General features: G+C 47.2%; 1 protein-coding gene across 1 annotated transcript; it reads left to right on the top strand.

Moving 5' to 3' along the window:
• The first annotated feature begins 24,396 nt into the window (after positions 1-24,396).
• LOC142436085 (anomalous homeobox protein-like) lies at positions 24,397-60,000 on the top strand. The gene is made up of 7 exons (XM_075540003.1): positions 24,397-24,651; positions 25,278-25,405; positions 25,740-25,863; positions 26,097-26,316; positions 31,598-31,745; positions 59,580-59,754; positions 59,914-60,000. Exons 1-7 carry the CDS (start codon positions 24,397-24,399, stop codon positions 59,998-60,000), a joined length of 1,137 nt encoding a protein of 378 aa, XP_075396118.1.
• Positions 60,001-71,730: the final 11,730 nt, after the last annotated feature.

The raw sequence follows: 71,730 nt of genomic DNA, 5'->3' as shown, positions 1-71,730 counted from the left end.
AGGGGGAGGGGGCTGGCCCAATTATGTAAACTTTTCTAATCTGCAACAGTGAATCTCTCCCAAATCTCAGACCTTCCTTCTGTAGTCCTGCCTGTGACAGGGAAGGGGCAGCCAGCACCTGGGGACTTGCCGGCGTTTGTCCTTGATGAGACTGGGGATGACACGATTTCAGTGAAGTATGCTAACTGAACAGTCAGCAGTTCGGACGCACTACCTGCTCTTAGGGAGAAAGACGAGAGTTTCTGCTCCTGTTTAGATTTAGAACCTCGGAAACCCGCAGGGCAGTTCTCGCTATTCTATAAGGTCGCTATTAATTAGATGGTGTTTCCTCCTCAATGGCAGCACGTTTGAGTGCCACATAGCCTTGAGCCACAGTCTACCTGCCTTAGGTGGAGGGTCCTGAACCAACCATGTGCCATCCAACTGCATGGGTTTACTGTCCCCGTGCAGCCCCTTCCCTGCAAGCTTCCTCCTGCCCACAGCTGCAGTGTTTTCATCTGCCACCATCATGACTGACGGACAGGTTTCTCCATGTCCTATTTAGCCGAGTTTCTGGGAATCTTGGCCACCATTTGGGCCTTGTGCTGACTGTCTCCCTCGTCTGTATAATTTGTCTCTGTCCTGCTTAAGACTTAATAAGTGTGTCTCCATAAGTTCTTTTTGAATGTGGGGTCCCTTTTATCCCCTACAACAGGTGTATAATTTTTCACCCCCAATTTAAAAATTGGGGGAAAGCTAGTAAAATAAATAGACAGCAGTCAGTACCCTATAGACCAACTCTCAGGTTTCCTACATCTTGAGCATTGCATATTTTCAAACAAAAGTTCTGCCACTGTGGGGGTGGGGGGGTCTTCTGAGGACAGGAAAGTCTTGTCTCCCTATGTCCCCAGTTTGGTCCCTGCTCACTGGACACCTTTCGCCACATTGACTACGGACTGTACTTAGTTCCACGTCCTGCCCCTCCCCCCATGATATTGTCCGGTCTTGGCACAACACACTCCATTTTGAGTCCTGCAATTCTATCTTAGCTCTCAAGACTGACCCCTAACCGACCTCCCCTCCCCTGCTCAACCCCAAATTCCTGGAACCAGCTCATCCCAAAGCCAGAATGTTTTCTGAAGATAAGGTCACTCCACCTGTCCCTGACATATAAACGACCTTCTCCCTTCTGAAGCACCTGTGTGCGTAGATCCCCCCCCAAGCTATGATCCTCCCCAGCTGTGCCTGCCAGCAGTGGGCATAAAAAAGCCACCAGGATTTTTTCCCAGTGCGGTTTCAATAGCTCAATACTCTTGAGTTGCTGAACCCGCCCGCAAGCTTCTCAATAAAGCCTGCTTCTAAAACTCCACTAATTGGGTCTTTGATTCTGTTTTCACGTCCAAATAAACCTTATAGATATCTCTGTGGCATATGCAGTGTTGCATCTCGTTTTTCTTGTTACATGATACTTCCGTGAGTCCTTTTCCATTTTATTAAAAGGCGTTCAGAAACAGAACTGCATGCATGTCTGTGGATGGGTTATATTTTTAAATGTCGCTGGCATTTGCGATCATAAATCCCCTGGTGATGATCACCCTGTCAGGGAAGGCCTTTGTTCACATCTCGGTCTGTCCTTAGGCTACATTTCCCCCAACAGGATCCTGGCTCTCACTGTGAAAGATGGCACCACCCACCTCAGTTGGGAGGGACAAGCCTTAGACCCGAGTCATGAAGTCATGGGGACAGTGCTGGGGCCACAAAAAGCCTCCCCTGCCGCGGAAGGCAGTGCCAACCTGGACACATTGCATCTGTGTCACTGTCCCTCGAGGCTGCCCCTCTGCAGTGGCCGCGTGCGTGTGTAGCCCTCTCCAAAGGTGTCGGCCTGCCTCCTGCTCTAACTCATAGGAAACCAGCACTTTCTGTGCTGGGGGAAGCCAGGCACCCTGCGGGCATCTTGATTAGGCACAGGGCCTCTGCAGTGGAGCCAAAGGCTGGGTATCTGGGGCCCTGGTATGGATGGAAGCGGTTGCTGCCGTGTCTTTCTCCCAAGGACAGGCTGGGGGTACAAACTACAGATCATGGAGCTAGTAACTGGGTTACCAGGCTTGCTTCTCTGAATAGAGAAAAATGGACGGATTTGTCAAAGCCACACATCTGTGACTGTAATGGCCATGCCTGACCTAGGGAGAACTGCTGAGGTCTATAGTTAGCACAGACAAGCACCTGGTGTGCACCACATCACCGATGAGCTGCTGGCTCTTCACACTTCGTTCTAGGACACATTCTTTTGACACATGCAGATTTTCTCAATGACAATGACAGGAACAGTTGCCATTGACCTCCTACCACTGACTTTTATCCAGTTAATGAGATGGATACAAATCCAGATTTATTTTCTCCCAAGCCTTCGAAGCTCGAAATTCTTTGTGTGGTATACACGTCAATTTGACGTGAACATAAAATGAACATTAATCTCAGTAAATTTGTTTCACTCATGAGAACATTACTTCAATAATAACTATGTGCAGTCAAAAAGTTCTTGTAGAGCAAACATCAAATGCAAAGACAAACAATGCAGTGGAAACTGTCATACTGACCCACCCAGGGGACATTAGGATGTGTGGAACATAATACCTCAAATGCCATATAATGCTACACAGTAGAAATTGTATATAGAGATAGAACGTCACATCGTTTCCTTTATAAGTTAATGGTATAATTATGTTGTCTAAGTTTTTTTTAAAAAAGAAAATGTATGGTTTCATTCATGTGTCAACTGGAAACATGTCCTTTGAGATAGATAGTTCTATAAGAAATATCGATAAACCCAGCATTAAAAGAGCCACTACCTTCAGTCAGTCCTAACTCGTAGTGGCTCTACATAGGGTTTCTAAGATGAATCTTTACTGGCGCGAAGAGCCTCCGTTTTCTCCCGAGTGCTGGCTGGTGTGTTTGAATGGCTGACCTCCTGGCTAATGCGCAGGGCCTCACCATGGCTAAGACGCAGCTGTGCCATCAAGGAATTCCAGAGTCATTAGCAACAGAGAGAGGCAGGGACCGTTGGGAAGAGCAACAGTTCAGTGTGTGTGCTGTCTGGGACAGATGCAGAAAGATCCTTAGGGAGAGAAAAGCTCAAAAGTTCACTTCCGTGGAGTCAGCGAGTACGTAAAACTTAAGGAAAATGAATGGCTGTTACTGGGTCTTGTTCCAAGATCAACAATAGAATGGGAATCACTGAAAAGCAACAATAGGAAATAAAACGTGTTTGCCAGCAGGCGGGGGGAAAAAATCCAGAACCCTTATAGTGGTCCCATGGCTAAGGTGCTCGCTGCTAACTCAAGTTCAACGGTCAGAACCCATGAGTCACTCCCTGGGGGAAAGACATGGGTGTCCACTTCCACACAGACTCACAGTCTCAGAAAACCCATAGGTGGGCAGCTCTGCCCTGTGCCACAAGGTCCACAAGGCCACTCTGGGTCGGAACTGACTTGATGGCAATGGGTTTAGGGTTTGGGTTACTGTTGTTTTTGTTTTTTATTTACCGTGGAAAATAGCTTGGTGGTTTTGCTACATGTTAAATGTACAACTACCGCACCGCCTGAGCCATTCCAAATGCAGAGGCACCTCAGACCTGTGTCCGCCATGCTGACTGCGCCATCCCTGACAGTCCAGAGGTGGAGTGATGGTCTTGTCCCCACGAGCAGACTGGCTCCATGTGGCAGATGTACACCACATGCAGACTAGAACATTATTCGGTTATAAAGAACAGAGGAATTCAAATTCATGCAACACCGTGGGTGAACCTCGGACACATGATGCTAGCCGAACGGAGCCAGACACCAAAGACTGGACGTTGTATGGTCCAACTGATGTGGAGTGTCCAGAATAGGGCAATCTACAGGGGCGGACAGAAGATGAGTGGTGACCAGGAGCTGGGGAGTGACTGTTAAGTGGGCACAGAGGCTCTGTTGGAAGTGACTAAAAACAAACACACTTGGAACCAAATAGTGTATGTCTGCACAGCAGAGCCATTGTTCAAAGGACTCCGCTGAACTGTACTGTTAAATGGTTTGAAGGACAGACTTTACATACGTGCATGCACACGGTAAGTACTCATGGCAGTCGTAGGCTCTGACTCTAGTGAGCCTGTCGGACAGAGAGGGCTCCCGAGTCTGCGTGCCTTTATGGGAGCAGGCGGCTCCAGGGTCCTTCTGGTGGAGTGGTGGTGGGGTTTGAGATGCAGATCTTGTGGTTAGCAGCCCGGCGCTGCACCCGCAGCACCATCACGGCTCCTGGTCCTCAGTTTGTCACATGATTTGTGGCACTGCTAAATGCACACACAGGTAACCTAGGACTTGCTCCTTATTGACTATGAAGAAACTCGGCCCAAAGGAAATCAGTTAACGTGCCGACTTCGAAGCCAGGGTCTCTGCCCACAGAGCTCCAACTCTTCCCCTCCGTCCCCGAGCGCGGTGACGGGTGTTCAGCAGGGTCAGCACTACAGCCAGATGTGGGCTTTGTGCAGGCAGCAGTAGAAACACGAACAAGGGAGCTACCCACTCCTTCAGCCTGTGTCTGCCTCCCTGAAATGTCAGCATGGCCTGCAGGCATTCTGGAGAAGTGACCTGTGTGGTGCAGGAACTCAAAGCCTTCCTTAAGAAAGAGGGCAAAGTTGACATTCAACCAGGGCTGGACGATGCCTGTGGAATTCATGTGATATGGGTGGCCCTGTCTACAGCACAAAGCATGACTTCCCGCCGGCGGGGCTGAGAAACCATCACTCCGTCCTGGGGAGCTTTGAGTGCACGCACTCCGATGACGAGCTCCCAGGGGACCCAGAGCCTGTCGCTCCCAGGGCAGACGTGGAAGCCAGCCGCTGCTTACCTCCAGCTGTCATAGCTGAGTGCCACCAACCGCAGAGGTTAAATTCCACCAGGAACCTAAACAGACAAAGGAGAGGCCCAGTGATTCACAGGGGCCACACCGGCAGAGCGGACACACTGTGTTTCATAGCGTTGCCCCCTCACTTCAAAGAACCTTGGCACAAGCAGGCAGCCACACCAAAGTGGCACCCTTGCTCCTGGGCTGTCCCCAGCCTCGCACGTGTGGGAAAGGCTGTTCGATCACCCAGAGTCAGCCAAACCCTACACGCAGGTTGCCCTTGACCGGAGGACTCTTGGTTGAGGACCCCACTCGACCGGCCACAAGTTTTCTAATTGTGTTACTTGTTACCGTGTACTTTAATTCTTCGTTTCAAAAGGAGCCCATTTCCAGAGTCGCCTCTAACCTTGGCTCGGAGACCCTGAGGGAGCATCCCCTGCCCCAAGACTCCGGTCTGAAGCAATAATAAAGCAAAACAACCCACCAGATTCAGAATTTCTACTGTGACCCTGACTTGTTTAAGCTTAATGTGTCTGTGCGCAAGGCAGGGGGCAGGGGGTGGGAGGGGGTGCCCCACCTCTCTATGAAATGATGCTACCAAGATGAAACTTTAAGAAAAACCTGAATTTCTCCATTGTCAGTGAGGAATGGGACCGTGGTGTAAATCCTCTTGCATATGAATAGAGGCATCAAAACTCCATGATTTCTTTTTCCTCGGCTGGAGGCTCCTCTCCCCAGCAGCCCATTCATCAAGACCCACCATTGTCTCTGACCACATTTTCTGCAGACCTTTGTCCTCATTTGAACTGATAAGCATTGTCAGATTCATACATGGCTTGAAGCCACAAAGAACACCATGCTTGTCCTGCCTTGGCCCCACAAAGCAGGGGCTGGGGACTCCGAATGAGCTTTTGGGGCCACGACACAACCTGGTTTACACGGCTGTCAGTGGAAGCCTCCTCCTGGTGACACACTGTTTCTGTCATGTGTCTTACATCTCGTCTGCATGTCTCCTTTTGGACCATCTAGAGTCTGAGCTAAATGACAGATGCAACCAGCACCGCTCATCCCCCTTCCCCCAAATAGGGCCCTGATTTGACACCAAAAACAACGGAATCACACCTGAGGTGAGCCAGCCCCGACCCCCACCCCACCCAGGGTGCAGGCCCCCTTTCCTGAAAATGCCAGGACAACCGCAGGAGCCCTGTGCAGGGCCAGGCAGCTCACTCCTCTGACCACAGCCCACCCAGGCTGCATGACAAACTGCCAGACGTTCATGTTAAGTGTAACAGTAACAACAATAAATCAATCTGGTTTGTGCGTTGCAAGCTGTTTGTCTACTACCAGTGACATAAAGGGATAGGCAGGACTTTTAGGTAGCTCTAGCGTAGGGATGGAGCATTAAAGCATGCCCAGAGAGCCAAGCACGGGAACAAGGAGTCGTGCACTGCACATGCTCAGAGGCTCAGGTTTCCCGCCCGGTAGGCATGGGTGGGCACTAAACCTGGATTGGCCCACCTGGGCCAGGTGAATTCAATTCAGCCAATGGGGTCGATCAGGGTTGTCCACCACGCCTCCCTGTGGAATCCTTGAAAAGGCAGGAGCCTAGAGTCCGGAGAGAGAGAACTTTTGTCTGCGTGAAGCTGAGCAGCCTCTGCCAGGCTGCATGGTCGGGAGGAGTCCCATGGGTGCCGTGTAAACCTGAAACTTCTTTTAACTCTCATAAAACTCACTTGGACCAAGGTACAATTCTATCTACAGCAGGGCAGGGATCCAGACGTCACCATAAACCACCTTCTCAGCCAACAGCTTCCTTGGCCGATGGCTGTTGGTGGCATGGACAATGGCGAGGTAGTAGTCCAGGCTGATGAGGAGGAGGACACTGCTGTAGAGATTGACGGTGTAGATCACGTGGACCGCCTGGCACATGAACTGCCCAAAGTACCAGCCCGCCACGGCATCCACCGCCCAGAAGGGAAGCATGAGCACAAAGAGCAGGTCCACCATGGACAGGTGCAGCAGTCCATCATGCTTCCCCATTTCTTCTGGTAACCCATGACCAAGATGACCAATCTACAGTCAAGAAAATGATGGTGTAGATGGTGGGCAGAAAGACTCGACTGAACTCAACGTTTCCTTCTCGGAAGCAGGGCTCCTTTGTGGAGTCAGAGCCCACTTCCGCCATGTCGTTGTCTAAAGTGAAGAACTGCAAGAGAAGCAAAGGAAAGGCCATTTACTTCCAAGTTCAGCGGGTAAGTTAAAAAAAAAACAGTCTCTGGGATTAAATTTTGTTTAATGTGTTTTTTTCCCCTTTCCTAAAACTGGACTCAGCCCAGCCCTCTTTAAGAAAGTCTGCTCCCACTTAAGGATTGGGTAAGGGCACAGTAGCAGCATGATGAGAGGAACACAAAGCCACAGCCTGGAGTCACTGGGACTCAGGCCACCTCCGAGATAGTTCCCCTGGCTTTGCAATCTTCACCGGGCAGACAGCCTCCTCTTTCTTCCAAAGCAGCATGCTAGAACTTTATAACCCCTTTCCCAGTCACTATTATTTCCTTTGGTCAAACCACTTTGAATCTAAACAAAGGATCTAAAATGGGATGCTGAGATTCTGAGGTTTCAAACCCTAGCTCATCTGCCCACCCACTACAAAGAAAAAAACAGAGGCAAAACAAAACAAGGCCACTCCCAGGTGGGTGGGGGTAAGAGTAGAATATGGGGTTCTTCAGAACTTGGGCTACATTTTATAGAACGATTCTCCAGCCCAGAGAAAGAGAGGCATAATGGAGGATCCCAAAGCCTTTAATTCTCCCACGATCCAGTATCAGTTGTTCCCCCCACACTGGTCTAAGTGTCAACCATGCTGTACTTCCAGCATCACGTGGTGGCCCTGAAGCTTGACGCCTTCAAGCCAAAGATCTCAGGGTGGCTCCGGTACAGAACTTGGGAGTGAGTACCGACTCCATCCTGAAGGCGTGAGGCTCCTTTGCCACACCGAGGTCTCCAAGTCTATCATTTGGCGCGCTTGGGACGTTAAGGAGGCGCTGCATTTCCCGGCAGGGGAAAGTCGTGGGGTGAGAACCTGTAGCCCTCTCCCCAAGTTTCATTTCCTCACTCTCCCAAGTGCCTTCCCACCCCGCTGCTGATCCAGGAAGGCTGCAGGAAATGGGCGCACGGGCTGCCCAGTGGTCCCGTTCCCCGCGCCCACCGCACGCATGCACGCATGCCGGGGTCGGGCGGGCAGCGGTAAGGTGAGCGCTGCAGGCGCCCGCGGGCTCAGTCCCGCAGGGTGCCCGGGACCATCTGGGCGGCTCCGCCCCAGTCACTTTGAATCGGCGCGCCGCCGCTCGAGGAAACGAAAAGCCTCCCCAGCGAGGGGGTTTCAAAGGCTCCAGGAAACCACCGGCGGTTAAACGGCACCGCGGGGCTCAGCGAGGACCAAACGGTCTCACTGCTCGCACCTGTCCGTCTGCGCGCCAGGGCCCTGCCACGTGCCGGCGACCTCCCAATCCCCGCCGGGCTCGCGAACCTCTCGGCGCGGCCGCCCGCTGCCCGCTCACCCCCTTCCTCAGCCACGGAATCGACTCTCTCCAGCCTTGGGGCGCGCTACCCTCGCCACACGGAGCAGGTGGCAAGCCCGGCCGCCCGGGTCGGGTCGCCGCTTCTCCCCTAACGGGCGCGCGCGCGAGCAGCCCGGGCCATCTCCTACCTGCTGCCCGACGCAGGTGAGCTCCGAGGTGGGCCAGCTCGTCTTCCCTACCGTTGGACGTTCGATCACAGGACTGCGAGGGCCATCGTCCCCGGTCGTGCCAACGCCCACGATGCCCCCAATTTGCCCAAAGTTCACCCGGCGGGGCACACCACCCCTTCTGGGCCACAGCTCAGCCTTTGCCTTTAGAGAATGTAACTCGCTTCGAGAAGAGCCCCCCTAGTCCCGCGGCGGCTTGTGGGGCCTCTCTGCACCTGTGCTCGTGCTGCACCTCTGTTTGCAAACAACGTGCCAACCCGGAGTGGCCGCGCGCGGGACTCGAGGGCGAGACTCGAGCAATCGCTGCAGCCGCCTTCCGACCGTTCCTTGTCTACTTGCCAAGAAAAAGAGCCCTACCTCAACACCCGCTCTTCGCTTCCTCAGCCCGCCCCCGTTGCAGCCACGCTCGGGAACAATCCTTTCCGCGGCCCCACTCCCGGGACCGGACAACTAGAATATTCGGGGCGCTTCGTCTCGCTCGGAGAGGGGGGGCGTTCCCAGCAGGTTAAAAGTGGGCTCACCGTGATCGCGTCCATGGTGCCCTCTCCACTCGCTCTTCAAGATGCTGCGGCTACCGCAGAGGCCAAGGCCTGGAGTCACTTTACTACCCGCTGCCTTAGCCAGCAGACTGAAATTTCTGGCCGAAGCTGAACTTAAAAAAAAACAAAACACGTTCCGCAGGCGGGCAGGTGGGCGGGGCAGGGAGAGGAAGGGGAAGCGGGGGTGGGGGTGGGGGACGTAGTGGGTAGACAGGAGGGACTGAGGATGGGGGTGGGGTGGCGTTGGGTAGGTGTGGAGGCTGGGAGGTCTGCAAACAGGTCTGCACTGCCATGTCCAGACTGCTGGGAGCTTTATCTTTCCTGAGACATGGGGTGGGCCTTCCAGATTCATCCTTAAGCTTCTCCTCAGGCTGATGTAGATTAGGTTCCTCAGGACTGAATAGGATTTGATTTCTGTCAAGTAAATGTGCACTTCAGGGTTAGGGTTCTGACAGGCAGTTTATTATTTTATTTTTTTAAACAATTTATTAGGGGCTCATACAACTCTTACATATACATACATCAATTGTATAAAGCACATCTGTACATTCTTTGCCCTAATCATTTTCTTTTTTTTCCTCCTCTTTTTTTACATTTTATTAGCGACTCATACAACTCTTATCACAATCCATACATATACATACATCAAATGTATAAACACATCCATACATTCCCTGCCCCAATCATTCTCAAAGCATTTGCTCTCCACTTAAGCCCTTTGCATCAGGTCCTCTTTTTTTTTGCCCCTCCCTCCCCGCTCCCCCCTCCCTCATGTGACCTTGGTAATTTATACATCGTTATTTTGTCATATCTTGTCCTATCTGGAGTCTCCCTCCCCCCCCTTCTCTGCCGTCCCTCTCCCATGTGGATCCTTGTAATCAGTTCCCCCTTTCCAACCCACTCACCCTCCACTCTCCCAGCATCGTCCCTCACACCCTTGGTCCTGAAGGTATCATCTACCCTGGTTTCCCTATGCCTCCAGCCCTCATATGTACCAGTGTACAACCTCTGCCCTATCCAGCCCTTCAAGGTAGAATTCGGATCATGGTAGTTGGAGGGAGGAAGCATCCAGGATCTGGGGGATAGTTGTGTTCTTCATCGGTACTACCTCGCACCCTAATTAACCCATCTCCTCTCCTAAACCCCTCTATGAGGGGATCTCCATTGGCTGACACTTGGGCCTTGGGTCTCCACTCTGCACTTCCCCCTTCATTCAATATGGTATATATATATACACACACATACACACATATATATACACACACATATATCTTTTTTTTTTGCATGATGCCTTATACCTGGTCCCTTTGGCACCTCGTGATCGCACTGGCCGGTGTGCTTCTTCCATGTGGGCTTTTTTGCTTCTGAGCTAGATGGCCGCTTGTTCAGGCAGTTTATTTTTATGAGGTTTCTTTTTATTTTCTCTGCCTACTGCCTCGTATGCCCCTCCATGTGGCGTGTGCTAAGGTTTTTGTCACACATTGGCAATTTGCCAGGCTGAAAGCAGCCACTCTCTCTTTTTCAACGAAAAGCTCCTCCTTAAACGTCTCCCCTGCACACAAGGGCATAGCCAGCCACCTTAGAAACCCAAGTCCCCTGTGGCTGCCAAACTTTCAGACATCCCAGCAGCCCTTGCACTCTCTGTTCTGTTGCATGTGTCCACTCAGCCTGTCTCCATTCTAGACAAGCCAGGTGCTGCTCTGACTAGACTGTTGAGTGTGGGTGCTGAGGGTCTAGACGAGTTCAGGAAGTAAGCAGGCTTTCCTTGGGTCCTGGGAGGCAAAGGCCTTCTCTGTCTCCTTACGCTAAACATGAAAAATAACCTTCTCATGACAGGTCTTACCCTTGAAAGCACGAACACGAGGCAACCCAGGTTCTCTGTAGTCACAGGGAATGTTTTTTATAAAAGCAGTTTTGCTCAAACCTCGGTTTTTTTGTGGTGGCGGATTTAAGAGAACAGTGTGTGGCTGTGGAATTGTGTTTCCTGCTTGGGGAAAATGCCACAGAAACTGTTATGATGTTGAACACAGCTTACAAGGACAGTGCAATGGGAAAAACTCAAGTGTACGAGTGGTTTTCTCATTTCAAAAAAGGGAAATGCTGATTGATGACAAAGCGCTCTCTGGACAGATGAAAATGTCAACTTGTAGTGAGTGCATTTGGAATTCATCCCACCAGGTCAGACAGTAATCAAGCTTGCTATTTAGAGGTTCTGAAAAGCTTGCATAACAGTGTGCAACAAAAATAGGCCTGATTTGTGGCAGATGGGGGACTGGTTTTGCCACCACAACAATGCACCTGCTTATGCAGCCACCTTGGTGCACAAGTTTTGGACAAAAAACAGCATGCCTCTCTTGCCCCACACACCTTACTCACTTGACCACTCTCTGTTCGACTTCTTTGTGTTTTCTTGAATGCAGAGGGACATGAAAGGACAGTGATTTGATGATGTTAAGAGGTGAAGAAAATAAAACAGGGAGGTGCTGTCAGCCATTCAACAAGCCATTGAACAATGTTTCCAGGAATGGAATCACAGATTTGGCAAATATATTAAGTGTCATGGAGACTACTTTGAAGGTGATAAGGTTGTTTTGTAAAAATTTTTTTAAAATTTTCTTTTTGTAAAAAAATTTTAAATACATAGCTTTGGGGGGGGAATCTGGTTTCTTTTAGGTCTCCCGCCCACCCCCACCCCCACCCCACCCCCTTCTACTGTCCTGGAGGGTTTTGTTGCACTTCACTTACTTTCTGTAGTTTGTATTTTGAAAACAAAAGGTATGTTGTTTTCCAAATAAGAAAAAATATATCACCAGGTGCATACATACATATATTTCTTGCAGCTCTCTACTTTATCATGGGTCTGAGGGAACCATGAGGGTAATCTGGATTTCTGACCTGCCGCCTGCTGTACCCACAGTCCTGTGTCCCTCAAAACAGAACAAACCTGTTCTGCATGAATTCTCTCCGGGAGAAAGAGCTGAGAATGGAGGTGGGTGAGACACCCACCAGAGTCCGAGTGGGTCAATCAGATAAAGTGACACAAAGTCTGTGTTTTTACCTCTTTGTTGTAGAACCCAAGCCGTGTATAAACCGTTCCCCTCTTTTCTCATGAGAGTAAGGGAAGTGGGGTTTTCTCTGCAAGCTCTCCTTTCCTCATGTTGCTTTTGTGGGGTCTGTTGAGGAAGGTATGTGTATGCTTGTCTTTGCCATTGTCGCCGGTCAACCATTCATACACATGCCGTTAGAGGACCTACAATCCTCATGATGTAACGGCACCCTTTCCACCCACTTCCAGCACTTGTCTCACTCTGACTGATGCTGGGCAATATTCTACTGTTTCCATGGAAGCAGAGGTGACCACAGGTTGCCAGACATCCCTGCCTGGTGGTGGATATTCCTTCCCTGAGGGGAGAATCCTAGAGAATCTCCTGGGCAGGGTCATGCTCCAGCGACCCTTCCACCTCCAAGTTCTGACACTGGAGATGGAGATGTCAGAGATGACAAAAGGAGGTGTTTGCTCAGAGAACCGTATGTCCTAAGACATGCCATTGTAACGCAGCATCCTATACTCAGAAAACGAGGACAATGGTGTTTCCCTTAAGTGTGACTTGCCATGAAGGGAAATGTGCGTGGCATCAAAGGACATGATGGCCCGAGACAAGGTATATTGCCGATTCCAAGGTGCAGGTACAATTGGCAAGATACCCCATCAGCTATTTCTGTGGCAGGGTCTATAGGAGAACCATACAGGGTAATCTATAAGGTGTGTTTGTAAAGTGGAATAACATTACCTAAAGTGAATTATTAAGATATTTTATCAAACCTAGATTAAGTGTTACACCACGGTGAGCTTCTACCCACTGCAGTTTCATGACTCACAGGAGCACAGTGTTGGTCAGGAAGCCCTGGGTCTGTTATGAGGGACAGAGAGGTAATGAAGTGACCAACAAGACACTGATCTCAAATCAAGGTTGATGTTTATTCTTCACTGTTAGTGCCCATCCATTTCCTCTTCTCACCTCCTATGGTTCTCCCTCACCGTCCCACACCTGCCCCACAGTGCTTTCTTTTTCCTTATTCATGTCTCCATTTCTGTTCGTGACCTGCCTCCTCTTTCTCAGGGGTGGCTCATCCTGCTACCCAGCCCCTTCCGAGTTCCTTTGAACAGAGACGGCCTTAGAAGTTCCTCCTGCCCTCTTGCCGGTTCCTATGCCCATCCTTCCATCCCTCCACCAACTTTAAACAAACAAAAGTGGTTCTTGTGATCAGGGCGACATTTCACAGAGCAAATTGGATTTTCATTCAGCAATCCATGCAGGTTTCTTTGTGTGACATCGATTGCATTCTCACTTCCTTCCTGAGTTCGTGCTTTCATTTGGCCTGGTCTAGTCCTGCCTGCCTTCTGAGCTTTATCCCAGGGCAAATGCTACCCCTTTGATCTCATAGGATCAGTCGTTTTTTCTAAGGGGCGTATGTTTACCTCTCTGGTGTTATGGTTCACTTTACAGAACTGTCTAGTGTTGGGGTGAGTTCAGTTCCAGGCTGAAAGGTGAATAAGGACCACTAGTCTCTATCTAACTGGTAAGTCTGATCTTTCTATGATTTTGAGTTTGGTTCCACATTTTTCTCCCACTCTATTTGGAACCTTCTATTGGGATCCCTTTCACAGCAGTCAGCAATGGTAGATGCCATCTAGTTCTTTTGATCCTAGGGCAGCAGAGCCTGAGCTTCAAATAAGCTTTTGTTTCCTTGTGCCTTTGATCTTCACTTTGCTTTGGATGAGGAGACACCAAGCATTGAATCTTAGATGGTCAAGTGTGAAAGACCCAAGCCTCTCCTTTCCAAGGTAGGGTCGAGAACATTATCTTGGTGGATTATGTTAGGCCAATGGACCTTAGTGTCCCCTGAGACTCCACCACCTATTTTGAGAACCTACCACTCCTAGAGCTCTGCGAGGCACTGGGTTATATACTAGATGACTGGTGGACAGTCCTTAACCTCAAGGCACTGCCACCCAGCATGGAGATACCATTGGAACCCAGACATCTGTTACCATGGGCCTGAGCAGGGAGGCAGCATCGATGAAGTGTAAGTAAGGGCCGTTAGGGAAGGAGGAAATCCAGTGATGGAGCGCATTGGGCAAGGATGCTGCACAAGACCTCTTGAGAGTGCTAATGAGCCGGGATGTTACTTTAAGCACTACGGTGCCCCGCAAACAACCCACGACATTTTCAATCACCCCACCCCATGTGCACGTGAAAGCTGGACAGCGAATAAGGAAGACCAAAGACGAACTGATGCATTTGAATGATGACATTGGAGAAGAATTTTGAATATGCCATGGACCGCCAGAAGAGCAAACAAATCTGTCTGGGAGGAAGGACCTCCGGAATGTTACTTAGAAGCGAGAATGGCGAGACTTGGTCTCATGGACTTTGGGCATGTTGTCAGGAGAAACCAGTCTCTGGAGAAGGACATCATGCTTCCTAAAGCAGAGGCTTAGTGAAAAAGAGGAAGACTCTGATTGCGACGGAATGATACAGGGGCTGCAACTATGGGCTCAAACAGAAGAGCCCTTGTGAAGCTGATACCGACTTGGTCAGTGCTCCTTTCTGTTATGCAGACGGTTGTATGAGTCAGAGCCAACCCCATGACACTTAACAACAGTAGCCCAGAGCTCCGAGAGGCCTGTGAGGCACTGGATTATATAGGGAGGGAGGAGGCCTTCCTCAGGGACTGCATCGATGAAGAGTGGGTACGATATTGACTTGAAAAAATTTGGGGAAAAATTGACTTGAAACATTGCCTGGAGGACATTCTGATTGAAGTAGGAAGGCATATGACATGGAGGTTCAAGCGCATGTGGTTTTGTCTGCAGGACTAATAGGTCTGAACTATACAGTAGCATGAGGACTCTAAATATTTCAACCATTGGAATAACATGGCCAGAGCTCTGCTTTATCTGGAGTAATTAATCCAGAAGTTGAATGTACATTGAGTTTGAAGGAGGAAGCTGGGGTGTAGAAACCAGCTAGACACTCACTGGCATAGCTCAGGTGCAAGATGATAAAGGGATGGGCTAGAGGTGTAGTAGTGGGAACTGGAAAAAGCCTAATAGGTCATAGAAATCTTTGTGGAACTAGGCTGACTTCTGGTGATTTGGGATGTGGGGTTGAGGGAAAAAGAAAGGGTCTAGGTGACTGAAATTTTAGCTAGGCTGTGAGGAATGAAGGTTTGGGAGACAGGCTACCTGAGGGCAGGTAATGATTTTTAAAGTCTAAAGGCTTTTCACTTTCCAAAGTTTGACCCTCACACGACTTGTGGGATTTTGTGCAGCAATGACATCCTGTACTGGTGTCAATAAGATGACCTCATCTACCTGCATAACTCATAAAGATAGCCTTCAAAACTTGGCAGACCAAAAGAATTTTCCAGTCCACGATTCATCCTTTACACTTTCAAGACCTCTGCGTGGCTAGCATCTGGAGTTGATTCTGTGTGGTAGGAGACTACATCTGATCGAAGCAAATCAGTATGAGACTGTTAACGTCACTTAGAGGACCAGGGGAGAAAAGGCAAAGGGAAAGTAGAGACTGTCCTAAGAAACTTGGAGAAAAACAAAACACCAGTGAAAATCAACGCCTGTCCTGTAATAACCATTCAAATAAGGATCATCTGTAATGTGCTGGCTACAGATAAGTTATTCAGAAAACACTCACTCTTCTCAGAGGGCTCGCTGCCAGCGAGGCAATGCTGACTCACAGTAACCCCCATGTGGGTTTCCAAGGCTGTAAGTAAATACAGGAGTAGAAAGCCTGCCTCATCTTTCTCCTGAGAAGCTGCTGGCGATTTCGAACTGACGACTGTGCGGATCACGGCACAACTTGTAAGCATATATAGAATTAGAATCTCCAGGGTTGGAGCCATTTCAAACCATTACGCGCTGGGAAGGCTTTAGAGAAGAGATAAAATCTGAGTTGACCTTACAAGCAGTTCGCCTGCCATTATGCCACTCAACTCCTGACAGCATACTGAAACCTCTTACTCAAGACATCGGTCCTTACAATAAGGAAGAACGGTAGGAATGCTACTTACAAACAAGCAGCAGCTCACTCACAGGTGTTCCTTAGCTGCATGCAGCGTTTTCAGTAGAAAATGGAAGCCAACTTTCTCTGCACTTGTGCATTTCTCTAGACAGTGTACTGCCCTGTTTTTTCTTCTTCTTGTTTTTAGGAATCCCAGGCCTGTGTGCTTGGAGACCTTCACTGCCCTGGCATCATTGTGACCCTGGCTATTTCTGCTCAGCCGTTGGATGCTCAACTTCACCTCTCAGAGTTTAGCTCAAAGGGATACAGAAACAATTTTGCTAGAGACAGTTTATTTTCCGATCCCTTTTCGCTTGTTTGACTTCAAACCACATTTGTGGTCCTTTGGTTACTCACTGGAGATTCATCTCAAACTCTGTTACTCCCATGGCTGGGTTTTGGGGACCAGTGAGTGCAGGTGGGCAGGCTACTGGCCTTGGACCTTGATAAGATGGCGCATGCTAGACCCCCAAGGAAGTTACTGTAAAGGGCCCATGTCAACTCCAGCTGGCTGAATAAATAATTCAGTGCAAGTTTTCAAATGAACGTTAGTGCTTGTTGTGATTAATAAAACACCACATTTATTTGGAAGGATCTTGAGTTCTTAGGGATTTTGTTTGTGTGATCGGTGTGTGTGTGTGTGTGTGTGTGTGTGTGTGTGTGTGTTTAAGAACAGTTTATAATAAAAAAAAAAAAGAATAGTTTATAAGTCAAGAGACATTAAAAGCATGACCAGTTTCATCTGGTGGCTCATGAAACTTGTGGTTTTTAAAAGTGATATTAATTTTTGACCAGAATAGAGGTAGCCCTGGAGGGGGCCTAGTTCTTGCTGGTTCCCTGAACCTACTCCTACGCAGGCTGCCAGGCCAATGAACTTGTGAAATGCCTGGGGGTGAGGGTGGGGGGTGGGAGTTGGGGGGTTGGAAAGGGGCAGAACATCTGCTCTGGACATCAACTGCTGCCCAGGTTTCAGCAGGGAGTGACCAGCCAGATAAGAGGGCTGTTATTTAGCAGGTACTTTTTTAGGGAGTCTTGGTAGCATAGTGATTGCCCATTGGGCTGCAGTTCTAAACAACCAGCCTCTCCAGGAGAGACAAACAGGTTTTCTGCTCCCATTGAGTTATAATCTTGGGAAACTCACAGCAGTTCTTCCTTATCCTACAGGGGCACTATGAGTCAGCATCGACTTGATGGCAGTGAGTTTGGTTTTTATTTTCTTTTAAAAAGTCCTTTAAACCCACCTCCTAGCTTTGGTATAAATCCCTTATGGAACTTATCAGAAGGGTGAACATCTAGTCTTGGCTTAGGCCCTGTGAAGTCAGGAAGCCTGTGTGGTTGACGCACTTCGAGACCCACTCCTGCAGTCTTCTTGCCACTCTCCCTGTCTATCCACGCAGCACGCACCTGCTCCTGCTTGCTCTCTCATCAACTGCCCCTTCCGATCCCAGGAGCCAGTGGTCTCTGCAGACACCAACTTTACCCCTACCACCCACGGTGTCCTGTTGTCCCTGAGACTTTGTTTTCACCCACTGAGCCTCTTCTGTCCTGGAGGGGACCCAGGTAGGCAGGCTCTGTGCTCCCCAGGCCGGGCCAAGAGGGAGCGGGCATGTAGCCCTTCACTGTTCCTGGTCGAGAATACTTCTCATTCTCCCACTGTGGACCTGATGGGCTTCCCCTATGCATTTGCATGACTCATCAGGAGCCTGGTGCCCTCAGATGCCTCTCTCTACCATCTGAGTGCCCTGCAGTAGTGGACAGGGAGAGACTGGCTGGGGACCCTGGCATAGGGCCTTCCCACTCCAGCTCCCGATATCCAGCACAGATGGCTGTTATAATCATCTCTCTGCTTGCATGCCAGGCGGGCGGTAAACCAAATTACTGCCATCAAGTTGATGTGGACTCAGTGACCCTGTAGGACAGTGTAGAACTGCCCCTGTTAGCTTCAGAGGCTGTAACTTTTGGGGAGTTGACAGCCAGATCGGCTGGTGGATCAAAGCCCAACGACTACTACATGCTCTATCTTGTCCCTGGTCTCTGCAGGAACAGTGAATTATTCAATATGGCTCTTCTAGATCAAATCTCTAATTCTTACCAAATGACCTTTCCCTGCACGTGTCTGAGAAGAAGGTGTACGAAGATACTCGTAAGTTTCACCCAAGAATCAATCCTTGTAAACAGGCTTCCCTAGAGTGGCCTCCTGCTGTGTGTTACAGGGCTCTCTGAGAACCAGGAGGAGGGATGCCATTACCAGCAAGAGCCAGGAGAGTGCATCCTCAAAGTGAACATGTTGGATCCAGAAGCCATGAGAGAAGCAGCAGCAGATCCAGAAGCCAGTGTACGGAGCAGAGTGAACCCAAGGAGCAAGGAAAGCTGAGGGCGCTTATGCAGGAGACTGGCTTGTGGAACTGAGTGCCTCTGGGCTGAGGTTTACCGGGGTGGGTGCCTCTGGGTACTTAATTCAAGGAGGTGAGTTTGCTGATGCAGGAGTCTTGAGCTGAAGGCCTTTGTGTTGAGACAGGCTTAATTATAGCTTCTCTCTTTATGTCTTTGTCAGTATGGTAATGATCTTATCAATTTTATTGATGTTTAAAAAGAATCTACTTTTGGATTTGCTTTTCCTCTTTGTTTTTGTTTTCATTTAATTTCTTTCTGCTCTGTTTATTATCTATTTTCTTTTCATAGTTGTAGTTTGCCTTTTATCCCCTAAATATTCAAGCTGTAGCATTAGGCCATTTATTTGAAACCTGTTAAAAACAAATGTTTATTGCTATAAATTTCCTCTGAGAATTGTCTTTGCTGCATCCAGTAACTTTTGGTATTGTGTGCTTACATTTAATCCATCTCTGGTTTTGCTTTCTTTTAATTAATCGCTGATGTTGCTTGTACTATTTAAGCACTTGATTTCTTCCTTGACCTATAGTGGGTCACTGATATCATCCAATAAATTGTGGTATGCTCTGTCTTCATTTTAAATGATCTCTACTTTTGTTTATGTTTTATAACACTTGATTCCTTATTTAGACCTGCTAGTTGTTCAGTGGTATATTGCTTAATTTCTACTAACTTCTGTGTTTTTCAGTTGTGCTTCTCCTGTTTGCTCCTGTGAAGATTTCCAGTCTCAAACTCTGAAGGAGCAGGTAGACTCCCTCCCACAGGGTTTCTATGAGTGAGAAAGGACAGTAGTGTTGGATGGATTTCAGAAAACCACTCACTAGGAAATCTCAGCTTGTCGTACATCGGAAAACTCACTCTGCAGAAAAACCCTGTGGCTGCGAGGACACAGTTCTGACACAGGTGTCAGTTTCTGTGGGCACATCCAGGAGCTCATGCAGAAGAGAACCTCTGAATGCCCTGGCTGTAGAAAGCTCTGTTGTTGCGAACCAATGTCCTTTACGTGCCAGAGACATCACAGAGAGATGAATACATGAATGAATTGAATGTGAGAAGCTGTCCAGAACAGCCATTTTCAACCTGTGGGTCTTGACCCCTTTCGGAGGTCGAACAACTATTTCACTGGGGTCACCCGATTCATAACAGTAGCAACATTACAGTTATGAGGTAGCAACGAAAATGATTTTATGGTTGTGAGGTCACCACCACATGAGGAACTGTATTAAAGGTTGTGGCATTAGGAAGGTTGAGAACCACTGGTTTAGAGTGTTCATTCACAGGAACCACTTGTATATTCATGTAGGACGGTGACATGGGTTACACTGAATCCACTAAACATCGGTGTCATTCGATGGGCCCATGAGCCTGATCTGACAGTCATTAACAGTCCCCTCTGTGTGACCTGATATGACAAGCCAGTCTGATGTGACAGCATCCATGGTGGGATACAGCGCTCTGAATCCCATTTGGTCCATGATCCTGATCTGTCAGCAATTTCTTATCCCCTCTGTGTGACCTGAGTGACAAGCCAGTCAGATGTGAGAGCGTCCATGGTGGGATGCAGCACTTTGAATGCCATCACAACCAGGATCTGATGGACCGAGAGGCCCTGGGATGTGGTCTGCAGCGCCTTATGTCTGACTTAAGAGGGCAAGGAAGGGAGTAGAGCGCAGAGGATGTAACACCACCAAGGAAAAAGAGAGCCAGGTGTGAGTGGCCATGGTCCTATACTTATTGGTTGACACCAACGCTTACCCGGCAGCACTGCTAGGGATTCTGCCATGGGAGTAAAGAGGCCCCAAATTAACATAATTTATGGAGACGCATTTGTCCCTTAAAGATGACAAAGACGAATCCTTCAGTGGAGGTAGACCATCAGCATGAAGCCATGATAGGTCCAAAGTTCTCATTCAGTAGGTTACTTAAGTAGGTCGTGGAGAACACAGGAAACACCAAATGAAGACTGGCAGCAGATCAATTCCTTCCTCATGGTTGCAGGCAGTTGGGACACTTACACAATCCCAAACTAGGGAAGTCTATGAGCTTGGTCCAGGACCTCCCACCAAGCGAGTCAAGATATGCCTCATGACCGTGAGGACTTAGAACAACAATTACCATCAAGGGCACCTCCAGAGAAGTCTATAATGGCCAGGTAGGCTAGTGGAGGGTTTCTAATTGATTTTTAAACCCTGGTCTGAGGAAAAAAACTTGCTAGTCAATGGTCAGAATTCAATGGAGGCTGAGTGGAGACTCAGGATGGATATAGGCCACCTACTGTGAACTTGCCTGAACAAACCCATTGTTCTACCTCTGAGCTTACTGTTCTCTGCCTGTACAGTGCACTGACTGAGCTTCCTGTCCTGACTGAACTTCCTGTGCTCTGACTAAATTTACTGTTCTGACTGAGCTCTGACTGAACTTCTTGTGCTCTGAATGAGCTGACTGTGCTCTGAATGAGGTTACTGTCCTAACTGAACTTATTGTCCTGACTGAACTCATTGTACTCTGACTGAACTTCCATTGCGGTGAATGAACTTCCTGTACTCTGACTGAACTTCTTGTGCTCTGACTGAACTTATTGTCCTGACTGAATTTATTGTACTCTGACTGAACTGCCTGTACTCTGACAGAGCTGACTGCTCTGACTGAAGTTACTATTCTGACTGAACTTCCTGTACTTTGACTGAGCACACTGTGACTGAGCTTTCTTTCCCTGACCTGCTTCATGCAGGGAGATGAGGATGGGACATGTGTGGATCAGGGGAGGCTGTTGGGTGGTCTCGTGGATGTGTCCAGGCGTGGAGTAGACACAGCAGAGATGTCCCCACACTTACTTCCTTCTCCAGGGGCGTGGGGATGGAGGGGGTCCTCAGGGGTCATGGCTCCTCCCAACAGGGCTGTGGGCAATCAGGGCGCCCTCTGCCCTGGGTTGGGCTGCCCTGGCCCTTTAAGGGGTGCCCGCTTCTGGCCCTGAGGGCACTGAGGCAGTGGTGCAGGGGACCTGGGGTGGGGTGGGGGTGGGGACCAGCCTGGGTGGAGGGTTTGACACTGAGACCCCACCCCCACCCCGCCCCCGCTGGATCTGAGCTGGGGCCGTTTCCGGTCCAGGCCCGCCTCCCAAACAGTGTATCCAAGCCGCAGCCGTCTGGACGGGGTGGGTGCGGGGCTCTGAGAGCCGATCTGCGGGGCGAGGACGTGGGGCGCTGCGCCTAACCAACGGTGTGCGCCGAAAGGTAAGGGTCCTGGACAAGTCCAGCTGGGGCGCGGCCGGGAGTCTGCCATGTTCGGTTCCCTGTCCCCTCAAATGCGCAGGCCTGGGGACCCCAGATTGTCTGAGGCCCAGGGCGCACTTGCTTGCTGAGCCGAACTGCAGTTGCCCTGGGGAAAGGGACCCCATAGGAGGAAGGGACCCCATGGGCTCCTGTCGGGTTGGGTGTTGGAGTGGATTCCTCCCTCCCTTCTGGGGACCCTGCCGAGCTGCCCAAGGACCCATACCCCACGGACGCAGCTTTTCCGTGCCTGGCTGGGGGGAGTGTCCGGCACCTTTCGCCCATCCCACAAATCAGAGCCGTGAGTTCAAGCCTGCCTGCGCCACCTGGATGTTGATGCAGACATGATGTCCCGGTGCCGCGGTGCCCCGGGAGCTTCTGGCAACACAGCTGGCGCCTGTGACCTGGGTCAGGGGAAGGTGGTGGCCTGTGACCTCGGCCAGGGGAGCTGCTGGCCCCGTGGCTGGTGCCTGTGACCTGGGTTAGGGGGAAGGTGCCAACCCGTGACCGCAGTCCGGGGGATGGTACTGCGGGCCTAGGGGCAGGTTCCTGTCACCTGGGTCAGACACAGCACTGGCACAGGTCCTCAGTTTCCCCTGCTTTACAAGCAGGTAAGTACGCACACATCTGGTGACTCAGGACGCTGAGTCACTGGCCGGGCTGGGGGTTCCACGGAGCAGAGGAGGGCGAAGGTAACAACCCTGTCCAAGTAGCCATGTGGGCTTGGGGGCTGCACTGGGGCACTGGAGTCAGCCTGCCAAGGTCACATGTTGGGGACTTTTTTGAAGTCACTCTGCTGCCCTCAGTCTGAATTGCTCCTGTTACAGGGGTCTTGGTGAGCCAAAGGGCAGACCTGACAGACCCTATTTGGGGACCATATTTCAGTTCTTGTGTCTAGGTGTGTAGGGACAACATTTACAGTTTGTGTTTTTTCATTTTCTAAGTAAGAATTGCTTTCAAAATCAAAGCAGTTCAAACCAGAGGGCGCTGGCCCTGCTGCTGTTGTGTGTTCTGGAGTTTCCTCCTGGTAAACTATGGATGCCACCATCAATCCACAGCGCAGGCAGGCAGGCCAGATGGAAGAGATCTCCCAGTGCACAAGCAGATGCACAGCCTTGATGGGAGTGCCAGAGTGCCAATCCTGAGATTCCAGGCTTTTTCCTGTAACTAGTGGTCCGAGAAGGAGCTCAAATGACATACAGTTCACGGCTAAAGGCTGTTACATAAAGGTAGCAGATTACGTGAGTTTTCCAGTCAACAGTTCACACACACACACTTTGTTTTGTGACACTGACTATAGCCCTCAGCCCTCGTGACACAGCAGCACCCTCTTCCCCCAGCCTCTGAGTGTTTCCCTTGGGCTCTTGCTGCCCCGCTGTTACTTGGGACTGGCCAGAGTCTCTCTCTGACATGTTCCGCTCACAGCGCATCACATTGTGAGTGAATGACACTGGGGCACGGTGGGTAACAGTTCAGCCACCCTATTGTCAGAGAGATCCAACTCCTGGCAGCCCTCTGGGCAGCCTAGACCTCCTCAGCACATATCTGAGGCTGCAATCTGGTGGGTGGGTTCACGCAGCCCCCTCTGATTTTCACAGCCAGGCTTTCAGTCCTGTGCCATCAGGGCTCCTTGATGAAAACCTGTGAATGGTGAACGGCGTGTTGTAGATGTACACACAGTCCTGACATCCATGGGAGTGTCCTGAGGGCGTCTCAGAGTCAGATGAGAGCTGGAAGCTCCCAGACGCCTAGTGTCGCAGCTGACCACTGACCCACTGCTTCCCTGGGTCATCATGTGATGCCGGGCCAGGAGGCACTAGTGTCTACCTGGCAGAGGCTAGGAGACCCCAGACGCAGGGCAGAGCCATCCCCTGCACTGAGGGTGGAAGAGAGTCAGTTACGGAGATATGCTGTATGAGGAGCCAGGGGCAGTCAGGAGCCAGGCAAGGGCCTGACAGTGGTCCATGTGGTCAGGTCACTATGAAACCAAGCTCTGCCATGGAGTTGAGGCTGACTTATAGTGACCCTGCAGGACAGGGTAGAACTGACCCCCATGGGTTTCAGAGATTGTGACTCTGCCTAGTCTTTCAATGGTGGAGTGACTAGTGGTTTGGAGCTGCTGACTTGGTGGTAGAGAGGAGCCCTGGTAGCATAGTGGTTACATGTTGGGCTGCAGTGCACAAGGTCTGCAGTTCGAAGACACCAGCCACCCCATGGGAGAGAGGTGGAGCTTTTTGCCCAGTGTGTAACCACTGCACAGTCAGAACTCCTAGATCCCCACAGTGTCAGAGAAATGAGGGACAGTGTGGCTGGCTGGCTTAGCCTGTTGCCTTTGGGGATTGAAAGGTGTCATCAGGCTACACATACCCTGCCTCTCTGGAGGGTTCTAGGCTTTTGAGACTCAACAGGTTGGTTTGAAGACTGGCCCTGTGGTGCTCTGAGTGTGTGGTCTGTGCCTCCCACTGCCCTCACTGTTACTGCAGAGGCCCCCAGCCTGAGGCGGGATGCAGAAGTTTCTGATGCTGCTGGAGGAGAGCGAGAGGAGGCCTGACTGGCCACCCCTGGCTGAGCTGGTGGCCCTGGCTGGAAGGCTGTGCCGGGACCTGGAGGATGACCTGGACAAGGCAGAGCCCCTGGTGGAGGCTGTGCTGAGGAGCCCACTCCGCCCGTACCTGCTAGAAAGTGAGGCTGTAGTCCTGGTGTGCGTGCTCGTCCTGGACCGGCAGGAGCAGCACCAGGAGGCCTGCAAGCTGCTGGAGGTAGGGCACCCTGCAGGGTGGGCGGGGAGGTCAGAAGTCAGCGGATTAGAGACCAGGGGTTTGCTCCTTGGGAAAACCGTCTCTTTTGGCCTACCGGCTGCTGGAGCTGGAGGGTCTGCGGATGGGCAGGAGGAGCACAGAGGTCAGTAGATTTGAGGTTGGCATTCTCTTCTTGGAAAAATTCTCTTCCCTCCACTGCTCACTCAGTCCTGCGCCTCCCAGCACTCTGACATGAAAGGTTCGTGACCGGGATCGTGCCTGGCTTGCCAAGCCCCTGGCAGATAAAGAAATGCCTGAGAGTCACCCCAGGTCCTGTCTGCAGAGCGAGCCTTCTCAGGGTGAGACCTCCACCCTCCGCTCAGACTTGAAGTGTCCTCTGGGACTCATGGACCCGGGACATTGTCAACATGCACGTGTGGTCCATGCTTCGAACTGACCATCGTCCACATTACTACTGTGGATGGATGCAGGACTGTAGGGACAAGAGGGCTGTAGATCCCGTTGTCCCACCACCCAGGGGTACCCCTCACCAGAGGTTCTGATGCCAGCATCTTCCCTGGGCTAGGTGGTGGACTGGTGGCCCCACAGGCCTGCCTCCAGGGCTCAGCCAGGCTCTCCCTCTGCAGGGCTGCCGGGTGCCCGGGGGCAGCTTGGACCTGGTGGAGGCCTGGAATAACATCCACTACCACATGACCATGAGGAGGCTGGGCGTGGACACACTGAGCCACCTGCAGACCTTCCGCTGCAGGAAGAAGTGCGTTGACTCAGAGTCCTGGGTTGCCCCTGGGTTCGGGGTCCCAGACACACAGGTGAGGGGAACTTGGGAGGTCCCGTGGAGACAATACAGAAGGAGCTCGGGGATGCCATGAGTGGGCACAGGATGGGGCACCGCCAGCTCCCGTCCCTGTGCACCTTCTCTGGGCCCTCATTTCCATGTACACAACTCCTTGTTGGTCCTGAAGTGAGCACAGAGGAGCTCCTGAGGAAAAACCTGGGGGCCCTTTCTTAGGGGCAGGTCCTGGCCCTGGGACAGAGTGGACAGAGTTTGGGGTCCTGTCAGACGACCTCGCCCTCTTGTCCTCACCCAGGAACCCACCGCCCCCGTCCCTCTGTCCTGAGGGCCTAAGGAGCCGTCACTTCCCTGGCGACGTGCGCAAGAAGTTGCGGGATTTCGCCTTGGCCGTGAGCACCTACCCAGACAAGGCCCAGCGGGTATGAGGGAGCTGGCCCCATAGCACCCAGAGGCCATGAGCAGCTCCCTCCTGCTGGGTGTGGGGGGACCTGCCTGGGACGGAGGGTCTCCCTGGATGGGCCGTACAGGGAGGACTTGGTCGCTTGTCCCCCAGGGTAAGACTGGCCCGAGTGTGGAGGGTGAGGCGGCCGTGCTCCTTTCCCTGGAAGAGCCGTGTGGGGTGAGGCGAGCACAACTTATTTTGTCCCCACAGGACACCTTGTCGTTGGAGACCAGCCTGTCGGGTGATCAGGTCTACAACTGGTTTGCCAATTACCGCCGGAGACAAAAAGCTCTCATGCAGCGTTTGGAGCCAGACCTGGGGACAGCTACCCAGGATGAACCTGCTGCCTGTGGGAGTGCTCCAAAGCCTCCTTGCTCCTCAGGGGACCCCTGTGCCACCCCTGAGGGTGTGGTGAGGCCCCAGTGGCCAGGTGAGGGGCTCCAGAGCCCAGCCTACTATGGTTTGGGGTGTTGCTAGTCCTCACGGACTTTCCCCCTGACTGAGACTGGGACCTCTCTGTGATCCACCCCCTATGACCCCTCCAGATGGACCCCACCTTAATGCTCAAGCAGGGCTGGCCCATCGGCGGGGGGCTGGGGTCCACAGTGGTGACAGCCGAGGATCAGGACCCTACCTGTGATCCCTTTCCACATGGTCCCACCTCCTATGACCTCCATCATGACTGGGACACCCTTCCTGTAACCACTTCCCCAAATGCTCAGGCAGGATTGGCCCTTCAGCTGGGCTGGGGTCCACAGCTTTAGGTAATTTCTCAGTGGGGAAAGAGGTTGCTGAGATTGAAGCTGGGAAGTGACTAGACATGGGTCATATGTGGTGGGTGCTGGGCCTGGCCTGGGTGGGGGCCTGCATTCCCTTAGTGTGTGGAGGGCTAACCCTCACCCTTGTGGCGGAGGGTGGGAGGTAAGCAGCTGTGGTTGGCGCGGCTTGCTCTGTGCTCTATTGATTCAGAGGAGGGATGCCCGGGATATAGCTGGTTGGGTTTGGCTCTCACTTGCTGGGATTCCTTGGCAGAGCTTGCAGGAAGGAGGCCCAGGTTTGGGCTGCCACTGAACATCCCTGTTTGTCTGCTCTGTCTCTGGGCTTGGCTCGTCCTGTGCTCCGTTCTCCAGAGCAGGCGGTTGGCCTTGACATCGTCTGTGGGGTTGTCAAGGTGGAGCCTGCAGGAAGGAGGCAGAGGCTTGGGCTGCCGCTGAGCCTCCCCATCTGTCTGATGCTGACTTGGCTCACCCTATGCTCCTTTCCTCCATCCCTTGTTGGGGTGTCCAGGCAGAGCCTGCGTGAAGGGGAATGGGCTGACAGCCCTGTGCTCCAGGGACCGGTGGGAGAGCAGGCGGTTCGGCCTGGCTCTCACTTGCTGGGCCCCTTGGGCAGAGCCTGTGGGAAGGGGGCACAGGCTTGGATGTTGCTGAGCCTCCCCCATCTGACTGTTGTGCTGCCAACAGGACTTGCAGAAACCACGTCTCCACAGACCATGGAGGCCTCCCAGGGACTGTGGACACCGTTGGCCCCTGCCTCAGGCTTTCCTGAAATACCTGCAGAGCCAGCAGCTCCCAGGTACTGTGCCCCACAGCCTTATGACAGGGCTGAGAAGGAACCCAGACCCCACACCGGCTGGAGTCTCTTTCCAGCCTCTGACCGAGGAGCCTCTGCCCACGGGAAGTGGTGTTTGCTGTGTCAGCAGGTCCCTGCTACTTGGTGAGATTGACCAGGAGGGGCCTGCCCCAGACCCTGTCCGCTTCGTCCCGGTCAACCCTGGCCCTGGATTCTGCCCTCTGGCTGCTGGCAGCGTCACAGCGGATCCGTCTCCAGATCCTTCAAGGTCGTGGCTGATGACACTGGCAACGGTGTCCTCCAGAGAAGCCTCTCTTCAGATGAGGGGTCCAGTCCCAAGCCAGGAGCTGGGCTTCACCATGTCCTGTCCCGACGCAGCCCTAGCAGGTGGGTCTGCTCGGGCCAGAGCCTCAGTTCCCTGTGGCTAGGGTCAGGCCCATCCTCTCCTGTCCTGTGCGGTGTGATTACACCCAGAACCAGGGCAGCTGGACAGAACTGCACACAAGTAGTTCAGATGTTTTTGCACTTTTTTCTTTCCAAAGTAAAATTCGCAAATGGCAGGAAGTAAGAGGATGTACAAAGAGTGAGGCTGAAAGGAAACTGCGCTGGCCCCTCCTCCAAGCCCCACGTGACATCCTCTGACATCCCTGTAAGGTCCCTCTGCCCCTCTGTGAGGGAAATAGCAGGGCTTAAGGGTCTGTCTCAGTCACCCACACAGCTTTCAATACCACCACGAAGCGTTTGAGGGGGCTTCGGGCATTTATGGAGAAATGGAGGTCCCACTAACTCTTTCAAGGCTCCTGCTTGTGTTAAGATACAGATTTTGTGCCTCAAATGCAGCAGTAGGTTATGACCTCCTACCTTGTAGAGAGGACGTGGAACACCGTGTGTTCGCCCAGTCATCAGGATCTCTACTTTTCTGTGCTTACTTAGATCTTTGTCCTCCAGCTTCCTGTTGTCTTGGCTTTCTTGATGCCCTTGTTAGTTTCTGATCCTGTCTGTGTCTGTCACACTTGACTCTGACTGTCAACTTGGGCGTCCCAGTTTAGTCACTACTGCTTTGAGATGCCCTCTCGAGGCCAGGCTGGAGCCGTGCATGGAGAGCTGGGGCATTGCCCTGGGATTTGGGCCTCTGTTCCCTGGGTTTCACACCAGGTCATTCCCTTCCTGAGGCCCTCAGGTAGTGACTGTCTTTAATCAGTGTTGTGAGAGAGGGGCCAGGAAGGTAGATTTCCGAGTTCTTGGGTGTTTGGTGGATGTCCCACTCTGCCCCCACGCTGATGGGCAGTGTGGCTGGTGGAACTGTGGTTGGAAACCGTTTTCCCTCAGAAATCTGAAGCTTCCCTGTGGTTGTGTAGCATTTCTCACTTTTGAGAAGTGGGACCTCATTCTGATGTTCACTTTTCTGTGTGTAGCCTGCTTTCTCTTGCTGAGAGCTTTTATGGTTTTGATATTTTGGGGTTTAGAATTTTAGAATTCAGAAATTCCATAGTGATGGCCTTGGCCCTAGATCTTACGAATTCATCTTACCATTCAGATTTTCAGTGTAAAGTACCTTGGCCTCCTTTAAACTCTGGGAATTTGGGGGTTACATTCTTTTGATGAAAGTCTTTGGCAGTTTCTTCCATCCGGTTCCTTGTCTTCTCTTCATAGCACATGCTATTTGGGTGTCAGAACTCTGAACAAGCTCCCAAATAGCCTATCTTTTTCCTGATTTTTGGGGTCTTTTTATAGTGTGTGTACTGTGGGTATATCTCTTAAATTCTATCCCTCAACAATCCTATTGAAGTTTTTATCTCAACAGTTATATTTTAAGTTCCAAGAGCTCTTTTTTGGTCGGTGAATTTTCCTTCTCGTACGTCATGTCTTTCTTTAAAGACAGCACAGAGTCACCGTGCTAAAAAGAACTGGTTGATGTTTAACCCCCAGATCAAGAACTGGCATTGCTGGGGAAAGAAGTCCAAGCAGCTCTGAAGGTGTTGGCATAAACCAGGCTCCAGGAGTGGTTTGAACGCCAGCAGAGATGCTTCCACAAACGGATGCAACACTGGAAGGACTGACTGGTCTGTGCCAAGAAATTTGGAAAACAGCTACCTACCTATTTGGCCATCCACTGGAAGAGAGCTGTACATATGTCCGCTCCAAGAAGGGTATTCTAGTAGAATGTTCGAATTATTGAAAAACAGTATTATTTATTTATTAGTTGGGGTTTAGTGCAGATGTGTATTTCATATCACTCCATATTTCAATCATGGCGAGTAGAATTTTAGAATTGCTACCACGACAGTTCCCAAACAATCTTTCTATACTAACTCTTTTTTACCCTCTGACCACCACTGTATCCCATCCCCATGAACCCCTAATTCTACATGCTGTCCCTATCAGTCCATCAACCCTGGGTTTCATTGAAGAAGATTATTAATAGCTCGTGCAAATTTAAAAACATTGCTGACTGTAATACAAAAAGCAGTTGTAGTGGTACTGAAAGGGAACTGCCTGACATTCAAATTGGATTTATAAAAGGGCACAAAACAAGGGATACCATTAATGATGTCAGATGGATCTTGGGTGCAGGCAAGAATACCAGAAAGATGTCTCTCTGTGTTTTATTGACTATACAAAGACATTTATCTTTGTAGGTCATAATAGATTATGGGTAGCACTGCCAAGAATGGGAATTCCAGAACATACCGTTGTGCTCATTTGGGAACTCCTCATAGACCAAGAGGCAGTCAGCCAGTCTCATAGTTTACAGTCACATGGCTTACAGTCAAGGGAGGTGCTCGCTAAGGCTATGCCCCTGCACATATTCACTCTGCATATGAACAGATCATCTGAGAAGAGGGACTCTGTGAAGGAGAACACAGCGTTGGGATTAGAGGGTGATTCATCAATAACCTGCAGCATGCAGGTGGCACAGCCGTGGCTGCATGTGGAAAGTCACAAGGACATGGAGCGCTGACTGAAGAAGATAAAGACTGCAGCCTTCACTCAGGATGGGTTGCATCTCAAAAATTCTTCATAACTGGACACCTTTCATCAGCAACCCGAGTAACAGAGAAAATGTGAAACTGAAGGATTTCAGTTTGCTGGTATCCACAGTTCCCTCTCAGGGTAGCAGAAGTCAAGAAAGCAGATGATGGGTTGCATGGGCAAAACTGCTGCCAAATACCTCTTTAAAATCAAAGATGTTATTTTGAGGACTGATGTGCACCTGACCCAATTCATGGTATTTTCTATTGCTTTACATGAAGACAAAAGAAAAAAGAATTGTTGCCTTTGAATTGCGGTATTGGCGTGTCATACCAACTGCATGGACTGTCAGAAGTTTAAACAAGAGGGAAAAGTATATCCAGAAAGCTCCTTGGAAGAGGGAATGGTGGTATTCCGTCTTATATACTTTGAATGTCACATCGGAAGGGGCCAGTTTCTGATGAAGGGCGTTATGCCTGGTAAAGAAGAGGGTCATCCAAAAAGAAGAGTCAATTAGCAAAATGGACTGAGTGACCTATTGGCCATTGCAGTGGGCTGAGACACAGCCAGAGGTGTGAGGAAGGCACAGGACTGGGCATGGTTTCCTTCCACTGTGTGGAGGTGATTTGACCAGTACCCCCTGCTTTTCCTTGATGCTCCCCTTTCTCAGGGCTCCTGGTGCATGACACCTTGCCTTGTGCCCCGCACCATCATCTAGGGGGCTCCGTTGGCTTCCCAACGCTGCAGGCCTGGGGTCGCTTCACCCGTTTGTCCTGTTTCAGTTGCCCCCCTTTGCTGGTTTGGTTCATGGCCTTTTGATATTCTCCGTCTCAGAGGGAGAAGTATAACACTGTGCTACCGTTGCTGAGACAGAGTGGTCTGATTGGCACTTAAGCCTTATGTCCTGCAGTGGAGAGGTCCCCAGGGGGGAGAGAATGGGAGAAAGCAGATGTGCCCTCATAAACCAGCCTGAGCAGGTGATCTTGGTCAGGAGGTTCAGGGAGGCCAGTTAGCCTGTTTGGTTGCTCGAACATAGATGTTACTGTGTCGATTCAGAGGCTTCTGCAGGCAGTGAGCCTGGCTCAGCGTGGCCAGCCTCAATGTGGAGCTGCTGCCTCACACTCCCTGCTCCTTCCCTGTTTAATCTGTGAACCCTATTTCCCCAGGATTCACTGACATGCCTCGTGGGAGCCCCCAGACCATTTGTCTGGAGGAAGGCCCAGGTACCAGTGGTGAACATGTGGAGCTACAGGCGGGGAGCTTCCCGGTGACACAGCCTGCATTGCCACCTCTGGAGTTCATGCTTCCCCAAAGGTAGTCTCACGGAACCCCATGGTCAGAGTCTGTCCTTCCCCAAAGAGTATCCCAAAAAACCCCATGCTCTTCCCTGAAGATCGGTGTCCATCCTTCCCCAAAGCTGGTGCCACAGAACCCTACGGTGGGAGTTCATCCTTCCCCAAAGTTAATCCTGCAGAGCCCCGTGTCTGAGTTCATCCTTCCGCAAAGGTGGTCCCATACAACCCCACAGTCTGGGATATCCTTCCCACCAATGACCCTGGAAAGTGAAGGGGACAAAGGCCCAGTAGGAGGGGGTTCAGTAGGAGGGGGTCCAGCCTTCTCTTTACTCCTCAGAGCACACAGATTAGACATGTCTGAAAGTTACAGCATTCATCCCAGGTTGATTCTACGAAGAGTTTGGCTTTCTGGTAAACAGGAAAGGCACCCACAAACACCCGGGCTTATGTGGGCACCATCCCTGGCCTGTGTCTGGGTAGAGCTTGGCCTCACTTGCCCATGAGGCTGCCCAGGTTCCCAGCAGCCTCTTCCTGGTGTTTTCCTTTAGCCACACAGGCGGTGGGGCTCTGAGCAGCAGCATCCTGGTTCTGCATTTCAGATTGTGGTTTTGAAAGGGCTTCGGGGTTTCAGGCAGCCTGGAAGAGATTTTCCTGTTGATGGAGGGTGGGTTTGATGTGCACCTTCCTCATGGCATTTCCTGAGGGGCCCTGGCTGCACAATGCACTTCTCTGCTGGTCAGAGGTTCAAACCCACCAGCTGCTCCCCAGGAGAGAAATGTGGCAGTCTGCTGCCATAAATATGTTCAGAAACCCTAATTGTGGCACTTCTGCTCTGTCTGACACAGTCATTTGGGTCAAAATTGACCCAGTGGCAACATTTGTAAAAATACTATTTCATAGGGGCTTGAGCCAACTTCTCTGGCAGCTCTGGGTTTCTGCACAGGAAATGGAAGTACTCAGTTCCTGGTGAAATCACTCTAACGAAGGGGAAGTTCTCGGTCCCTGGTTACTCCCTTTGTAGACACAGCTCTGCCAGAAGCTTTTTCACAGTGTGGTTCTTCCAGCAGTGAAATTTCTTGAGCCCCCAAAGTGAATGCCCCAGGGCACTTGTGTGAGCAATGTGCCCACCCGGGGTACGCCTCTGTTCAGATGCTGCTCAGAGGTGGGATGAGCGCCATCAGAGGTGCCTTCAACATTTTGGTGGCCTTTTCTGTTCTTCGGAGGCTGACCCGCAAATCCAGTAGGGCACCTCCCAGTTGTTCTTGGACCTGAGCCAGGGGAGGCAGCGCATCCCTTCTATACTGGATGCAGGGACCGAGAGCCAGATGGGGTTTGTCCTCGGTGTGTGGAGACCACAAGTCCACTATGCAGACTGCAGGTGGTATGCCTTGTGGGGCACACAGACCTTGCCTTGTCCTCTGGTCCACGTGGAGTGTCCGCTCGTCAGCTCTCTAGGTCTTCAGGGGTGTATTCAAGTTCAGATAAGTCAAATTTTCAGTTGGAGTCCAGAGTTGAGGCTTGTGAGCTGGAGGGTCTCTGCTGCTACTTGAGCAGCGAGCTTCAGGCAGAGGCATTGGCCCAGTGGTTGCCTAGGACCTGGGGTGTCTTGGCTTTTGGGAGCTCGGGTGATGTGCCTTTTCTTTCTGTTTTTCTTCCTTGGAAATGCCTGTCCAGGTCTTGGAACAGTAACAAATTCCCTGGGGCTGGGACCGGCATCAGCCCCACTCCAGCTGCAGGGTCCGTGTGTCACAGGTAGGAAGGGGGTCTTGGACGAACCCCCACATGTGTTGCCACAGAAGTCGGGCCTCTGCCTGCTGCTGAAGTCAAGCCAAAAGGTCTGCTCCAGTGCAGGGTTTGGTGAGAAGAGAGCGTTTTATTGGGAGCAGACTAGCACAGGGCACAGAGGGATTCTTCTAACTGCCTTCCTGACTGCAGACAGGAGGGGCTTTGATGCCACTGGGGAGGGAGTGTGGAGAATGTTGAAGTGGGCTTGGGGGTAGGGTGAGGGTCTGGGAAGGGAGCTTGGTGAAAGTGGGGTTCGATTTAGGGTCTGGGAAGGGAGCTTGGAGAATGTTGAAGTGGGGTTTGTGCATTGGTCAGTCAGTGTCATGCATTCTGTACTGGTGGTCATCCCTGGGCAGTGGTCCTCGTGTCCAGGCTGTGAGACCACCAAGACAACACAGTGTAGCGGTTTTTCTCATTTCTCTCTGACTCAGGATAATCAGTTTTAGTCTAGTTTTTCTTAAGCATTCTTATTTTTGTTTGAAAATAAAAAACTAACTATCTATTTTAAAATTGTTTAAATCATTTCATTGGGGGCTCATACAACTCATCACAATCCATACATACATCAATTGTGTAAAGCACATTTCTTCATTCGTTGCCCTCATCATTCTCAAAACATTTGCTCTCCACTTAAGCCCCTGGCATCAGCTTCTCATTTTCCCCACCCTCCCCCTATCCCCCTCCCTCATGAACCCTTGGTAATTTATAAATTATTATTTTATCATATCTTACACTTGCCAACGTCTCTCTTCACCCATTTTTCTGTTGTCCATCTTCCAGGGATGAGGTTATATGTAGATCCCTGTAATCAGTTCCCCCTTTAAACCCTACCTTCCCTCCACTATTTAAATTTTCTTGTTAAAAGAAAACTTGGATGAAGCATATGGAAATAATAAAATTATGTAAATTTCAGTTTATAATAAAACTAATCTCCAAACCCACTCTTTGCCATCTCACTGAGTGCATGGATGCTACTCCACAGCCTCCCTGGACACTTGAGACAGCCTGTCCTGACATCCTGCCTGTCTGTTTTTCAGACCAGAGTTGGCCCAGGCTGTGTCTTCCTTCCCCGGAGTCACGTCTGCTGTGGAGCTGAGCCCACCCCTTCTCACCGGCCAGGTGAGGCCTCCCCCAGGCCCTGTGTGACCTCTCCTGCAGTCCCAGTGCCTGGCCCAGAGGAGAGACACTGCTCCTGCCTGTGCATAGCGCCCCTGAGGTGCAGAGGGACTTAGTACTTGGTGGTGGTGAGGGCTTGCAGGTGGAAGTGGAGGGGGGGGTTTTGAGGAGAGGAGGGAGTGCACTGTGTGGGAGCCACTGGGCTCAGGAAGCTGGTGAAGTCTGGCATCCAGGACGTCCTCTGGGCTGGAAAGACTCTGAGGACACCTGGAGGTAGAGGAAGGTGCTGTGCTTGGTTACAGGTGCAGCAGCCTGCTGGCCAAGCCTCCAGTGATGCCGTCTGGGGGGTGCAGATGCTCTGTGAATTCTCCGGCAGCAGTCTGGACTGAGCTTCTCTTGGGAGGTGGCTGGCACTTCATGGGGAGCACATGTGCCTCGTCTGGATGTTGAAGACAAGCTGCAGCTTCTGATCCACAGAAGAAGCAACTCCCAGAGCTCCTTGAGAAACGTAGTGATGTTCCTGCACACGGCTGTTTTAGAATAGTTGGATCTTGGACTAGTTTGGTATTTGAGACTGTTCCTGAGGTCACAAGGTAAAGGCAATTTAGTTTAACTCAGGCAGGGACAGACTAGAGTCCACTCTTTGGACAAGATCTGATCAGTTCACACTGCACTGCCAGCCACCTTCCCACCTACACTGTGGTGCATAGGCCAAACCTCCCCCAGTTCTCTTTGTGGTTGTCAACGCTCAACATTTGTGTATTTTGATTGCTTCTCCTCTGAGAAACCTAGAGGCAAACCCTTTGGTGATGGCCCAGGTAGAGTAGGATAAGGGGTTTCCACTTCCGTTTGTAGTTCATTGAGTTTATGATAAAAATGTTCGCTAGCATTAAATGAAAATTTATTAAAGCATTCATGATCTGAACTCTCCTCTTCATTTCCATCTCACTACTATGTGCATGCACAGCTTTCCATCCAGCCATCCACACCGCCATCCAGTCACCCCATCCCAGTTGTCAGGTGCTGTTGAGTGGGTTTGACCCCTGTCGACTTTCAATGTTCAACATTGCGAAACACGGCCTGCGCCACACCGTCTTCACTGTTACTGGGTTTGAGCCCGTTGTGGCCTTCAGTGTGTCCGTCCATGTCCTTGAGGGTCTTCCTCTTTTTCACTGGCCCTCTGCTTTACCGAACAGGATGTCTTTTCTAGGCACTTGTCTGATGGTCATGTCTGACTGTGAGACAAAGATTCACCATCCTTGCTTCTGAAGAGCGTTCTGGCAGTCCTGCTTCCAAGGCGACGGTTTGCTGTTCATCAGGTCTGTGGTCCTTTCAGCCTGATTCAGAGTCCCAATGTAGGTTTCACAGACCGGATCTTTACAGAAGCAGGCAGCCGTACCCTTTACCTGCAGAGAAACAGGTGCCTTGGAACTACCAGCCTCCCAGTCAGCAGCACCCATTGGGGTCATTGCCAGAGCAGAGTCTCTTTGCATCCTTGGCTAGCACTTCATGAGTTGGGTGTGTACTCAGGTACCTGTATGCTTCTGAGGTGCTCACAGATTGGGTTCCAGAAAAACTTTAAGCCCTTGCTGATGGCACAGAACAAGCAGACTCTCCACCTAAGGGGATGCTTTAGACTAAGGATGATTCCATATCCCATGTTTGGTACCAGCCTCCCTAAAACCACAGGAAAAATAATTATTCTTCAGTGAATAAAATGGTTGTTTTTTTCTGGAGTCAAGTGGTTAATGCCTGCCTCCTCCCGGCAAGTTTACTGCCCTGTGTGTAGATGTGTGAGTCCGCTGCTATGCAGGGTTCCCTCCCTGAAGAAAGCTCCCAGTACTCTTCCAGAACCGATGAATGAACTGATCTCCTTGGAAGACCCTGATAGACAACATCTACTGGCCTGAACCAGTGGAAATTTACTCTTGCTGATCATTCAGTTGCTTGACTGTTTTGCTCCTTATTTGATTTATGGCTTATGAGAGCTTGAACAGTGTGTTAGGCAGGGTTCACTAGAGAAACAAAACCAGGATATTTGCGTTTGTTTTGTTTTTTAATAGGGAAGAGCTTTATATACAAGGGCAATTGAATATTGAGAAAACATTCCAGCCCAGTGCAGATCACGTCCTTAAGTATGCTATTAGCCTATATGTCCAATAACAATCTATAAAGTCCTCTTTAAGACTCACTAAACACATGCAATGACGCCGAATGCAGGAAAGTCACAGGCCAGTGGGTGGACAGTCTTGTGGATCCAGTGGTGGTGTAAGCATCTCAGTGCTGGCAGGGGTCTCCACATGTTTTCTCCAGCTGCCAGGGCTCTGGCTACATCAAGGTAAGTCCATTTGGCTTTTCCTCTAGAAAGGAGTGAGCCAAAACTTAGGATTATATATAAAAAGATAGGTTTATACATCGAGAAGGAATATAACATTAACCAAGCAGTGTAGAAGACTTAGTTGAACTCACTTTCGTGCAACCGTTAACATACTGGAAATCCTTCAACTGAACTGGGATGCCAGTCCAAGGTCAATGAAGCAGACATTGGGATCTTCCCTCAGGCAAGACAGGCAAAGTCTGCCTGAAGGCAGCAGACAGCAGGGTTAGTCAGCAATTGTCAGTAGCACAGGAGCTTAGGAAAGCCCCCTATACTGCCACAGGATCCACCAGCCTGAAGCTCAAGCAATGTACACAGCAGCAGCCTGGCAAAGCAGGTCTCAAAGAAGGCTCAAGCTCTAGCCATACCATCCATGGGTTGGCTTGGCCCACGGGTAGTGCAGTCCAGGTTGGGGTAAAGCACTAGCTCAAGCTGGTCCCATGATCAGGCAGGAAGAGAAAAGGAAAGGGGCCTAGGAGAGCCATTTCTCTCTTTACCCTCTGATCAGGTTTCAACATGATTAAACTCTGCCCACGTTTTCTGATTGGCCTACTTGGAAAAATAGCCCTATCACAGAGAATGTGAGTCTTTCCTCTCAGAGCCTTGTGAGGCCTTCCTGGTGAGGTTATCTATCATCTAGCAATCATCTGTCTTCAAACACCTGCAGTAATGCCAAATGCAGGAAGAACACAGGCCAGTGGGTGGAAAGTCTTGTGGATCCAGTGGCAGTGGAAGAATCTCAGTGCTGATGTGGGCCTCCACATGACTTTTCCAGCTCCAGGGCTCTAGCATAGTACCATGTGTCTTGCCATCAGGATATACCAAGCAGAGTGTCTGTGTCCCTCCTCCAGCAGGCTATTTATCTCTGTAGCACCTCCAAATGAGATCATCAAGCTGCAGCCTGATTGGTAGGGTAAATTCCACCCCTTCACTCTCAGTAGTCTCAAGTTCACACCAGATTACGTAACTACCACAGGCACCATATGCATTGTATAGCAACCACATCTCTTGCAGGTTGAACATTCAGAAACAGCTCTGGTGGCCCTCTCAAAGATGGTGGCCAAACATTGGGCTTTGAATGCATGTCGGTCTCCACAGTCCTGTCACTAACCCAGCTACTGCACCACGCTCCTTGAAGGACCCATTATGTCTATCCAGAGACTCTCATGACAGGACTTCAGCCTCTAAACTTCCCATTTTAGTTACTGTTTAGGTTCACCCAAATTTTAAAAACTTGTGTATGTGCTGCTTTGATTTGTCTGCCATGACTAAACCAGTTGGAACCGATTCGAAGCTCTAATTTGAACTGTAATTATTTTCATAAGTGGTTGAGCACTCAACTCTTTGTGCCACCCAGGAACTCCAGTTCCATATACTTCCTGTGTTAGGCCAGGTTGACTAGAGAAACAAAGCCATAGACACTCATATATGTGTAAGAAAGAGCTTTATATCCATAAGTGCTTATATATCAAAGACACATCCCAGTCCAGTACAACTCAAGTCCAAAAGTCTGGTACGAATCCATAAGTCCCTCTTCAGACTCATAAAGTCACATGCAGTGATGCAGAATGCAAGATCATAGGCCTGTGGATTCTAAGTCCCATGGATCCAATGGTGGTGGAAGCATCTGCAGGGCAGTGGTAGCAACCAGGGTCAGCCAGCAGGAAGGTGAAGGCAGAGAGGAAGGGAGATGCCCCTGAGAATGCCACACCCACAAGGAAGCACCATCAGGCTGTAACCTGATTGACAGGCTCAATTCCACCCCTACACGTTTATATAGCTTCAACTTGGCATGAAATTATGTACCTAATACACTCCCTCACCAACCTCAGAAACTCAGGTGTTTATGATATAAAAGTAAAAGAGAAGGGCTCAATAGAAAGTAGATGTTTAGAAATTTATGATGGCAACATGTACAAATATGCTTGATGCAATTGATATGTGGATTGTGGTAAAAGCCTTAAGAGCCCCCAGTAAAAAATTTTTAAAAGCCCCCAATAAAAAGATTTTTCATAAAAGTGAAAGAGAAATACAAATAGAACTATCAAAGACACCAAATAGAGAATGACAAATATAACTAAATGGGAATCACAAACTACTGACGATCCCTTTGGGTGATATTGTTTCATAGACGAGAAATGTTATCATCGCCACAGAAAGAGGTAGACATGAACTGCTTTCTTATCCAGGTACAGGCAACACGCTTTTGATCCTCCTTCCACAAAGAGTTGATAGATACATTTTTCTTGTATTATAATTGTGTTTTATGTGAAGGTTTACACAGCAAGTTTGTTTTCCAATCAACAGTTCCCACACCGTTGTTGAGTGACCTTGGTCACACACTCTTGCAGTGAGGTAGCAGCTGCCTGTTAACTCCCTGGGCTCCCTATTTTCTTTTGTCCACTTTCCCTGTCTCCTCCTCTTGGGTTTTGGGCAAATGTTACCCTTTCAGTTTTGTAGTGTGGATTGTCCCCCAGACCACATTTTTCACTGGGTTTGTGGTGGGTTTTATAGTCCAAGGTAGCATTTGGTTGAAAGTTGATTTACAGAGGTGCCTTTGGTTTCAAGTTAGAAGTTGTACTCTCAGGGCAATAGTCTTCCAGGTTCCTCCAGTGTCTTTCGGTCCAATAAGTCTGGTCTTTAACTTTTATTCTATATTCCCATCTATTTTAACTTTGACCTTCGATTATGATCTTGGTTAGAGATCTTTGATTATGATCTTGGTTGGCAGTTGGTATTGGGGTCCACCTAATTATTCTCTTCTTAGGTTCTAGGAGGCTGTGGTCCAAGGGTACTGTTATTCCTTGAGGCTAATTGCTTCCTTGAATCTTTGTTTTTCCTTGTCCTCCTATGTTCCAGGATGGAAGGGTCCAATACTTGCTTCCTAGAAAAAGTAACATATTCTTAAGAGAAATGGCCGTTATATCCATCATCATTTCCTAGACAAAGGACGTGACCAGGGTGAGTTGACAGAACCCCTGGATCCACAATATGATCAATTTGGGCCACTTGTCATCTGGACTCCATGTGACCCGTTTAACATCAGAGCTGTGCTTAATGCGGCCCTACTATCTGTAGGGCAGAGGAGCTTATTCTCTCTAGTTAATCACTGAAATTAAAATGGACTGTTCCATTTCACTCCCTCAGCTATGATGGATAGATTTGAACTGAGTAGCATTGGAAATTTTTTGACTGAACAGAGGGAGACTGCCATGGGGAGGAGCTCCTCGGGACCCAGGCAGTAGTCCCCAAGGACTCCCTGTGCAGAGGGGATGCCCCTGAGGAGCTGGTTCAATTTCTAGTGTAAATGCCCAGGTCCTGGAGAGATGAGCTGCTCAGGGCTGGACAGCTGCGCTAGTTTGCTCAAGAGGACTGGGGACTGTGGTGGTCTGCTCTGCCTGAGTGATTGCAACATCCCCAAAGAACTCGGGGGCCAGTCAGAACTCACTTGTTCTCTTGACAGTGTGTACTTTTTGGATGTCAGGGTCAAGGAAAGAGTGGCCCTAGCTTCAGAGCTCATGTTTGTGAGACAATCGTGGAAAGAAGCCTTTGCTGGGAGGTTGGAAGTGTCCTCTGGCCGGGAATTCACAGTGTTACCACATGGGAAAGCTGCCCAAGAGGAAGCTGAACTGGGTTGGCTTGATGGGTCAAGGTCAGAGTTTGTCGGGACAGAAGGCCCAAACTATATGAGTTCCCTGAAGAAGACCTCTCTGTCCGTCTTCCATCCCAGTGAGTCACTGGCTGTCCCCTCAGAAGGCTCATCTGGGGGCTGCTGAAGCAGCCAAGGAAGCAGCACAGTCTTGGGTTCTGACCACTGCTCCTTGGGTGGCTGCCAATGGGCTTCATTGGGTGCTCTTTCCTGCACAGGAATAATAGCTTCTAGACATGTCTGCTGACAAAATTGACCCCTGTTAGGGCCTGTCCCTGGTGGCTGTAGGATACAGAAGGCCCCGCTGTGGCCAGGAGCAAACAACCTGGACAGTAGCCCTGGCTGGGGCAAGGACATCTGCAGTGCATGGTCACATCCTTTCCCAGGCTCTGTTACCCCTGCCCCTCCTCACCCCTAACATCATCCACAGCCTCCTGAACCCCCACCCCTCACCTTGATGGCAGCTGTCCTTATCCCACTGAGTTACCCCTCCCCATGCCCTCTGTTAGCCACATGACCTGCCCTCCCCATGCCATACTGCTTCTCTCCCCATGTCCTTCTGTTAACTACATGACCTGCCATTCCCAGCCCCATGCCATACTGCTCCTCTCCCCATGAACTCCTGTTAACTACATGACCTGCCCTCCCCATGCCACACTGCTCCTCTCCCCATGCCCTTCTGTTAAACACATCACCTGCTCCCCATCCCACCCCCCGCCTGCCATGCCATACTGCTTCTCTCTCCGAGCACTGACATCACTGAGCTTCTGCTCTTCTTCCCCAGGACTCCCTGCACATTCCCTGCCTCAGACAGCCTGCACATCAGCCCTCACCACCTTGTGCCCTCAGGCCACTCAGGATCCCTGGGTAGGAAGGTGGACACTGAACATGAGGGCCACAATGAATTATGTTTGAAGAAGCTCAAATGGGCCCAGCCTCATGTAGCTCTTTGTGGCAACTTCTTAAGACTGGAAATCAGGAGAGTGGGCTATGGTGGTGAGGATCAGGGGCAAGAAACCTTAAAGGTTGAGTGGAATGTCCCTCAGAGTCACGTTGGGCAGGTTAGACTGAGAGCCCAAGCATCAGAGTCCACGGTCCCACCATCCCGGACCCTCAGAGAAAGCTCATGGTGTGAGGTGCCTGGTCATTTACAAACTGCTTCCAGCTTGTCCTCCATGACATCGCAGGGAGGAGCGTCAGTCTGGATGAAATGAAACAGCTCACTGAGTTGGGCCTGGGCGTTCTGCCTGCCAATCCCCATGTTCCCTCTCAGGAGCCTGCTCCTCAGGCTGTTCTCCCACAGCTATGTGCTCCAACAAGATGGCAACTTGGCAGGCGCTGAGAGATGATAGGATGAGCATGGAAGGTGGCAGGCCAGTGGTTGAAGTCCAAAGATCCAGAGGTCAAGGAGACAGCTGCAGGATTCATACCAGGAGGAAAAGGCATGGCTTCCCACAGAGTTTGCTGAAATAGGAGAAAACTGCCTGTCCATTGCCCTCCACCCTCATCTGACCACAACTGCATAGCTGCTCACCATGCAGTTAGATTACATCCTACTGAGAACCCTGGCCCAGCCAAGTTGACACGAAACCTCTTGTCTATTTTGCACCTACACACTTCTCTATAAACCAAACAGAATCTCCAAACAAAGACATACTCGCATGTAACATGACACAACTAACACGAGTACGACTGACAGCACACAACCCCATTTTCATCTTATATTGTATAAATGAACCCCAAATATTGGATGTGTACATGCAAAGAGGAAACCCTCAGAATAACTGTAGTCCTCGTCTCTGTAAGTGATCATGTGGCTGGTCTGCTCTTTGGAGCTGCCTTCTTCCACCACCCACTCTGTATTCCCTTTGCCCTCACAAGTCCTACAGCTGGTCCTGGTTCTTGGCCTGACTCAGTGACCGAATCTGTCACTCCTGAAGAGTCTGTGCCATTAGTAATCTTGTCAGAATTGTATTGTTGTAGTTTACCATGGACTCTAACCACAGGACATGGTAATTCCAAGAGACGACCTTGATACCTGCCACCATGGCCCCTTTGTTCCTGTGCCCACTGGGCAATGACAGCAGTGGCTGGGGAGAGAAGATGACTGGCTTCCACAGACAGGTGGTGCTCAGGACTCATAGTGAGCCTACATAGACACACCAAGGCTGTGAATCTTTATGTGAGCAAAAAGGCTCATCTTTCTCCGTCGGAGGGGCTGGTAAGCTTGAACTACTGACCTTGGTGTTAGCAGTTCAATGTCTGCATAGAAGAGCAATTGACAATGATGTAAGAATGGACAGTTTATATTTTAAACAGTCTTTTAGAGATTGAATTTACAATTGTTTTGCTTATCAAACCATTGGAAACAAACGTTTATAAGGGACCAAATAAATAACAATTATTCCTAAAGGGAAACATGATACCGTACAGAATACAAAAATTTCGCTCACTGCCATAAGTCCATGTTGATTTATTGTGACCCTATAGAACAGGGTAGAACAACTGCCCATGAGTTTCTGAGATTGTGACTTTACTGGAGCAGAAAGCCCTACGTTTCTCCCATGGAGCGACTGGTAGTTTTGAACTGCCTACTTTGAGGTTAGCAGCCCAATGTAGAACCTCTCTGACACTAGGGCTCCCTTGGAGCTATAGATGTAATGAAATACTATAAAACAATGAGAATGGAAAAACAATGACACAATGATACATATTAACTGAAAATGAACAAGGTATTGCTACACACAGTTGTATAGGTATATCACCAAGAGCTTAGGATCAATAAATGGCAAAATAAGTCAGACATAAAAAGAGCTCACATTGTATGAATTCACTTAATTAAGGATCAAAACTAGGAAAAATGGATTTCTGATGTTAGAAGTTGCGGACAGAGTCGGTGACTGGGAGGGGTTTCAAGTGGGAGTCTGCAATGTCGTTAGGTTCTCTTTTTCTATCTGTGAACTGGTTATGCATGTGTGCGCCTTTTGTAAAAGTGTTATGATATGTCCACATTTTTGCACATATACTCTAGGAGGAGAATGTAGAAGCACTGTATGAACTGTTATGAACAAGAGCTATCTTATGTGTAAAACCAAGGTATGAAATAGTATGAATCAAATATAAATTGGGTGAAAAGAAGGGGGGGAAAAAAGAAAAAGTGGAGATCCTAAAACCTGAAACCCAAAACATCCCCTAAAATCCTTTTGAGGAGCGCTGTTGGTGTAGTGGTTACGTGTTGGGCTGTGATCCACAAGGTCAGCAGTTTGAAACCACCAGCCGCTCTGCAGGAGAAAGGTGGGCCTTTCTACTCCTGTAAACATTACAGTCTCAGAAGCCCATAGCCAGTGTTCACTATGAGTCAGCATTAACTTGATAGCAGCAGATTTGATTTTTGGAAAGCCTTTTTAAAGCCATCCAATAAAAAAAAAAAGCCATCCAATAGCTGAATCAGTAAAGAAGATCTGCTTTAGACATTGTGTTCTTTTAAAGAATAATCTGTCTGTGATCAGATTGACACAGGAACTTGGAAGGTTAGGTGAAAAGTTTAAGGGCCAGTGAGCTTATGTGTATGATGGAAATTTGGAACTGGAAAAGGACAGTGAGAATGGCTACATAATTTCATAAATATAATGAATGTTAGCAAATTGTAAATGTAGAAATGATCAAATTGGTATATATTTGTGTGTGCATTGTTTTAGGTCAGGGAGAAGACTTGAAGTTCAAATATAATTTACAGAGACCCCCTTGTTAAATCTTGAATGGGCAAAGTCCAGAAAAAACAAATCATCTGGTTGAGGGAGACCGTAAGCATGAGGCCATAATGGGGACTAAGGGATCCACAACAGCTAGGTCACATGGAAAACAAAGGAAGTCCCTTTAAAAGTCACGTTCCCAGCAGATCAGACCATCACAGTTGGAAATGTGACTACAGAAATGGGAGAGGGACCGTGATTGGAGTAAATACATTATTGCAGATTAGAAAAGTTTACAGGTTTGGTTCAGGGCCCTCCAACCATCTTGGCCAGGGCATGAACGTGCAACCTCAGTACCCCAGTTCCCATCAAGGGCATACTCAGGCAAGTTCTTGAGGGCTAGACTACTCCTCACAAGGCTGGCCAGGGAAGTGGGTGGAAGCAAACAAACTCTGCCTGAGGGCAAAGCATTTTACCTTGCTAGTTCAGAGTCATGGAGCTCTAGTGCCATAGGAGGTTATGGGTTTAGCGGTTAAACACAAAGTTTCACTCTTCAAAACCACCAGCCAGCTCCAGGGAAGAAAGATGAGGCTTTCTACTCCAATAAAAATATATAGTCTGGAGATAAAAAGCCCCAATTTAAGTTAACTGGGTTGATTCCTACTAGAGAGATAATGTGTGTGGGTCAGATGCTTGCAAAGTCCCTCAAGGCAATGCTGCCAGACTGCAGTCTCTGCTCCCTGCTGCTGGAGACAATGGATTGCTTCTCTCTAAAACTTGGAACCATTAGCTTGGTTCCAGTAGGTGGAGTTCACACCCTACTGATCATGATTCCTATGGAGATCCAGAACACAGGTCAAAGTTAAGCTGCCATCCTAAATTTTTTAATGTAGGATCCGCCCATTTTGTCACGTGTATACCCCCAATCCCTCCTCTTCCTATTGCAGGTATGCCCCTAGACCACCCCTTTTCACTGCTGTATCACATAGTGCAAGTCCTTCCTGTGATGTATGTCTTTACCCTCCCGTTTCCATTTCCCCTTGTCCTCCTTCCCTTCCCCCTCTCTCCACGAGGACCACCAAGCCACCAAGCGGGGCTGAGGTGAGCAATGCTACCATGATATGTGTGTGACTGCATTATTGTAATATCTCTTCTATTGCTCATGCTCTCTATGACTTTAATATTTATATCTCAACCCTTTATGTTTCCAGGGCTTTCAACGACATTGGGCATCTTTTCAATGTTTATGAATCATGCTTATGAACCTCTCTTCTGTTAGTTGTCTATGTGTATGCATTGCCTGTATTAAAAACACATACAACCGAGCAATTTGTCTGGAAAAATAATTTATAGAAACTTTATGTTAGATTGCCATGCGTTTTGCATAGCCAATTGTTCTTTTAAAACACCTTTCTTGTCATTGTGATACCATGCTAAAAGGTAAAAATATCTGTATATAGTCAAATAGCTTTATCTTTCCTTTAAAGACATGAACCTTCCTGTCTTGCTTAAAGTTTCCACCTCACTAAAGCTAAATTGCTACTCTTGAAAATAAATCCCTCTAAGTTTTTAATGCTTTGAATATTTTATCGCTCTAATCCTCCTGGAGTTTATTTTTGAATGTAGTATGCTCCTTCCTTTGATTTCTTGTAAATTCAGCCAATTCAACCACTCATTAACCAAAGTATTCCTTTACCACTGGATTGTTTTGCCACCTTTGCTTTGCATAGCATATAGTTCTAAATTATATCCCAGACTACTGAATTATTTGCCAGAGGGGTTTTACTAATTGTACACTGGCATCACAATACGCGGGAGCTTCGGAAAGATCGTGGGAGAATGGAATGAAAAGAGAAGATAATTTCCCATGAATTTTTGAAGCCTCCTCGTACAGGTGCTTTACAGTAAGTCGACATTAGGGTTTATAATCAATAAAAAATTCAACTGTGATCCAAGAATGAGGGGTGTGACATTTCCTGGTTGAGAGAAAAGCGAACAGGAGAGCAGAATACGAAAAGGATTGGTTAAACGATGAAACTGCAGCAAAGTGTTAGCTGTTATCACTAAAATGAACGCACAGAATAATATTCTTGAACTTTTAAGTGGGAATTTCAGCCTTTCAAGGGCATCCACTCTGCGGGGCAACATCCCCGCGCTCCCACACTCAGGAAGGAGGGTCTGGGGTCTGCGGCGCCGCGGGGCACAAGTGGGGCGAAGGGCTGCGAGATAACGCCGAGGCAGAGGGGTCCCCGCGAGGCGGCTGCGGGCCGCTCCGGAAGGCAGGGGTCCGGGGGTGGTTAGCACCTATTTGCCTTCCCCACTACCCACCCCCAGGGCTTCTTTGCCCTTCAGTCTTGTTGTTAGTTGCCATTCAGTCATTTCAGTTCAGCCCTGTGTACATTTGAGGGAAAGTTTTCCTGGTCCTGCATTGTTCTTACATTTGCTGCACCCATTGTTGTAGCCACTGTGTCAATAGCACCTCTAAAATATATCCTTAATCTACTTGTTCTGTTATTATTTCCATTACCCCAATTCAAACTGCAAATGGTACTTAATTAGCGTCCTTTCCTTTGCCTTGCTCTCTTGGAGTCATTTAAGGTTGCTTCCTTTTTTTCTTTTTAATCATTTTATTATGGGCTCTTACAGCTCTTACCACAATTTCTGATTTCTTTCAACCACCTTCATATAAGGTATGTGAATACAGGGACTTTGTTTGCCTTCTCTAGAGTATCCCCAGCATCCAGAATAGTGCCTGAAACATTTAACCAATGTTGAATGTGAAATGAATGCATGAATAGAATCTGTAATAACATCTTCTGATTCCACATATAGCATGTACTGAAAGGTCTCAGATTTGTACAACTGAGGAAATAACCGGGGACCTCTTAGGTTTTCTTACTCGGTCTTCATTAACAGCTGCCACCTTTGTCTTCATAAAGGTACTCTATCCATGAAGAAGATAAGCATTTAGACGCTGTCATTGATTACAAAAGCAAATGTGAATTTCTCAGTCATGCTCATGTGCACTAGATTATTAGCATTTTGGCAACCAAGGGACTAAACAAGCTTTCTCAGTTTTGATCTTTTGGGGCATCAGATTTGGTCTTGAGAGTTGATTGGTTCTAGGATGTGGTAATTTGGTCATCATCACAATCCTATAGGAAACATTTCAGATTTGTGCAAGGAGTCGATTTAGTTCACTTTCACTGTTTTTTCTCTCTCTCTTTTTTCCATCTAAAAATTACCCACTATGTGTGTGTGTGTGTGTGTAACTGTGCATGTGCACATATGTATCCTTGGAACCACAGCCATCAAGGTGGCTCTTGTTCATAGCGACCCTATATACTAAGTGCTTCTTTGAGAGCTCAGTTTTGTTATAGTAGAGCCCCTGTGCAGCACAAGCACATACCCACTTAGCTACTAACTAGGCTAAGAATAGAAAGATAGTGGATCAAACCAGCCAGAAGTGCCTTGAAGGAAAAGGCCTGGCAGTGTACTTAACAGAGCACAATGATTGAGAATCATATGGAGCAGAGTTACAAAGCTCACTGAATCAGAATCGACTTGATTGCAGCTGCTTATGGTGGTGTGACCCACAGGGGCAGTTCTACCCTGCCCAGTAGGGTCATTATGCGTCAGAATTGAGTCGGTGGCACTGAGTTTGGTTTGTTTTTGATTCAGTGGAAGATGTAAAGAGGCTTTCTACTTCCGTTAACAGTTACAATCTCAGAAACTCACAGGGGCAGGAGTTCTGCCCTTACAGGGTCCATGTGAGTCAGCATGGACTCAATGGCTGTAAGTTTATATTAATTTAAATCATGGTTTTGATCTGATTCCATCATGGCTGATGAAGCAAAATCAGAAGAGACTCAACATTTTAAAATTTGCATGAAGTAGAAAGAAAACCAGAATGGGAAACATTATAGATTTTATCCCTGGATTAGAGGATTTGGAAGAGGGTTAGGGAGTCCTTTTAGGAATCTAATTCAGAAGATTGGATTGTTACCAGGTGGGTGGATAATACACATTCGAAATGGTGCATTTGCTGCCATCTTTGAGCAGGACAGCCTTGTTTCTGATTGCAGGCTAAGAGAGTGGCTAGGCGTTGCTTGGGCTGCCCTTGTTTTGTAAGAGGGAGATTCAGTTTCTAACAGAGCATAGACTGTAACTTTTCCCAGTCTTTTTCAGTTTTTTTTTCATTGGTGAGGACATACATCACAGGAAGGGGCTGTGCTATAGGTAATACAGTAATTAGAGGGGGTGGTCTAGGGAAATACACTCAGTAAGAAGAGGAGGGGTTGGGGGTATACATGTGACAAGATGGGCTTATCCTACATTTAGGATGGCAGCCTAACCTTGGTCGTCCTTGGACGGGTTTGACCTCTCTAGTGTCTCCTACAAAGAAACAGACAACTACTATCCTTATCAGAAGGGAGTAGACCCTACTTGTTGTGGGATAAACAGTGCTTCTCCATTGTCTTCCTTGTCCATCTTTTTTCAAACGTGGTTGTGTCCTTTTAAAGGGAGTCCATCAGTTTTATTCTGTAAAAAACAGAAATGCCACGGGAGCAGATGAAGGGGCAGGAGGAGAGAGTGGAGCACAGCCTGGCCCACCAGGCCGTGATGATGATGTTCCTGAGTAGAGCAGCCAGTCCACAGAGAGAACAACATGGCTGGCCCTACTATGAGACATGATGCCCCACAGTAACTAAGGGCGATACAGGGGACAGCACCGGAGACACAGTGTGGGAATTGCACCTGACCTGATGCCACCACACCGAGGCAAATCACTGGGGGAGTGCAGCGGAACAGCAAGGGAATGGAGTGGCAAGGTCCCCAGGGAATGCTGAAAGTGGACTTTGGGGCCAGGGCGTGGTGCCCCAACAGACTGGACTGGAAAACGCTCCTAAGGGCCAGCAAACGATCCCTGAACTAACTACAAGCTTTTCTCTTGTGAAAAAAAAAAAAAGAAAAAAAGAAATGCATATCCTTTTCTCCAGGTGAATGGACCTGGACCCCAAACACGGTTTCCATCATCCTCAGATTTCTTAGGATCAGTTTTCTCTGTAGAATTGAAAATGTGTTTATATTCCTTAATTTTACTACAAGCTTTTATTAAGGAGAAAAATTTTTTAGTTAAAATGACTAAATGAACTTTGTCACACATAAGATTCCTCTTCTCCCCCTTCTGTTTTAACAATTTAAATATTAAAGCATTGCTAGCAGTCTCAGTTACCTTGCTAGGTCTTGAACCAGTAAAAATACTAGTTAGATAGCCTTCATTGTTATGTAAATACTGGCTCCCAATCACTCAGAGAATTAAGAGAGCTAACTAATTGGGAGAACTTATTATCATACCTTGAAAGACTGAAAAAAATGCTTAATAAATTTGTTCAGCTGATCTTGAAGTAACTTACAAGCAGACATTTTTTTCTCCAAGCTTACCAATAAGGTTATAGGCTCAATTAAGACATTTTGCTTTTCAGGCTTCTCACACTGTATGATTTTACCTTGCAATATTCTGTCTTGGTTAACTTTACTCATTCCCTCTAGGCTGGCTTTAGGGGAAGTTAATGGGAGGGTCTTAGGCCCTCCTGAATGCCCTAAGGAAATGACCCGGCATCCACAGTTAACAAACCTTTTTCTTTCAATTTCTAATTCCATGTGGGGGCGCTGTTTCTCCACAACAGCATTCCAGAAAACCGCTTGATTTAAAGGGTGGTCAAACTTCTCAAGTACTCTTTCCTGATAGGTATACATTTTTACTCTAGAAATTCAAGGAAGGAAAAATTGGCTTGAGCGATCCTCCTTTTTTATAAACCATGGTATATCAGAACTCATTACTGCCTTAATTTCTTCTTCACAATCCTGACCAATAACTCCAGCAACACTTTGAGAATTTATGTTGGACTTTCTTAATAAACATCCTATAGTTCTTTTAGGTAGCGGACCCCAATTACTGCTCTTCATTTCTGATTCAATCACAGCTTTTGGCTTTTCCTCACAACTCTTATCAACTCCAGTATCAATTTTAATTTCTTGATTACTAAGGTTAAATCTTCCTGATAGAAACTGTATTAATCTTTCAATAAGAGGTTCCTGCTTTTTAGGATCAAACTCCAGTGAGGGCTTCTGAGCCATCTCTTGGTTATTCAAACCAACTGCAGTGAGAATGGAGACTAGGTTTTTGCCTGTTTGGCCAAGTCTGGTCTCCTGCTGTGAGGCTACGAGATAACTGCCATTTCTCTCAAAGATCTTCTTTGCTCCAGTAGGCAGACACCTTGCCTCCCACGCTCTGCTATGAGGGTTGTGCATCAAGCTCCTTCCACTATTTTCCCTCCAGGAAGTCTTTCCTAATGGCAACCCTTCACTGTTGATCTTTGAACGACATTGGCACGCCCAATGAGTTCCCTTCCTACAGTGGAGGCAAAGTTCAGGTTCTTTTAAACCCGATCTCCATGGTCCTGGCCCATGCTCTGACATTGGCCGCAGCCTGGTGTGCGTACACTCTCTTTGAAGATGACTTGCCTTCCCACAACTAAAGCACTTTCTACTGGTCTGATATAGTTTGCCAATGTAGCTGCCATGAGGTCTGCCTTGTATGCCTCTGCCTCTACATTCCTGCATATCCTAAAATAACCCAGCAAAGTGCCCTGTTCCCTGTAGGGACGCAAGGCATTTTTACAGTGCTTATTAGAGAAATCATAAGATAGATTATGCACTAGGTCTTTTACTGCCTGAACATTCTTCACACACTTGGAAATAGCATCTTCCAGTCGGGACACAAAGTCAGCATAAGGCTCATCATTCCGTTGTCTTATAGCCATGTAACTCGGCTTTCTCTCTTCTGATGGAATTATCTTTTCCCAGACCCTTAAGCAAACCTCACGCATCTGTCCTATTGTCTGTTCAGTAAACTGTAGTTGAGACTCCTCAACTGTAATATAATTCGCATCCCCTAGCAATTGATGAATTCCTGTATCTATCCCATCCTCAGCATTCTTCCGAGCTTGTACAAGGGCTGCTTCCTTCCATAGCATTTGATATCGCAAGGATTCTGAAGAGTAAAGACAAATTCTCGCTAAAGCTCTCCAGTCTGTAGGTGTCCAGCTCTCACTCTGCTAGAGCCCTTATCAAGCTAATTACAAAATGTGAGTCTGGGCCATAATCATTGATTGCCTGCTTGAAATCTTTTAGCAACTTAAAGGGAAAGGCATTATGAATTTCTTTTGGTTGTTTTCCCTTAAGTCTGTCTGCTAACAACTCTAACAGGATAAGACATTTTACATTCTAAATCTCCTTCTGCAATCCCTCTTCCTACTTTGGATAGTAAAGGTGCTTTCCTATACTTTGCTTCTTTTTTTTTTTTTAATTTTTTTATTTTAACAATTTATTGGGGCTCATACAATTCTTTTCACAGTTCATACATATACATACATCAATTGTATAAAGCACATCTTTACAGTCTTTGCCCTAATCATTTTTTTCTCTTTTCTTCTTTTACATTTTATTAGGGACTCATACAACTCTTACCACAATCCATACATATACATACATCAATTGTATAAAGCACATCCATACATTCCCTGCCCCAATCATTCTCAAGGCATTTGCTCTCCACTTAAGCCCCTTGCATCAGGTCCTCTTTTTTTTCCCCCCCTCCCTCCCCATTCCCCCCTCCCTCATATGCCCTTGGTAATTTATACATCGTTATTTTGTCATATCTTGCCCTATCCGGAGTCTTATGTCTATTCTCTGAACTACTCTTTTCAATCTGTCTATCTTGGAGTTCCACTTCCTGAACTTCACCTTCAGTGCTAGCTCTCCTAGTTTGCATTTCTTTGGAGCTAATCTCTCTACCTCCAGGGCCGACTTGCTTCATTGTTTTACAATCTCTGGCCTTTCTTACACTAAATTGCAGCTGCTTTTACTATGTCCCCTTCTGACTCAGGCTCTGTTCTTTTAGCTCTGCCTAAAATCTTCTCATCTGCCTGAAACCCGTTCTGACTGCTTCTCATCTGATTTAAGTTTGGGCATCTTAGACATTGCCTGTTCTGCTTCTTGGCTTTCTCTACCTTTGAAAGCAAGGGAGCTTCCTGGGATTGCTTTATAGCCATGCTTTGGATCTTGCAATCCACTGCCTCTAGTACTGTATCACCTTTAAACCTTCGGAGTCTGCAGTCTCGCAAGAGCATATAGGCTTTGGCCATGAGGTTCTGTTCTAGAATTGGAGGCGTTAGATAACAAATCAATCCCTGCCTTTTCAGTTTTTCATAAAGTTTCATCACCTAAATCATGCTTATTCACAGACACTTTAGCTTGCTTTTCTAGATTTGAATAGACACATGACTTCTCACTAGACTGATCATCCTCATTCTCTTCCTCCTGCAAAAGTTTTAAAACCATCTTAACTTGAACCCTTCTCCATAGGGATACTCTCCATAGGGATACTCCACTTCTCCATAGGGATACTCTCCTCATCTCTGTGCTTCCTTTAAGTTTACAATGACCTCCTCCCAGGTCTCTAAATCAAAAGTTCCTTCCTCTGGGAACCATGGATTATACCTTTTTACTACTTTTAGAAAACATTGTATCTTTTTCTTCATTACTTTTACACCTTGTCCTTTCAGTAAGTAGATGAGCATGGTACCATAAATTTCAGGTTTACTTTTACCTTGCTCCTATTATCCTCTTTAAAATACTCATTCACTATTTCCACTACTTCTCTCTCAGTCCCCACACTGGATCCTCATATCACACATTTTCAAATTCACTGTACATTCCGGTGGGGCTGTATAATTGTTACATGGGGTATAATTCATATTGTCCCCCGTTGTGCGCCATTTGTCAGGGGAAGCCATCCTCGTGCTGGGGCTCCAGCCTCCAGCCCAGTCCTCGAGCCTCCTACCTGGTCTCCATCCCACCTCCCTTCGTCCCACACTGTGCGTGGACCTGGCGGGTAAGATCATGGCCATCCAGGAGGTGAGCATGCTACCATGAATTGTGTCTGACTGCATTATTGTAATGTCTCTTCTATCATTCATGCTCCCGATGACTTTAAGATAATACTTATATATCTCTACCATACAACTGTGCTTATTGAACCCAAGATTAGTGGTGGGGGGCTGGCACCCCAACTCATACCACAGTACACACCATTTGTCTAGTTCTTCAGTGCTTCTTCTCCCACTCACCCACTCCAACCATCATGACCTTAGCTCTACCTTACAAAGCCGGCTAGACCAGAGAATGTACACTGGTACAGGTAAGAACTCTCAACACACAGAATCCAGGACAGATAAACCTTTCAGGAAAAGTAATGGGAGTAGTGATACCATGAGGGTAGGGGGAAGATAGGGGAAACAGATAGCAATGATTGATGTATTAACACCCACACCCCAGGGGGACAAGCAACATAAACATTGGTGGAGTCAGACAGTGGACACTGTAAGATATGAAATTATAATTTATCAAGGTTTCATAAGGGTGGTAGAGTGGGAGAGAAGGGGGAAAAAGGAGCTGATACCAAGGGGTCAAGTATAAAGAAAATGTTTTGAAAATGATGATGGCACCATAGGTACAAATGTGCTTGATACAATTGATGGCTTTAAGAACTGTAAGAGCCCCCATAAAATGATTTATTTTTTTTAAGTGTTTAGGCAGATCTGGATGGAGGCTAGATCGAGAAACAATAGTTTCAGAATTTGATAATTTTGCTTAATAACCAAACTGAAAACTCACTGTCATTGCATCTTTTGTGACTCACAGCAACCCTGACTTTGAGCAACCCTATTGGACAGGGTAGAGCAGCCCCTGTGAGTTTCTGAGATTGCAACTCTTTACAGGGGTAGAAAGCCCTAACGTTTCTCTCTCAGAGTGACTGGTGGTTTTGAACTATGTTGGTAGCAGCCCAAGTGAAAACCACTATGCCACCAGGGCTCCCTGTGCAACACAGCGGGAGCTGTTCTCCAAAACATTCACTTTGCTATTTCTTTTATAAGAAGCCAATTCATTTGGCAGCTTAATTCTGTTCCAGTTTTCTTATCTAGAAAATGTGGTGACAGTGTGAACCTGTTTGTTGTAATTTATGTGAACATAATTGAGTGATCTAGACCAAGTGAGCTGACTGGTCAAAAATCAGACCTGTGGATTGCCAAATTGGTTCTGCTGAGATTGGGGCTTTGCTGGATCCACAGGCTTCCTGAAAACTGTGTCCGAGAAGCTCTGCATTTTAGAGCTACATTTTATAGTTGAAAGAGAGGCCTAAGGAGGGTGGGAGTCCTTAAGCTCTAAGACCTTAATGCTGTCATTGTTGTGTTCTTTTAGTGTACCTGCAGTTTCCCCGCTGCAGTGGGAACCATTGAAACATCTGTTCTCATTCTCTGAGATGGTGTGCCACCCCACTCCACACCACCACCACCTCATCCCTTTCTCTTATTGTAGAGATAATCCCCCTTCCATATGTATCTCAGATATACAATTAATGAAGAAAGACAAAACTAGGAGATATGATTTAGATGAAGGAGACCATCAGCATGAGGCCATAATGGGGTCCAAAGGCTGTGTGGCCATGTTGCTAATTATAGAAATGGATGAAATCTGCCACAAAAATGTGATTGGAGGCAGAGCAATTCATCACTGTCTCAGGCAGGACTACATAAGTGAGAATGGGGCCATTATTGAGACACGGATACGAGCACAGATTAGAAAGGCTTACTGGATTTGTTCTGGGGCCTTCTGACCACCTATGACTCATGACCATAGGGTCTTAGAGTTTCTCAGTTTCCATAGAGGACCTTCCCAGGGAAGTCCCAGAGGGCAGATTGCTTCTCTCTGCTCTGGCTACTTGTTGTTGCCTGCCATTGAGGACACTTGGATTTGTTTGACCTCATATACAATCGAATGAAACTCTGTAGGGTCGTGCACCATCCTCAAAATTGTTGCTGTGCCTGAGCCACCGATGAAGCCACTGAATCCATCCACTTCTTCAAGGACTTCCTCTTTTTCATTTCTTCTCCACCTTACAAAATAGGATGTTCTTCTCCAGGGACTGGTCTCTCCTGACAACATGTCCAAAGTATGTAAGATGGTGTCTTGCCATTCTTGCCTCTAAGGAGCACTCTGGCCTTATTTCTTCTGATACAGATTGGTCAGTCCTTCAGCAGTCCATGGTACTGTCAGTAGTCTTCTGGTGGACCACAATTCCATGCATCTGTTCTTCTACAGCCTTCCTTATTCATTGTCTAACTTTCACATGCATATGATGCAGTGGAAAATAGCATGGCCTAGGTCATGTGCACCTTAGTCCTCAGAGTAACATCATTGTTCTTCAACACTATAAAGAGGTGTTCTGCAGCAGATTTACCCATTACAATACATCTTTTGATCTCTTGACTGCTGTTTCCATGAACATTGATAGTGGATCTAAGCAAGACAAAATCCTTGACAACTTAAGCCCTTTTCTCTGTTTATCTCTGTTTATTACCTATTGGTCCAGTTGTGGGGATTTTGGTCTTCCTTATATTGAATTGTAACCCATATTGAAGGTTACAATCCTTGATCTTCAGCAAGTGGTTCAATTCCTCCTCACTTTCAGCAAACAAATGCTGTCATATATGTACACAAGCGGGCTCCCAAAAGTTAGTGGAACAAGGAATCAAAAGAGAATAGAATTTTTCAGGAATTTTTTGAAATAACAGTGTGTGCTTGTGTAAGTGTGTGTGTGTGTGTGTGTGTGTGTGTGTGTGTGTGTGAGAGAGAGAGAGAGAGAGAGAGAGAGAAAAGAAGATGTGGGCATAAAGCAAACATCAAGCAACATAAGGGAGAATGCTGTTGGCTGCTGTTGAACTGATTCCTGTGCACATGCACAGTGACCTGCTGTGTGCACCATAGTGACCCCCTCAGAAGCAGATCATCAAGCCTACATTTCAACTGAAATTCTGAGAATTAACAATTTTCAGAAGTCTGTGGATAACAGTGAAAACCCAAATTCTATTTGCACAGTCCCCACGTGGATTAAGCTGCCAGTGAATTCCTTCAGACCATTGACCAGGGATGTGAACACTCTTGCCACCAGGCAGAGGGCATTGGAAAGTGGATTACCCCTTAGGCAGCCCATGGTGGGGCTTAGAGACTTGCCTGAGTGTATCCTTGAATCGAGGCTGCCGTTCTGGGCTGCACAGTCATGAGTCATGCCCCCAATGCCTTGGTTGTTCGGCCCTGGACCAGTCTTGTAAACTGTACTGTTTAACATATCTGAGTTTGCTTTCAGGGACACCTTAAGTCTAGTCCCCTTGAATCCTAGGGCCTGGAGTCCTCCTCCTCATCAGAAACAATCTCTGTGCAGGTGTGCTGGTATATGAACTCTGAGCCCTCTCCCTAAAACCAAAAAATAAAACCCAAACTCACTGTCATCAAGTCACTGCTGACTCACAGTAACCCTCTGAGTTTCTGAGACTGTAACTGTCTATGGCAGTAGAAAAACCAATCTTTCTCAGAGCTGATGGTAGTTTTGAGCTGCCAACCATGTTTCTCTGGTGGGAAATACCTCAGTCCTTGGCATTACAGGAGAAAGAATTCATGTCGAAGACTAATTGGTGATCCAAATGGGTTTTTATTAAGGAGAGAAGGTGATAGAGAAGAGAGGAGAGGAGAAGAGAAAGAGGGGAGAGAGGGGGGAGGGGGAAAGAAAGGATTGAGAGAGAGAGACCACAGCAAAAGAGGGAGGTGGTCTCCAGGTTTGGCCTTTAGTGCCTTTGGCTGGGAGGCGTGGTCGACATTACTGGTTGACCCCATTGGCTAAATTAAGCCCACCTGGCCTGGTTTGCGCCCACCTAGGTGCACTGCCTGCCTCAAGTGCCTGAATTTGGAGCCTGCCCAGTAGACACCCTGGTCCCAGCTCTAGCTACCTAACATAAAACTACACCATAACACTACTCCCTCCTAAACAGCATAGCTAAAAATATGAGTTGAGCGGAGAAATTGGTTCTTAAAAGAATGCCTTCGCTTACAACCAATTGTCATTTTAAATTTCACTTGATGATGTAGAGGGAACCAAGAGAGCATTCCATCCCTCAGATTACTTGTAAACTACTGCAGAAACCGCCAGAAAGCCAGCAATTGCCTGCAAGACTGAGGTAAGAATCTCAAGGTTGACTCCCAAAACCATACGCATTGCTATAGAGTTGATTCTGACCCATAGCAACCTTACACAGGACAGGGTAGAACTACCTCTGAGTTTCCAAGTCTGAAACTCTCTATTTTTGTAAATCATTTTATTGGGGGCCCTTACAGCTCTTATAACAATCCATACATCAATTTTGTCAAGTACATTTGTACATATGCTGTAATCATCATTTTCTTTCAATGTGAGCGTATCAGCTCCTTTTATTTCCCTCCTTCCCAACCCTCCCTACCTCATGAACACTTGATAAATTATAAATTATTATTTTTCATATTGTACACAATCTGCTGTCTCCATTCACCCAAGTTCTTGTTGTTCATGCCCCCCAGTCACCCTCCAGGGGGGCGTGGTTATACAGTGCTAATTGCAGTCAGTTCCCCCTTTCACCCCCCACCTTCCCCCTACCCTCGTGGTATCACTACTCCCATTACTGCTCCTAAGGGGTTTATCTGTCCTGAATTCTGTATGTCCAGAGCTCTTATCTGCACCAGTGTACATGCTTTGGTCTAGCCTCATTTGTAAGGTAGAACTGGAGACATGATAGTGAGGTGGAGGCTGGGAGAGTCTGTAACTCTTTACAGGAGTAGAAAGCTTCACAGGAAAGTGAATTTGAGGCTGAGACGTTGGGAAAAGTTTGGTCAAGATAAACAGATGTGGAGTGGTGTAGGGAAGGAAAGATTAAAAATAACCTGGTCCAGGATCCTCACAAATTTTAAGTTCATTTAGACTCTCTAGGGAGGAAGGAGGAAGAGCTATCAACAGGAAGGCTGTGTCATGCTTACAGCCTCTACCAAAATGCTTCCTGACTCTTCTCAGAAATTCTCCCAGGTGCTACCAGCCTCCTGAGTCTGAGAATGGTTCCTCTATGTTCTTATTAAGCTGAGGAAGGTTGGCACAAAAATATTTGGGAATCCAAGGACCATGGTGAGGTCATTTCAGGGGGTCATGAGGAATGACTAGTAGGGAATTCAGTCAAATTAAAGGGCTTAGCAATTTGAATACCAGCTGACGGACCTTGATCAAGCCTCTTTACCTTTCTGGGTCAATTAAAAAAATAATTTTTTTACCAGGTTTCTACTATATGTCCTCACCTGTAATTAGGGGGCTTGCATGCCCCCGGAGAATATAAAAACCTGGGTTAGCATCAAATATCTCTCTCTCCACGTAGACCACCAAGCGGGGCTGAGCTGAGTGTGCTACTATGAATTGTGTCTGACTCCATTTATTTTAATATTTCTCTTTCTCTCATGCTCTGTAACTTTACTATAATATTTATTTATTATCGCTATACAATTGCGCCCACCGGACTCATAATGATGTGTTAGGGGCTGGCTTCCCCTGACACCTGATGCTTATTCTTCTTCTGTCACCTCTGCCCCCACCCCCACCCCTCCACCTTTCTTCCCTTCCTCCTCTTCCCACTGTTGGCCACACCATTGCTGTGTGCGTTGCTCGACCTTTTTTGTGCAGGTCTCTGCAGGCAGTTGGGAGAAGAAGCGAAGTGAAAGGGACTGAACATGCCACTATCTGTGGGCAGGACAGGATGTCTGATGCTTTGCTGGCTCTTTGATATGTGAGACCAGCAGCCAAACCTACTCCTTTAAGAGCCTGGAGATGATGACTGAAGCCCTTATGCAAATATTTTTACCTTACTTTTATTGTTCTTTATGTAAAGTGACGGGCTGGGCAATTTGTTTTTAAGACTCCAAGCTCAAACATTCCAAGAAAGTAAGCATTCAAATGTTAAATGCAGGAATTACAAATACTCCTTGACTGGGATGGGCATGCTCTGCTCCCTACTGCTGGAGACAATGGATTAATTCTCCCTCAAGCTTGCAACCAATAGCTTGGTTCCTGTGGGTGGAGTTCACACCCTACTGATAATGGTTCATATGGAGATCCAGACCGGTCAAAGTTAAGCTGCCATCCTAAATGTAGAATCCGCCCTTCTTGTCACAAGTATACGCCCAATCCCTCCTCTTTCTATTGCGTGCATGGAAGGCGGGAGTCTGGGGGCCCCAGGCCCCTTCAGGGACCCGCCAGTCATACAGCTCCACGGGAGGCGCGGGCGCGCTGGCTCCGTCGGTTGAGGCGGCGGCGACGGCAGCGGCGGGCGGGCGGAGTGCCAAGCCCGGCGGGCGGGAGGTGACCAGCGGGGCGGCCGCGGCGGCTGGGGCTACTGAAGGCGCACAGGATCCGGAGCGCGCTGCGCGGGGCGCCGGGCAGGTGAGAGCAGCGGCGCGTGACCCGGATACGGCGCGGCTGAGGGCGGCCGAGGGCGGGGGTCGCGGCGGCGCCTGGGCCCCGCGCTGGCCGGCGGCGAGTTCCTCGAGGTCCGGGCCGGCGACTCCGGCGCCCGTGCCGCGCTTCCTGCCGGCTCGGAAGACGCGCGCCGGGCGGCCCGCAGGACGCCTTGCTGAGGCGCGGCCGGACGTCCCCGGCGGGCGGGCGACGCGTTCGGACGCCTCCTGAGGGCGCCTCAGCGGAGAGCGGCGTTGGCGCCATCGCGTCTACGCCGGCGCCCCGTACCCGCCTGCCACTCAGGTGTCTCTTCACGCAGAAGTGTGTTTTAGGAGCGGGAAACCTGTGGTGGGCTTCACGGACGTGTTTTTAAATCCCAGCGCCGCCGAGGAGCCCTGGGGCTTCGCCCGCAACGCCTTGCTTTGCCCAAGGGGGTAAGAATGCATGCCCCTTGGGGTGGTTGTCCGCGTAGATTCCAAAAGGTTGTCTGGCCAGAGCGTAAGTGCTTGTGAATGGTAGCGACTGGGAAGGCTGCACCTCGCTCCGCTGTCGGAAGCCTGGCTGCTGGGCGGGTCACGTTTCTTTCCGAGCTTCTGTGGTGTGGCTGCAAGCTCCGCTGGAGTAGCTCCTAATGTTGGAACCTGTCGTCGTCGGCGGGTAAAATAGCATCCCGGGGTCCCTTCCTAGAGTGCTTCCTAGCACAAGCACAGGGCGACTCGGAATACCCGTCCCAGGTACCTGGGGGCTGAGGCAACCCAGTGAACGTAGGATAATTTACGGGAGGTCCCAAACTTGAAGTGCTTTGCTCTTTAAATAATCTTAAGTGTCACTTTATCACTGGTTGCAGACTATAAACACCCAGAAAATATGAAACACTCTCCCCGCACCCCACTCCCCCAACCGCATTGGTACTTCTAGAGGGAGTGACAAGTGCTTTTGTAAACATCATCTTGGGCTGTTACTGTCTGGCGAAGTCATCACAATTAAATTAGATGAGTACTTATTTTGAAGCACTGAATGGCTGTTTGGAAATAGGATTCCTAATAAAATCCTCTCCAGAGAGTCAGAAATCTCAGCAGTTCATTAATCGTGGGGTTTTTTTTCTTCCAAAAGCTACATTGTAAGGTTTTAGTGGAAAAGCAGAAGTATTTAAGAATACTGTAGCATAGAATAGAATCTTAACCGAGTTTCCCAAGGCAGGTGTGGAGCAAATCTAAACCTTAACCGAATTTACTTCTCCAAAGCAAAAGTGATACACAAAATCCACAACTCTGCCTTACATGGGGATTTTCTACTGGCAGGGGTGTTATTTAGAAGTGGGGAAAATGGGAGTTTTCATTTATTGTTGCTTTACACCGCTGACCTGTATTTCTTGGAAACTTATCCATAAAAGTTTTAGATTCAGCATGCTACAAATATCAACCAAACCGATTAGGAGGGGCGTGGTGGGCATATGAACCTTGTAGTCTATCCTGTGTTCCTCTTTGTGTTATTCAGACTGTCCTGTAAAAGGTGAAACGCCACAGCAGAAGCATTAATAGGCATTATAAAAGACACTGGTTTCTGAAGTCTGATCTTGGCTCAAGCTCTGGACTGGAGTTTAAACAATGTCACTCCATTTCTCTGGCTTTCTGGATATCTTTTTTTTAAACATTAATTAATTCAAACTGAAAATGATACTTAATTAGACTCCTTTCCTCGGGTCTTGCTCTCTTGAAGTTATTTAAGATTGCTTTCTTTTTTCTTGTTTAATCATTTTATTAGGGCTCTTTCAGCTCTTATCCCAATTTATGATTTCTTTCTTCCACCTTCATATAAGGTATGTGAATATAGGCACTTTGCCTTCTCTAGAGTATCCCCAGCATCCAGAATAGTGCCTGAAACATTTAACCAATGTCGAATGTGAACTGAATGTATATATGAAATCTGTAATAACATCTTCTGATCCCACATATAGCATGTACTGAAAGGTCTCAGATTTGTACAACTGAGGAAATAACCAGGAGACCTAGAGTTAACTTCTTAGATGTTCTTTCTCAATCTTCATTAACAGCTGCTGGAAGGTCCTCTATCCATGAAGAAGTTAAGTATTTAGACGCTGTCATTGATTACAAAAGCAAATGTGAATTTCTCAGTCATGCTCATGTATACTAGATTATTAGCATTTTGGCAACAAGGGACTCAACAAGCTTTCTCAGTGTTGATCTTTTGGTGCATCAAATGACAGTTGATTGGTTCTAGGATGTGGTAATTTGATCAACATCACAATCCTATTGGGAACTTTTCAGATTTGTGCAGGGGGTAGATTTAGTTCACTTTCATTGTTTCTCTTTTTCATCTAAAAATTACTCACTGTGTGTGTGTATGTGTGTAACTGTGCATGTGCACGTATGTATCCTTGGAACCACAGGCATCAAGGTTGCTCTGGTTCATAGTGACCCTATATACTAACTACTTCTTTGAGATCTCTTTGGTTATAGTAGAGGCCCTGGGCAGCACAGACATGTTCCCACTTAGCTACTAACTAGGCTAAGAATGGAAAGATTGGTGGATCGAAGCAGCCAGAAGTGCCTTGCAGGAAAAGGCCTGGCAGTGTACTTAACAGAGCACAATGATTGAGAATCATATGGAGCAGAGTTACAAAGCTCACTGAATCAGAATCGACTTGATTGCAGCTGCTTATGGTGGTGTGACCCACAGGGGCAGTTCTACCCTGCCTAGTAGGGTCATTATGCGTCAGAATTGAGTCAGTGGCACTTAATTTGGTTTGTTTTTGATTCAGTGGAAGATGTTAAGAGGCTTTTTACTTCCGTTAACAGTTACAATCTCAGAAACTCACAGGGGCAGGAGTTCTGCCCTTACAGGGTCCAAGTAAGTCAGCATGGACTCAATGGCTGTAAGTTTATTTTAATTTAAATCAGGGTTTTGATCTGATTTAATCATGTCTGAAGAAGCAAAATCAGAAGAGTCTCAACATTTTAAAATATGGATGAAGCAGAAAGAAAACCGGAACGGGAAACCTTGTAGGTTTTATCCCTAGATTAGAGGATTTGGAAGAGGGTTAGGTAGTCCTTTTAGGAACCTAATTTGGGAGATTGGATTGTTACCAGGTGGGTGGATAATACACATCCGAAATGGTGCATTTGCTGCCATCTTTGAGCAGGGCAGCGCTGTTTCTGATTGCGAGCTAAGAGATGTGGTGGCTAGGTGTTGCTTGGGCTGCCCTTATTTTCTAAGAGGCAGATTAACTTTCCAACAGAGCATAGACTGTAATTCTTTCCAGTCTGTTTCAGTTTTGCTTCCTTGGTTATAACTGAACTGTGAAGACGGTTTCAAATCCCTGATTAAAAGTGTTATTTTTAAAGATTTTATTATTTTTAAAATGTTATCTTAAAAAGTGTAATTAATAATCACTGTTTTCATTTTATGATACATATGTATTTGTAAACAGGAAGGACTTTTCCAGTCAGTCAGCAGCTTTCTCTCTGTCACCACTGTTAGGTTAATTGATCCATTTTTATGGATAAGAGTTAAGTAATAAATTAGGCATTTGATGTTAGTGTACCTTTGTTTGGAAGTATGATCAACTTTCTCTTTGTTTTGGCCTGACTTTAAAAATAGAACGACTGTGGTTTAATGAATTTGTATATATATGTAATTAAGGAAAATGATTAATGTATGACATGTAGTTACATGTTCTTGTAAGTTGTGTTGCTCATGTATAGAATTTTCAAATAAGAACGGTCTAACCCAGTGGTTCTCAACCTGTGAATCACCACCCCTTTCAGTGTTTAACAACACTTCGACAGGGGTTGTCTAAGACCATTGGAAAATACATGCTTCATATCTGGTGAGAAAAAAGCTATCTCAAGCATCACATTGATGTTGGCCTTTTGTGCATACTTTTGCAAAATGTAGCAATTTATTTTACTTTTGGCACCCATGATTTACCATACTTCAAGACAAAAAATTCATTTATTTGTCATTAGAAAAAATATGTAGCAATATATAATTACATATTTTGTGATTAATCACTATGTTTTATTTATGTTCAATTTGTCACAATGAAAATATATCCTGAATATCAGCTATGTACCTTATGATTCATCAAAGTTTCAAAATTACAGTTATGAAGTAGCCACGAAAATAATTTTGTGTTTGGGGGTCACCACAACACGAGGAACTGTATTAAAGGGGGGTTGCGGCATTAGGAAGGTTGAGAACCACAGGTGTAACCAAAAAAGCCAATTCCACCACCACTGAGTAAATTCTGACCCATAGTCATCCTATGTAGGGTTTCCAAACTGTAAATCTTTGATAGAGCAGAAAGCCTCATCTTTTTTCTGTGGAGTGGCTGGTGGGTTTGAATTGCTGACCTTGTGCTTTCACCAGCCCAATATTTAACCACAATGTCATGTGGAATCCTTAAGAAAATTCTCAAAGTACTTACACCCACTCAACACTTGTGATTTGTTTGGATGGTGTATTGACAGGTTACTAAACTTGATCTTTAAGTTCAATTGACTATTTGTATCTCAGGGTTTTGCATCATTGTTACATCCAACTCCTGATTGAAAATATTTGGTGGGGGAGAGCAACTGAGTGATGAGTGCTCAAGCAATCCTTCAGAGACGGAGGGAGCATAAAGTATTCCTTATATAGCATGTATAGTGGTTTAGGTGTTACCGTTACTCTGGAGGTGATTTAAAGTACACAGGAGATGTGCATGGGTCGCATGCAAACAATATATCATTTTATGTAAGAGACTTATACCTTCAGATTTTGGTACCTGCTGGGAGTCCTGGTCCCCCTCTCCGTGTATACGGAGGGAAGACTATTTTAGGAGTAGAAGAAGGTAAACAAATTTACTTTTGAGTAAATGAGCCAATATATACACTATAGATAACACCCCTCTCACTTGAAAAAGGTTAAAAAAACCTGAGTAGAGCAAGTGTTTATATTATTTAGCTTTGTTTTCCATATTCCCGTGTGAGAAAGAAATGTGAGCATTAATACTACATCTTTTATTAAGTTGTACTCTAACTTGTGCCAAGTATGCTCAGAATTCCACGATTTTATGGTCAATAGTTTCATATATCTGAAGGTTGGATTCAGTAGTAAACATAAGATGCACACACACATGCACACGGCTTTTTACCTGTTTGGAAACCTGGGTAGGTATGTAACTTGTTTCAGGCAAGTTTCTGGTGTGTTGATATTAAAGTCACCATGACAGGCTATCCAATCCCACAAATAGGGGATTTGTGATTAATTGTTTCACTGCCAAAGGGTTAAGCGACTCTATAGCTGTATAGTCTGGCCTTTGGAAGGAGAAAGATTTAAAGAGAAAGCTCACAAGGGCAACACAATGGTGCTTTCTAATCAAAACCCAAAGGGAGCCCTGGTGATGCAGTAGTTACTTGTAGGGCTGTGACTCCACAAGGTCTGAAGTTGGAAAGCTGACTCTACTCCTGTAAACGGTTACAGTCTCAGAAAGGAACGGGGCAGTTCAACCCTGTCCTATAATGTCATTATGAGTCAGCATTGAATCGATGGTAGTGAGTTGTTGAAACCAGAAAATTTAACGGTTGACCACCTAGGCATTAGTGTCAGTCTTCAGACCAAGACATTGCCATTTTCATTACTTAGCAGCAACATGGTAATTTTATCCATCCGTTTCAATGATGATTGAGGAAGACAGAATGATCATAAAATGGAATGCTGTGAACTGGAAGCCATCAAGCCAGTTGAGCCGGCTTCCACAATCTAGTGACCAGCTGTCTCTCATATTTAGCATGTCTTAAATATATTTAAAACAGTCGCTGATTCCAACTAATGTTATGAAAAAAATAGTTGGCTGTTAATTAAAAGGTTGGAGGTTCGAATCCACCCATTGATAACCTTGGAAGAAAGACTTGTTTTCAATCTGATTATGAAAAACTAGATGTAGAAAACCCTGATGATTGTCAACTGGTTTAAACTCAATATGTAAAAAAAAAAAAAGCATTGTATAAAACTAGAATGAATTTTGCCCAAAATGGTAAAGAAATTGGGTAAAAGATGGTTGTTGTTATATACCATTCAGTTTGTTCCTACTATAAGTGACCCTGTGTACAAAAGAAGAAAGCAACCCAGCACCATCTCTGTTGTTGTCTTCTCCTCTTGTTGGAACTATTGTGTCAGTCCACCTTGTTGAGCCTTCTTTTTCTCAGCCCTCTACATTACCAAGGATCATGATGTCTTTCTCGAGGGACTGCTGTGTCTTGGTGACATATCCAAAGTAAATGAGACAAGACTCGTGCTACCCTCCCAAATGTATGTTGGAAGAAGTACAAGCTGAATGCTTTGTTTGTTTCTTGCAGTTTGTGGCATAGTCAGTATTCTTCACCAACACCATAATTCATAGAATCAACTTTCCAGTCTTTGTCCAGCTTTCATAAGCATGTGAGGTGAATGAAAATAGTGTGACTTGGGTCAGGCACACTCAAGGTGACATCTTTACTGTTTTACACTTTAAAGAGGTACTTTGCAGCAGATTTCCCCAGTGAAAATGGGTCATCTGCTTAGCATTGGTTAGTCTGCATATTGAAAGAACTGAAATCTACTTTGTTATACTTTTCAATTCTTACAAAATTTTTCTAAAGATTATCAGGGAATGGGTCTATTAAATGATAAAAGATTTTTATCTTCCAAAGGTTAAAGCTACCAAAAATATATTAGAACTAATAAAGGAATTTATTAGTAAGATCACAGCATACAATGTCAATGTATTAAAATGTTACTGCTTTAAACTAGCATTTCAATTAGATAATAAAATCATAAATGTAGTTCAATTATTTAAATGTATACCATCGAAGCACTGAGAACTATTAAACTCCTGAAAGAATACATAGTAAACAATTAATTATGAATATGGTAACTATATTTAGATTCATTGTAACTCAAATAAAAATTACTCTGGCTTTTGTGTCAAAATTGACAAGTGGACTTAAACTCTTTATGAGGATACAAAGAATCTAGCTTAGCCTAAAACAGTTTTTTAAAAGAACAAGGTTGGAGGCCTTATACAACCTTATTTTATACTTATCATAAAACTACATTAATCACGCACTAGTATAATCCTTAAAGATATACACTGACCCTTAAAAAACAGGGCACTTATGATTTTATACATATATATGAATAAATTTATATAGTGAAAAGGAACATGACAGCAAATTATTGCCTATAACAGTACAGAGAGCTCAGTCTGACTCAATTTAGTGGGTCAGTTAATATAGTGAAGGTCTTTCAAACAGGCTAAGGCTGCAGACAGTAGGAAGATGAGGTGGTGAGGTGTATTGGAGGCCAATAGTGCAGTGTGTTGAAGCCAGGTCACAAAGGAGCCTCACTGGGTAGTGATTTACAGTGGCTGGTTGGAGGTGTGGCATCTGTAAAGATGGCAAAAAAAAGGCGGAATTAGCCTGTATGCAGCAGACATGGCTAGGTGGAGTGGGGCCATAGTGTGGAACTGCATAGCACAGCAGTGTGGTGCACTCTGGCTTGACAAGGTGGTACGGAGTGCTCCTCGGCCCACAGGCAGCACAGAATGCATGATGAGGCAGGGCACCTGGATTAAGCAGAGAACTGGGCTGACCACCATGGAGGGAGAGAGTGGCAGGCCTCCAGAGAGCCATGTATCTCCGTCTCACCTCCAAAGAAGGTCATTAGACAGTGACCGGGTTGAAGGGCTAAACTCCACCCATATCTTCTTACAGGTACCAGGTCGGCACAAAAAACCAAATTCTTGTTTTGCCACTAGAATTTAAGCAGCTGGCCAAAAGGTCAGTGAAGGAAAGGATAGTCTTTGCAAAGCATACTGTGTTCTAACAACTGGACGTTTGGTGTGGGCAGAATTTCAGGCTTTTTCTCCAACATACATAATAACCATTTCACTTCATCATATACCTCAATTGTAAAATCTGAAAGTTTTTAATATTTAGAGAAAAATCCCTGTGACCCTGTAACCATGCAAAAATTTCCTACTTACAAAAAAGCATAAGTCATAAAAGAAAAATAAATAGGACGTCATCAAAATGAAAAGCTTCAGCTTTTAAGAAGTTATCCATTAGCACCATAATGGATAGGTATACAATGTGATTTTTTTGAGTACTGTTTTCATATTTTTCCCTCTTCCAGTATTTTCCTGAGATAATTTAATTTGTAGCATATGCCACACCGGTCTTCAACATTGAGTCTTAATTTTTTAATGCTGGTCGAATCTTCAATCATCATTGTATGTTTGTCATGCAATCTATTGTGTTCCAGAAAGTTTTATTTAAAGATTTATCTTTGAAGCATTTTAAAAAAGTAGTTTTAATAAAATTTGGTTTTCCTTTGTAATTGTGTTTGCTACAGTGGTATTGCCTGATAAAATATTTTCTTAGACTGTGACTCATGACAGTACTAGAAAACCCATTGTCCTGGGCTCTGGAACACTGGTTGGGGGCCTTGGGTTGTGGATTGCAACCTAATGGTCACCCATGATGCCTTTCATAAATCTCTAGCAATTCGTGACCAACCCAGGGGAGTAGGAGTAGTTTGGTCGGTGGGCTCAGAATAGGTTAGACACCTTTGCATCGTAAGGGTCCTTGCTTTGCAAAACTCAGAAGAGGCCATGTGCAGCAGATGCACCCATTACCACCTTAGTTGAGTCCAATAAGACCTACCAATCACTTCTGAAAGATGGAATTGTAAGTTCATAGATTTCTCTTTTCCTCAGCTACTGGATTTGTCAGCCTGTATTATGGCGGTAGTAATACTGTCGTAATTTTCCAATTGAACTTGGTAGTTTCAATATTTCTTGTTCAAAAATGTGAGTATATTCAGTATTAGAGCATGAATTTTCTTAGGAAGTTAAAGAAAAGTTTGGAAATTCTCTGAGGGCATACTGACAGATCACAATTTCTATGAAATAAAAACAAAGTAAACCTAAACATCCAAATGCCTTTGTCGTCCAGGCACTAAAGGCTATTACTCATCTTGTCCAAGTAGCATTGCTTATAAAAATATATATATGAAATCATACAAAAAATCAAAACAAGGAAAAAAATCACATGTGCATATATGCAATTAATATATATATGCATATCATTTGATTTTTATTTCCATGTGTTTTCATACTTTCTGTTTTTATTTTCCCGAGATAATTGAATGTGTAGCATATGTCATACCAGTCTTCAATAGGTATAGTTTTACTTTTTTTATGCTCGTCTAATCATCATGCATTATTGTATGTTTGTAATCTTCTTTATTGAGTTACACAAAGTTTTTATTTATAAAGATCACTTTGAAAGATAAATGGAAAGAGTCCCCGATAAAAGTATTAAAAATGAAAAAAGAAAAACAAAGTGAACATAATAACAATAAAGTTATTTTTTTCATTTTTAATTGTGTATATCTTAGTGCTATTCCCTGATGGAATTTTTTTCATACTGTGTCTGTTGATGGAAGTAGAAAGCCCATCCATGTGTATAGTCATTAGTGTTGATGAGAAAAGGTATTTATGATGAAGAAGTTGGTCTTGTAAAATTCTATTATATGATCTGTCAGGGGAAGCCAGCCCCTAACACATCTCTATGGGTCCGGGACGGGCAATTGTACAGCGATAATAATTCAAGATCATAGTAAAGTTATAGAGAGCATGAGAGATAGAAGTATTGAAATGGAATCAGACACAATTCATGGTAGCATGCTCACCTCAGCCCCGCTTGGTGGGCAAGAGCTTTAATGTTAGCCCAGGCTTCAATCTTCTCTGGGGACATGCAAGCCCCCTAATTACAGGTGAGGGCATTCATCACAGGAAGGTAATACAGTAATGACAGGAGGTAGTCTAGGGAAATACACACAATAGGAATAGGAGGGATTCGGGGTATATATGTGACAAGATGGGCAGATCCTAGATTTAGTGGCAGCTTAACCTTGTTCATCCTTGGATGGGTTTGACCTCTGGTGTCTCCTACAAGGAAACAGAAAACTACTATCTTTATCAGAAGGGACTGGACCCTACTTGTTGTGAGATAAACAGTGGTGTCTGCTTTAGATGGCTGATAGCTCTTAGGAAGAATGACCCCTCATCTACTCCTGATGACCTCCAAGTGTATATTCACAAGCAGCGAAGTTTGGTATATATTTGGGGGAGTCAGCTTTGGAGAAATCCTTCTGTTTCCCACAATCTCCAACTTTCTTTCTACCAGGTCTTATTTTTCAATAACTCTTCCTTTTAGTTTCTAAGTTTTTAATTTTTAAAATTAAATAATTTTATTGTGTGCTTGTCCAACTCTTATCACAATCCACACATACATCTAGAGTGTCATGCACGTTTATACATTTGTTTCTCTCATCAGTCTCAAAACATTTTTTCTCTACTTGAATCACTGGTATTCGCGCTTCATTTTTCCTCCCTCCCCCCTCCCCCATGGACCCTTGTTAATTTATAAAAAATTATTATTATGTCATATCTTACACTCTCCAATGTGTCTCTTCACCCACTTCTCCGCTGTCCGCCCCCCAGGCAGGATGTTATTTGTAGATCCTTGTAATCTGTTTCCACTTTCTCCCTCACCTTCTCTACCCTCGTGGTATCGCCACTCTCACCACTGGTCCTGAGGGGTTCATCTGTCCTCGATTTCCTGTGTTGCCTGTTCCTATCTGTACCAGTGTACATCCTCTGGTCCAGCTGGATTTGTAAGGTAGAATTGGGATCATGATAGTGGTGGGGAGGAAGCATTCAAGAACTAGAGGAAAGTTGTATGTTTCATCATACATGTCCAATTTCCCACAGATGGGTTCTGGGTCCCCACTTGATTTTTTTGGTTTTTGATACCTGATCCCTTCAATGCCTCGTGCTCTCACAGGCTGGTGCGCTTCTTCCATGTGTACTTTGTTGTTTCTCAGTTAGATGTCCACTTGTTCATTCTTACACAAACTTTTTGGTATAAATCGTTTAAACTTGCACTTTAGCCGCATATCATACCATCACTACCGCCATTCTATCCTACTCAGAATAGGAAGACAATTGTAGAGCTTTCTCACAGGGACCCTCAACCCCACCCCCACTTCCTTGCCAGCACTGCCAGGAGGTTCCTGTAGAGCGCACTAGGACAGGACGCCCCTCAAGTGAGATGGGTGCTCTGTGCACGGCGTGGTCGGTCCGGTTGCACTACCAATCACGAGGTCAGCCCGTTGGAAACCACCCATCAACACCCTTGTCGTTGCGCCCACTCAGAAACCTACAGGGGCGGTTGGTTGGTTGGTTGCTTGGTCCTCCCCCTCCTCTGCTTCCTACCCATACGCAGGTCCGGTCAGGAGGTGGTGATAACTGGGCACCAACCTGGTCTGTCTTTTTACTGTTCCTGCAGGGATCCGCCAGAAGTGCGGTGGATGGCACTTGGCTGTGGGATAGAGCGTCCATAAGCGGGACAGCGGAGGCGCGTGCATGGAGGGTGGCAGCAGCCACTGTGGTGGCAATTCCTGTCCGGGACAAGCAGCGGTGATGGCAGCGGCGGTGGCAGCATCTGTGGTGAGTGTTCTGGGTCAGGCGGCGGCGGTAGATGATGGCGGTGTTTGCCCTGGTCGAAGTTAGGCGACTGTCCTGCCAAGGATGCGCCATTGCCGGCTAGTGATGCACACTCGTCCCGCCACTGCCACCCAGTGTTCTGTTTCACTTTCTCTCCTGAGCTCTGTTGCCAACGCGATGGGACAAGAGGGCCCTGTGTCGCTGGCCAGAGTTTCAGGATGCCGGCAGCGTTGCCTCAGTCCTCCAGTTGGTGACTGAGCGCCGCGATGGCCCGAGGTTGTACCTGCAGCCTTACGGGTTGGTGGGCTTCACTGCCGGTGTCCATCAGGCTTGGTGGACCAGCACAGGGCGCTCTCCCGCTGCTACCTCGCGGACCAGAGCGGTCCCCAAGGAGGCGTCATGAA

Source organism: Tenrec ecaudatus, unplaced genomic scaffold (assembly GCF_050624435.1).
Source record: "Tenrec ecaudatus isolate mTenEca1 unplaced genomic scaffold, mTenEca1.hap1 Scaffold_1491, whole genome shotgun sequence".
Taxonomy (NCBI): Eukaryota; Metazoa; Chordata; class Mammalia; order Afrosoricida; family Tenrecidae; genus Tenrec; species Tenrec ecaudatus.
Note: the sequence above shows the minus strand (reverse complement) of the source record. Positions and strands in the feature narration are given on the sequence as shown.

What these genes read in the sequence shown, in the direction of transcription:
- LOC142436085 (XM_075540003.1), top strand. Translation starts at nt 24,397, where the DNA reads ATGCAGAAGTTTCTGATGCTGCTGGAGGAGAGCGAGAGGAGGCCTGAC. An exon ending in ACCTTCCGCTGCAGGAAGAA is followed by an intron (nt 25,406 to 25,739) that starts GTGCGTTGACTC and finishes GTCCTCACCCAG; the next exon opens with GAACCCACCGCCCCCGTCCC. An exon ending in CTGCGCGGGGCGCCGGGCAG is followed by an intron (nt 59,755 to 59,913) that starts GTGAGAGCAGCG and finishes CCGGCTCGGAAG; the next exon opens with ACGCGCGCCGGGCGGCCCGC.